General features: G+C 33.3%; 1 protein-coding gene and 1 long non-coding RNA gene across 3 annotated transcripts in view; both read right to left on the bottom strand.

The window, feature by feature from the left end:
- Positions 1–27766: 27766 nt before the first annotated feature.
- On the bottom strand, positions 27767–53842 carry LOC105346274 (uncharacterized). Of its 2 annotated transcripts, XM_034446687.2 has the most exons (27): positions 53689–53842; positions 47446–48884; positions 47237–47303; positions 47060–47125; positions 46099–46973; positions 45605–45652; positions 44339–44470; positions 43959–44102; positions 41731–41939; positions 41479–41603; positions 41140–41206; positions 40972–41051; positions 40774–40880; positions 40558–40680; positions 40236–40337; positions 40010–40114; positions 39712–39827; positions 39449–39487; positions 39037–39100; positions 38840–38946; positions 38497–38641; positions 38106–38183; positions 37806–37921; positions 34630–34716; positions 34107–34185; positions 33541–33716; positions 27767–29174 (listed from the first exon to the last, which is right to left on the bottom strand). In XM_034446687.2, exons 2-27 carry the CDS (start codon positions 48850–48852, stop codon positions 29024–29026), a joined length of 4815 nt encoding a protein of 1604 aa, XP_034302578.2. In that variant the 5' UTR covers positions 48853–48884; positions 53689–53842; the 3' UTR covers positions 27767–29023. The 2 variants fall into 2 exon arrangements, with proteins under 2 accessions (XP_034302578.2, XP_065931416.1); XM_066075344.1 differs by lacking the exon at positions 45605–45652.
- A 17396-nt stretch (positions 53843–71238) lies between these two features.
- LOC105346275 (uncharacterized) overlaps positions 71239–72089 on the bottom strand; it is a 2090-nt gene continuing 1239 nt past the window's right edge. The window contains exon 2 of the long non-coding RNA XR_010710835.1: positions 71239–72064. This is a non-coding gene — a long non-coding RNA (uncharacterized lncRNA). The remainder of the gene's footprint in view (positions 72065–72089) is intronic.

The raw sequence follows: 72089 nt of genomic DNA, 5'->3' as shown, positions 1-72089 counted from the left end.
AGTTTTCAGACCTTGAAATAATCAAAGTACTGAAGTACTGAAAGCCGGGCTCTTTTGGTGTGTCTTTATGCATATTGTATAGTAAAGACTAAAATCTCTCTCTCTCTCTCTCTCTCTCTCTCTCTCTCTCTCTAAATCTCTCTCTCTCTAAATCTCTCTCTCTCTCTCTCTCTCTCTCTCTCTCTCTCTCTCTCTCTCTCTCTCTCTCTCTCTCTCTCTCTCTCTCTCATGCTTTTAATGTCGGCAAAGCGTCAGAGAGCGATCACATTTTGTAAGCGGCTATAAACAAAAATATGTCTGTCTAATAGAAAAAAGTTCAACCTTGAATTTCGAATTTTGAATTTTGAATTTTGAATTTTGAATTTTGCAACAAGCGTTATATATTCGATCCCCATTTCTTAAATGCGCAGCAAAGAAGTACATGGAAATTCATGCGCATTGTATGTGTCCAAAATGCATCGTCTTGTCTTTAAAGCACATTATTAATAAGATTACTAAAAAAGATAGACAATTCTCTCGAAATCAAAAAAAAGAAACAAAATGCGAACACATTTGACAAAACGTGGCTCTTTGTGTAACTATTTGGTATAGCGGAAGCTTGACGCTGTTTGGTTTTATGTTTACTTTTGAAGTTGTTCTATTTATAGTAACATTGGCGATTTGCCTGCCTACAGCCAGGACTCTGCTTTCAGCAGAGCCCGGCTAAAAACCATATGACATAATATGTAAACGGTGTGACCGTTGGACCGAGCGCAGATTTAACACAGTGCAGTTTGATTTTTGCATAATCTAATTAAAACGCATACAGTAGGATCCGCCAGCATGGTTGCCTACTCAAATAATTCGTCCAAGTTAAACTAAATGTCGCGTGCTAAGTGTACATTATGACGTCATATATCAGACGTAAAACGTTCAAGTTTTGTCTTCGGAAATAGCCGAAGAGAGTCACGTGATTCCGATTTATTTTTTATTTATTTTTTCATTGTTCATCAATTTAATTCATATGAATGCTGCTGTAATAAAATTGAATATTTCATTCAGTATCTAAAAGATCAGTTCCTTGACGTTAATGTTTTTATTTTCCATCTGATAATTTGATAAGACATACATAGAACAAGTCGTGTTTCTTGATTGAAGCACTATTGAAACTTATCTGGCTTCCTTTTTAATTTCTTTTAATTCAAATTAACTTCTATTGAAACACTGGAACTTATTTAATCGAGTTTAGGGGCAATAAACATCGATAAGTACCAGTCAATCTATGATCGAACTAACTTTTTGAAAACAAAATGGCTGTCAATATGGCGGCGCCCAGGGCTGGAAGAAATTTTGTTTGGCCTTAGTACCCCTGATTCAACTTTCATTTTTCACTGATTGTCTTATATATACGTGTTACCATTAATCCTCGCTGCGCTCGGTATAAGTCTGCAATCATTGAGGTATCTATTTCATGATGAATAGTTATCCATTGGACACTTGGCATTTATAACTTAAAAGAAAAGTCTGCAAAAGCAAAATAGAAGAAAAATCATTTTTTACTTCATCTTTGTATTATATAATAAATTCACAGAACTGCGGAAACTGTGTTTAGCTGATTTTTTGTACGTTTGTTCCAATTCTCCTACAGGATATTCTTCTATTTTTAGATATAACTAAAGATCATGCAAGTATTTTAAACTTAAAGGACTGTAAGGCCGACAAATGACCGAAGAAACCAGTACACATTTGAAGTCTTCTTCGTTTCAAGTTCATTACGAGGCATAATCAATCATTGACGCCATTGAAGGGTTAATACTGTTTAACCAACGATTCCGTCGACCTTAATGGATTTCATATTTTAAATAGCATTCATAATGCATGTTACAGTTTATCGAAAGACTTTAGGGAGAGAATCGATTTTTTAAAGAAAACATTGCAATGTATGGTACTTTGAATGAAAACTGTGATGATAATCATGTAAAGTATTTAAATTCTATCTGAAGAAATAAGTAATATATCTACGGTGTGACCGTTGGACCGAGCGCAGATTTAACACAGTGCAGTTTGATTTTTGTAGAATAAAATTTATTTGAAACGCACACAGTAGGATCCGCCTGGTTGCCTACTCAAATCATTAGCCAAAGCTTTACTAAACGTCGCGTGCTCAGTCTACATTGTGACGTCATATTTCAGACGTAAAACGTTCAAGTTTTGTCTTCGGAAATAGCCGAAGAGAGTAACGTTATTCCGAACTATTTTTTTTATTTCTTCTTTCATTGTTTATCAATTTAATTCATATGAATACCGCTGTAATAAAATTAAATACTTTATTCGGCATCTAAAAGATCAGTTCCTTGACCTCAATGTTTTTATTTTCCATCTGATAATTTGATAACACATACATAGAACATGTCGTGTTTCTTAATTGAAGCACTATTGAAAATTATCTGGTTTCCTTTTTAATTTCTTTTAATTCGAATTACCTTCTATTGAAACACTGGAACTTATTTAATCGAGTTTAGGGACAACAAACATCGATAAGTACTGATCAATCAATGATCGAACTAACTTTTTAAAAACAAAATGGCTGCCAAGATGGCGGCGCCCAGGGCTGGAAGAAATTTTTTTTGGCCTTAGTACCCCTGATTCAACTTTCATTTTTCACTGATTTTCTTATATATACGTGTTACCATTAATCCTCGCTTCGCGAGGCGGGCTTCGCCCGCCTCTCGCTGCGCTCGGTATTAGACCAAAAAAATTCAGTAAAACAGCGCCTTTTCCTATTACAAGGGGAAATTGAGATCATGGATGCTAGTTTCTTTTTTTTTATCATAGCAGCTTAATTGAACGATGCTAAAATCGCCATAAATTGGCCGAGGAAACCCATAATTCTGAATGTTGGAAACGAGAGCTCAAAAGAAATTATAGCTTGCCATAAAAAAAATAAGAAGAAAAAAAGCCAAACATTCCGTATACTGACAAATCGGAGACGAACCCCAGTGTCTATATCCGTGAAAGATTGAGTGTGTATCATAAACTTCGTTTAATCAGGAGTTGTGACGTCATGCGTTTATAGATTGTATATAAATAACCATAGACAACAAATCAAGGTTTGATACTGGGACTCAATGATTGAGGCTGTTAATATTTCATCACGGAAACCTTTCGATATCGATTACAACTGCAAAGGATGCGCTGACAGGTATCGATTTTAGGTGTATCCAGCCACCTTAAGTGGGACCGCGAGAGAAAGTGGTCGCACTAAATACCAATAATTGCTCCGGTGTGTGCCACTCTTAGGTTCGACGCTCACGGGGTCCGCAATCTTGTGTCGTTCGTCGTTCGACGTATCAAGTTAAGCTTTCTAAATTGACAAGAGCTAAACAAAAAAGCTACTGCCATTATCAGCAAATTGTTTTGCGTGTCAAAAGCAGAATGTTTATCTAATATCTATCTTTGTTCTCTGATTGTAGTTAATGTTTCTCTTTCTTCTCTTTGTGGAGGGTGCTAACACTTTTTTCCGGGATTTAACACTTGCCAACGAATGAAATACAATGTAATCTTATTGTAATCGGCACTAAACATTCTTTTCTGTGAATTTTCGTTTTGCAAAACATCCATTTAGGAGATATATAAGTAAAGGCAAAAAAAAACCATTTTTCCATTTAGCAAAAAAAAAATTATCAACTTCAATATTAAGTCCGCTTAATTTTATTGAATTTTCTTATTTTTGCTATCGTCTTTGCTCGTTCTTTTTGCGATCAATTTATATCACATAAATTGAACACAGAGAAATAATATCGCTTATTGGGTACCTTGAAATTGTTTTAAAATCGCTGAATATGGCTAGCAAAATTGACTTACGAAGATTAAAAATTTAGATTGACTTCATTTTCGCAAAATTTGCAATACACGCACCGGTAACATGGTAATATCATGCGCTTGGCGATTAATATAAAACAGTGTTGTTTCTATACAGATTTTCTCTCGTGCCTTTTCATCAGCCAAAATTCATTGTGATTCTAAAACCTGCGAAAAACTCATAACTAAGACGAATGAAATACAGTAATAGTACAGCAGGTATTATTGTCCATTATGACGTCACACACACAGACTCTTTTTAATTAATTCTGTACTAAATACGCTGCTATCTCATAACAACCATACGGACCGATGTGATTGTTATTATTGGACATGAGTTTCCCGGTAATGACAGTCATAAAGCTAGTGATATTACAAGGCAAAAATTGCTAGTACAAAGCTCTTCCTGTGGCGGCTTATTTTGTTGGCATCATGACGCAGAATTCTGATGCTTTATTAGAAATTTCCTCAGCATGCATTCACAGCAAAATTACACCCATAAATAATGTACCCCGGTCTGTTCAGATTTGTCGAGAAGGTACATGTTCATAACATAACACACTTATCTCTTCCAAAATTAGTATTCGTATAAAAATATATCGCCAAATACTAGAACACGTACATGTTACATAAACGGAACCAGTCGATGGCTAGTATTTGTGCAACTGTTCAATCGTTTATTGTTTGATTATGCACTAACATAAAAAAAGTTAATGCATCATACTGAGGTATGTTTCAATAAACCGAAAGCTTCGTAAAATCTCACGATTCGTCAGAGAAGAGCGAGAGAAATAGGGTTCTAGGCGAACTTGAATACGTGTGCTAGAGTAAAGTGATGATGATAATACAATGTAATGTCTTTTCCTAATTAACAATTCTTAATTGTTAATTAGTCATGAACTCATTGACAATTAAGAATGGTTAATTGGTAAAATACAATAATGTTAAAACCCTTCCCTGATCTAAGTTGGTCTTTCCTAGACACACGACAGGGTTGTGGAATATACTTTGTGGTCCTCCTGTCCATGTGATTCCTCAAACTCTAAAAGATATGTCGTTAGTTAAAGCGAGATAATTCAACATGGCTGGCGCTAGAATATATCGATGCAGTCTGGTTTCTGCTTTTAAAAACACAAATAGAAACTAAATGGGTTTTATGAAGCAAACACAAAGCCAACCAGCCCCCTCCCTTCGGAACACTCCCATGAAATACATCTATGGCAAAAATGATTAAAGAGAAATAGTTAGTAGAAATTTCATTTTATGTTTCCATGGATACATGTACGTGGAACATTGTTTCAAAGTGTCGCCCAGATACCATCGGTATAATGTTCGCGTGTAACATCAGAAAATGTCATGTCATTTTGGATGACAAGTGGAATGGTATCGATAAGGTTTTTCGTGTGTATTTGGAGAGAGAGAGAGAGAGAGAGAGAGAGAGAGAGAGAGAGAGAGAGAGAGAGAGAGAGAGAGAGAGAGAGAGAGAGAGCCCGGGGTTTATTTGCTTTTTTAAATGCAAAATATTTCTTTGCAGTTATGGAATTGTTCAACGGGCAGCATTTTGATATACACGGATTCCAGTGAACACTTAGGAGTTATAAAGAATTGTTTAACTGATAATCAGTTTTACTTACATACTGAATTTCTATGATATAGAAGACAATAAATAAAATCGTATTTTTACTATTACTTTTTAAATATAATGCGCTGCAACTGTTTCAAATTCCTATCCATCGGAGAATCCTGGTCTCTTAATACCATTGATATCTAATTTGACACTAGCTGCGGTGACGGCTATGACGAGTAAGGTCTTGACAGAACGTCATATTCAAATTTTACTTAGAGAATAGTAATTAGGTCAACAAGCACTTTCACACTCACGTAACTTAATCGAATTCTCTTAGACATAAAATAACAAGGATGTTCTGGATAACCGAATTAAATGGAGGCTTGTACAGAACCAGAAACCCAATTATACAGTTCTATGTTCACGTGGTGTTGTACTTTAGAATACTGTCACAGAACCAAGATACCTTCACAGAACGGTCTAAACAGCTTAATATATACATGCAACTAGGGTAAGAAACCTTATCAAGCAAACATTAGAAAGTTTATCTAAGAAAGCCTGACTGCTAACTTATGAAAGTAAGGGCATAAAAATGTATCAAAAATTAGGTTAAAGTACTGGGTTTGTTTATTCCCCCAAAGTTCGATGGATGTTTTTCTCCTTGTTCCTTCTGTCCGTCTGTCTGTTAGCATACAAGTTTTCGTTTATCATAACTATTAAATCGTACTATAGAAAATCATTGACAATTACCTATTCAGGTTCTTTCAAATGAAAAAACATCTATTCGTCTGTTTGTCAATGATTATATATACTATATTTCTGGCTATGGATCGATATTCCATGTTCACATGCCGACTTAGCCACATTTACTGTCTAATTTCCAGCAACCCAACCCCCTTCTCCACCAAAGTTGATACTATACATGTACCTGCTTATGGGCCAGCCTTTGGAATTTGAATGATTTCTTTTGTCTCAGAGAGAGAGAGAGAGAGAGAGAGAGAGAGAGAGAGAGAGAGACTGACTCGACAAGGTCATATCTGTACATAATCCACTCAATATCAGAAACCTTTGTAAAAACAACACTGCTTGCTCGAAAAAAAAATTACTTCACTTCTTTGGGACTAAGAAGTCAAACAAAGCTGGAATCTGGGGGAACTGCTTTAATCATGATAAATCGGCGGAATTGGAAGTAAATGGTAGCGCCAAGCTTCCTTTAGAAGTAAACCTATTAGCAATTCCACAAACAAGTAAATCATCTTCGCTTGCACTTTTTTGTTTGTCTTTTGGAGAGAAGAAATCTTCAATACGGAAGATGTATGGACGCATAAGACGGATTACGAGACCAAATGACTGCTGTGGCATTAAGTCTCGTTCGTCTTTTAGGCGTCTTACAATCTCTTTAAAGAGTATTCATTACAGATGTAACTTGCAGACGACCTACGTAATGGATGTCTTTCTTCCTGGAAACAAACGCAGAAAACGGAAGTTGTAGTTGAATTGGAGGGAAGTGAAACCACGCCTCCACACAACCAATCAAATACGCAAATATACAGAAACGGGTAAGCTTTCCTGTATTCCATCTGTGAAGTTAAGAATTAACTTTTATGCTCTCTCTCTCTCTCTCTCTCTCTCTCTCTCTCTCTCTCTCTCTCTCTCTCTCTCTCCACATTTTCTCCATCATCAATTATTCAATTTCTGTGGCTTAAATTAGCACGAAAAATGCATTCAAATGAAAAGGACAACCAATTTTTTTATGTATAGCCTATTGGTATTATTTATAACAAATAAAAAGGAAAAGTCTTTCTTTCGTATTTCCACAATGCAGACCTTAAATATGGTTAAAACTGTATTTTGTCAATGATTGCCCTAACGAATAATCAATACAAAATAATTTCATTTGTCCTTGCTATTCCTGGGAGCTTTCACTAAGTCGATCTTGACTAACAGCCTTCGGGTGTTTGATATGAAATAACATTAGCCCAGGAATAAAGATCACACTTAAAATTGGGGATTTTGGAACCATGGTATTTACTCAAGGAAGTACTATCTCCAACGGCGATAGAGTTCATATTCATGGGGGGACATACTCGAATTATGTGTGTTGAGCAACCCAACAACACGCTATAGGTTATCAATTTGCAAATACATTAGTTGCAAGGGCTATTTGCGGAAGCGTCTGAAAATTACGAAGTTGCATACTTTACGTTGAAAGAAGTCCCTTTCTCTAAGTTTTCCTCAGACTTATTTATCTCTTCAACCAGACTTGCAATTTAAGTTAAGCCATTATTCTGATCAACAAACTGCATGTATAAAGTTCGTGATGAGGAGTTGGAGTCTCTGTCGGCAAATTAAATCGTACATTACAAGCAGTTTAACAATATGATCAGCGCCACACTTTTATGACCATTAACGTACATAATGGAACATTGACATAAGTCCCTAATCACTTAATAGAACATTATGTATGTCTTTTTGATGCAATCTGAACGATTTCTGAGTTATCGTTAATGTTCAGAGGTTTTCATACATGTCGTTCATTAAGACATAAAATAACATACTCTGTATATATCTTTCCTCTGTTAAAAAAAAGTATCGTAGGTTTTTCAAGTTTCAAGATTAGAACAGTCATTGGTTTTGACTTTTGACTTTTTATCCAAAATTTAAAAATTGAAAAGAATAACATATAAACACTCTGTAAAAAGCATTCAAAGGGTTTGACTTGTTCAATGCCATAAGATATTTAATTTCTTAAATGTCTGCAAATTCTGCAACCAAATCTGAATTTTTAAGTGGGTTGTGTTAAATCATTTGAAAAACTTGTTTTTAAATAATCCTTTTATATTCTTAGATAGAAAAAAAATTTGTTCCAACCACAGCCACAACCTTTTGTATTGGAAACAGTGTACTCTTGCAAAACTCCTGTTAAAAAATTTCCTGGAAAAGGACTACGTAACTTAAATTATGGATGTAAAAAATGAAACTTCTTTGTCCACAGAATTGGTATCCATATTCTGCATACTAGAACACACGGTATATGCGTTACATCCACTACTGAATTGAAAATGTCCATAAATTTACCCTTACTAATGTTTAACTTTCTTAAGTTTTAATTTCAACATAACACGAACTTACGGTTAATTTTAAATCCAAGTATGTTATGTGTTCGTTTTCAATCGTTAGTAAATATAATACTTGTATGTATAATGATTCAGGTTTTTTTTAAATATGCTTCCTTAACCATTATAGGGCTAAATGATCGAAATTTTGAAAAATTTTAAAAATCAACTTCATCCATCTCTATTTTTAACATAAACATTCAATATTATCGAATTAAAAATTCGTAAATCACTGTAAAAAATAAAATTTATGTATTTTTTGTGACAACGATTTATAAAATACTTCAGTTTTTGGTGAAATTCATACAATAAATGTTAATTTTGGTTTTTTTCTGCTGTTCTTTATTATTGTTTATTTTGTAATTTATCAAACCTTCGCATTATGAAACAATGATTTGGTCACATGAAAGGTAAAGAAAAATTTACATACCCTGTTAAATTCATTCCATTGGAATAATTCGAAGGAGAAAATAATCCATACTGACTTTCATTCATAGCACTGATATTCACTAACAGCTTATAGTCCTAACCGAGAGGAAACACAGCCCAGAAGAGTTAGATTGTCTACGGGGATCTTTTTCTTCCCCTCATTATAAAAGCGCCTGTCCTTTCAGGGATACCCAAGACCAGTAACAAGAGATACGAACTTATAAACATCATCAAATAAGTTTGAATCGATCCGAGCGCGTTAATTCCATGGAAGCAGTCATTAAATTAAATTGCTTCAGCAACATCACTGGCCAAGCTTTCCACGTGTTCGTGCATGTCGTACTAAGAAGTTCTCACCTTATCGAAACATTTTAAGGATGATCACTATGCCCTACTCACAATAGATTTCGAGAATGGCGCTTGGAAATACGCATATAAAAATTATTTACAGATGTCATCAGATGGACATCGTGGGCAAAAAAAAAGCTGTCGTTTTATCGATTCACGACACAAATTTGATTAAAATTTGGTGAAGGTCCTTTGTGCAGCTGTTTTAATCAGTTCCTGTCTTTCCACAGACCAAAGAAAAATAATTATGTATCTGTAATTCAATTTTACATCATTTCCTTTTATATATTAATATTATCTAAAGAAGAAGATCGATAGTAAAATAATCCGTGGAAATTTTCATTATCACCTTTTCTTGTTTGGTGAAAAAGAAAATTAACAGAAAATTCCAAATCTTTGAGTTCAGAAGAAGCGGCCATTTATTAGAACCATTCTCTTGTGACAGCTTTGAAAGACATATCAGGTTGAAAGATACTAGCTTCAAACTTTGCTAGTGATAATTTTATAAATCAAAATAAGTTCCAATTGAAATTCCAGCTGTTATACGCAAAATTTAAAGGTAGAAAGCTCTTGGTCTTATGTGTAGATAGTGAAACAAAGTATAATATTGTTAAACCTTCCTCCTTTTCAATGCTCTAGAGATATGTAAAACATAGAAATATCAACCCCTCTCTCTCTTACTTGAAAATAATACCTTAAAGAGGAGTTGGACATGTTTGCAATAACGTTTGGCGTTATGTAACGGGCACGGTTTTTGTCTCATTACATTGCCATCTACGTGATCGATTTCATTGTAAAGAGAGCATCAAACGGCGAAAGAAAATTACCAATAAGAGACCAGAGAAAACCCACGAACACAGTGTCTACCCATGTCTATGTAACGACTTCTCTTTATAAATACATGCACACATATATCAGTAACAGTTGATAGGTAGCCGCTTCTGTGAGTTCTTTCCAAGCTGTCTGACATTTTCGGAGCTACAATTTTCCAAGCAAAGTATATGTACATGTATACAGCTAATCAAGCACTTTTTGCAAGAGTTTATATGATATCAATAGCTACTGGTTTTTTTCGCGGACAGGAAAGTAAAGACAGATCTCAAATTACACATACAAGTACAACAGCTTCAAATATTAAACAAGTGATTGTTGCACACATGATAATTCTTCATACTTTTGACAGAATGATGTCAACTTCATCGGGTTCTTTTTGCTACTTTAGTTTAGAAGACAGCAACAGGGCACACCAATGCTTAAAAATCATGGGTGTTTTGAAATCGCTCAGTTTCTTGTGCTTCACCATTTTTGTGCAAAAGTTCAAGAGGTTTTGCAATCAATCCGGAAAGAGGAAATAAGTATTTCACTGTACTTCACCATACTTTTATTCTTATACATCTACCATTTACGATCAACTCTACATTTAACTAGAACAACAGATCGCCACTGAAGAATCTAATTATGGTGCTGAGTATGTGGTTGTTTTGAGCATCTCGTCCATTGAAAAGCGTCTTTAAGGGAAATAAGGCACGTTGGTCACACTAAAGCTGGTTCCCGTGGAACGTAATGATTGGAGACCTTGTGTGTGGCAGTAAAAGAAATGGCTAGCGCCGAGCAGAACATATAAACACTTCTTTATCCGGAGGACGGCTGGTCGCGGTGGTCACGGTGTTGAGATTTGTTTGTTCAAGACGTCATCAGCATTCTTGAAACTACCTCAATTTGAAATCAACCGCCTTTGCAATCTTTGACAAGTTGTTTAGACTCTGCATGGTATTCGTACAAGTTTTTCCCTCGTCTTCTATGGACTTTATAAACGTGGCAAAATTCTGTATACATAACAAACTTATGAATGGTTTTGTTTTGTCGAGGACCAAAACGTTTTGTGAACAACTACATTTAAGAAGAAATGCAATGAAAGAGACAGTCTGTCCACTATTATGCCGACTTAACTTTGCCACTAGCCGTCTATAGAAAATAAGACGGTAATCACGTGATGTCTTTTATTCAATGAGAGAGCGTCGTAAAAAAAACAAAATAAACAAATCAACCCTCAAAGATTTTTCATGGCAAATAGAATTTTTTATTTAGCTTAAAAAAAACAGCATTTGATATTTTAAAATACGACATGAGACGTATATAATGCTGATGTTTATTTCTTTAAAAATCCGTTTTCTTCATCAACTAATTTTGTTTGTAATTTTATTGAGATGCGCTCTTTTATATGTAGATATCCACTTATAATAATCCAAATAATAATAAGATTCATTTCCTTCCCCTATCTGTAACATTATCATTATCGTTTAAAAAAAACCCTAACAATCTCAACCACGTGACACTAAAACAACCCGAACACGTGCATTTCCGGATGAATATTAACTGCTTGTAGGCTGGTAGGGGATAAACTTGATCATGTGTATTTTTGTACTTGTGTTTAGAATTATTTAGGATAGTTTGTTTGTGGAGGTTCATTGTATAGTCTAAGCGTTATTGTCGTCACATTATTGAGATGTAACTTTTTACAGCACACATTGCAATCATTAGATCATTTATGTAACAAAATCATAAATATCTTTCATCTGAGCAATCAATTGTAACAGAATGGCGACACTTACTATCCTTACTGTATATTCAACACATTATTTATTTATGACCTTGCCTTCGGAATATTCCCGTGGCGCGCCCCATTGAATTACGTTTATTATTACCTTATGCTACTTGTAGTTTTATACTAGTATATAAAAGTTGAATAAAGAGGAGTTATGTTCCCCCGATAAATACTATAGTATACAGTTTACACTTGACATATCAGCTATTTTCAGAAAGGTTCGAATCCCATTGAATACTGAAGTGGTAAGTAGTCGTCGGTTACCACTGTATATCAATGCTTATGTTGCACAGCTAAAGTAAAAGGAAATTCAAAAGAGCTTGAGGGGGATTACTAGATTTTTTATCCTCTTTCACCAAGTTCAGGCAACCTCCCAGAAGATCGATCCCGATTATATTTATAAGAGTGAGCATTACACACATTCTGACCAGCAAGAACAGAAGGACCAATAAGCTGGAACAGAAAAGAGACTTTAATCGATCAAATTTCACGTTGCTCTGCACATAACGATGTGTTAAACCATTCAAAAAAAATTATTGAAATGAAATATACTTCATCATACTCGTCGCTTACTTTTTTCCTTCTCCTCCACCCTGCACTCTCGCCATGAGCTCTTGGGAACAGCGCTACCTTTGTGGAAAAACTGATCATCTCTAATAAACACAGTTATTCATACACATGAGAGCACTAACCTTATGAAATACCATTTACATGTATGTACATGCAGTATGGCGGGGATGGGGGTCTAACATTTCATGTCCTTCTCAAAATAATTTTTTAAAGATTTAAGGATCGTTGTAACGTAACCGACTTGCTTCACATTGAAATTCAAAAGTGTCGTTCAAATTTTTTTTAATTTCTTATCAAGACTTTTTAACTACTTTTCTTCAGGTAATGACTGACGAAGCACTTGACAAGGTATTAAGTTACTCTGTATTTTTTATATTTTCAAAACCAAAGAGGAATATGAACAAAACAGGCTCCTTTCTTTTAACGGTTTGTGATTTGGATAGTATTAGAAATTTTAAGATATAATTGCAATTCACTGGATATGTTCTCAAACTTTATTTCAACCCTCATTAAAAATTAAAGCCTCAATTTTATTTAACTTTCCCACCTGAATGAGCCAGAGATAGAAACTACTTGAACGCTTAAAACTAACAAAGTTCATTTTTACAGAGTTATCTGCATATTACATTACATGTTTAAACTAGCAACAGACCTTTCCGCGACAAAAATCGCTCTTACTTCAGCACAGAGAGTATAGAAGAATCAATTCAACCAATACAGTATCAAAATGATAATTGTAGCAAGTTTATTAAAAATTTAACACTTCTTAGTTCTGCTGAACACGTACATCTGGGGGAAAAAATTATATATCACAACAATCGCATAACAATCAAAGTGAAATTTAACATTTATCGAAAGTGTATGTACATGTTACATCAACTGGGTATTTTGGCCCTTATTTCTTTTTAAATGAATCTGTTCGGGTTCATATATAGTCACTGACAAAGCTGAATCATACTGACCATCAAAGTACGTGTAGCAATCATTGCAGAAAAAAGTTACATAACATTCTAAAACGTGCCACGATTTTCCATCAATGCTCTTCCTTCATACCCTAAACCCCTACCAAAAAGCATTTTGTGTTTGATGAAAAAAAAAATCGAGATTAAATAGGCGTCAAAGGAGGTTGATTTCATAGTTTTACATTATGTCGTAATTAAAACAAAGATTTATTAAAGTAAAAATAAAATACATTCCTAATATATACGGTAGTTATTTTAACTAAGAAACAATTAACATTTTTCATGCATCACAGATACTGTTGCTAAAGCCTTTGAATATTTCCCAGTGACAATTTTTTTCTTTTTCCTACCTTCATACACGACTAGTCTAATAACAACCTCTAATAAATTATACAAAAATATGTCCTGTCTGTGCGTTGCTTTCATTAAAGTTTTGAGTATTATTATACTTTTTTTTTACTGTATGACTTCTTCCAATATAGACCAGAACAAAAACATACTGCTATGGAAACACACATTTTTAACCTTTCGGTAATTTCTACTTTTGTCGCAGACATAATCTGTGACGTTATATTCCATCGAGACTGTCACATATATAGGAAAAATCCATAAGGCTGTAAAATAATGATATTTTCTTTAAAGGCAAGTGTTTTTTTTAAAGTAAACACCTACTTCTTGTAAGAAATATAATATTTAAGGTTTTTCTTGTAAATCAACATTTTTTAACTTAAAGTTTTTTTGCAAGAGAATAACACTGATTGGGTGTAAATGCAGACCTTCAAAAACAGCGATAAGTATGGTATACAAGGTATATATGAGAAACGATTTGTGAAAATTTAATAATTAATTATGAAATGTTTATTATCTGGGAAACTTGATCCGCAAAAAGAGCGAGGTGGTTGAAGAGGCACATGGTATAATTTTCACAGATCGATAAAAAAGTCAGAATAAGCCACGTACAAAGACGAAAACATGACTAACAAGAATAGATATGGGGTACCTTACATCAAAGTTGTTCGACTTTTAAATTACTTGAATTTCACTGTGCTTAGCCGATCTCTCAGTTAAGATTACCGAACTTGCTAAGAAACTGGCATAAACAGTTCTTCATGTCCATGGCAAATCTTACGTCACTAGCAAAATTCTGTCATCCAAAAAAGAAAAGAAAAAGACACACTAATACACAATAAATATTTAAAAGAGATTGTGTGATAACTAACGAACAATAATGATGAAATATTATAATTATTGTAATAATACATGCAATATGAATTCATTATTGAAGAAAATGTTTTCATTTATTTTCTTTTACGTATTACATAATCACCGATATTGTAAACATTTTTTGTAATGTTATGTCTGCTGATCATGAATAAAACTATATTTTTCAGCGCAATGGTGTAAAGAGTACCTGACTATAGTAACATTTTTTTGAATAGATAGTACGCACTTTGAATATATTAAAAATATACTGTTGATATCAGTTTCGCTAACAAACTTTTGTTATATTGAAGGAAAGGAACTCGCAAGATTATAGACTTTGTCTCCAATCCTTTGTTGATAAATTGTATTTAAAAATAGGTTCAAATTCAAATTAGCTTCCGATGTGACCGATTTGGAGTTGATTATCACGTGACTGCGACCAGTTACGTAGTAAGCGAAATCTTTGCTTGCTCTTTAAGTCTTCTGAAGCAATAGTTGTTCTGTTGATTCGAGAAAAATTGTCCAATGAAATACAGAGTTACGAGTCACGTGGTTACGAGTCTCAGAACATCCAAGGCGTTTTTGGGAGTTAATTTTAATCAACTCTCCTATGCAGTTACTCTGGCAAACCGAAAGTGAAACAGTGTTTGGACCTAAGCACAAATCATCACCGCTGACAAGATTTAGTTCTTAAAAATAATCGATAAGTTCGATGTAGTGTATCTTGAAGCATTGGTTTTTAAGAAACTTATTTATGAATACCTTGAAAATAGTCAGAAGTTAAATAGTAGGAACAATTTAGATATTTTTTGCAGTCGTATGTATGCATACGTCAGAGTTCAATAAAGTCTCGTTCAACCATCGGCTCCGACAAGCAGAGAGTCATTCTATATTTAGAGGTCGCGTCATCAAGCTATCACGTGACCTGGTGTGCACATTCTCTTGTTTGTTGGAGATTAACGGAGACAGCCGGGCATCTGGTTGAACGAGACTAGAAATCATTATTGCTTGGATCCATACAATTTTTTTAATATTTCGATTACTTATACATAGGTTGATGGAATCTATAAAATCAACTCCTGTCAGTGCTTCAGTACTTTGATTTTTTAGATAAACATATCAAATTCTTAATTAAAATCATATAATTTCAAAAATGAAATAAAAGGAAACGTTACCATCCAAAATCCTGAAAATCCTAATCCGGGGGGGGGGGGGGGGGGGTATACTTTTAACTTCAATTCAAGTGAATTTTTCATATGGTCTCATAAAAGTGAGGAGCCAACTCAATGTTAATTCAATTTTTTGTCTGTAAATTTAAGAAAAATCTTTGGTGCGCCCCATCCCCCCCCCCCCCGGCTTCCACTGATGCTACGTGCCTGCTGGACAACTTGACAAAAGTTTCTAAAAGATTTTTTTCTTCTTTTTTTCTCTCTCTCTTTCTGGCCGGTCACGTCATAGGTGAAACGAATCTTAAAGAATTAACAAAATAGGTGCAGAAATAAAATTTAATGTACATGTATGTGTATACTGTTTGGTGTAATTTAAAATTATCATTAGCTTTGTGCAATAACACTTTACAACTGACAAACTTTCGGTTTACTGGGTTAGTCAGCAAATTTACTTGCTTGGGTGGGTTTTTTTTTTCTAAGAGTAGATAAGACTACATTGTATTACTCCCTCTACAGCCTTGCGCTTGCAAAGTTAATTATAATTGATGCATTCTAGAATTTAGTAAAAAAAAAAAAATATCACGGATAAATAAAAAAATATAAAATCGTCATCGCTTTCAAAAACACCGTAACAAACTGGTTAAGAAACCCCATTCCAGTAGTGCCTCAATCACAACAGAGCAGTACATAAAATTCACGCTAGCTGTAATGAAGGGCTGTTCCAATGATAGATACAGACAAATCTAGAGTGTAGGAAACAATTATGGACAGGTTTGGAGATGGGAACCAATTTAACTGTAAGTTATCACTCAAATAAAAATTGATTGACAATCCAGAACTCCTGGTCTCGTATCATCACCAAAGAGCCCGTATGACAACACGCTCTTGGACCTTTCCACCAGCACATTAGATAATGAATGAATGTTTTATCTCAAAAACATGGTCTGCCACCTAATCCTTTCGTAACATGAAAGGTACAATAACACGGGGTCCGATAATAATGTTTATTGCAAGTGGTCGTGTCGAAGACAGGCAAAAAATCCAATACTTCTTTCATCAGTTCCAACCAATTCATAAAGGTTGTTTTTGTGAGCCATTCGTTTTCATTAGTTCGTTTATTAAACAAATGCGTGTCTTTATTTTTAAGAGTTTTTCGGAAAAACTTTATATCACTTTATTTTCACCCGCATGGTATAAAGTTATAACGAGACTATTGAAATTTCCCAACAGCCAGCATCCATACCAAGCAAATCATTTTTTTTCCCAAAAGGAAATTCACATAGTTTTGATATTAATACAGTTTGAAAAAAAACTCCGCTGCACAAGTATGAAATAATTGCACATCATTATTTTATAAAGCCAGTCTTTCCATCTTCCTGTTTCATTTTGCGTCAAGAACATCAGTTTAACAAATAAAAACGCATTTCGATAGATGTATTTTATAACCAATATTTTGTTTCATTTATTGAATGTTGTATATAACACAGACTTCATGTTAATTTAATAGTTACTTTTTTTCAATTTATGTCAATTTATGTTAAACTTTAAATTCTAATATGATTTCAATAACTTGCGACTTAAAAGTAAAAAGCTAAAAAAACATTTTGACGTACCTTCTTCTCAAAACTTCGCTACACAACTGCAACAAAAAAGCGGATAAATCCATTCCAAAAAAAGTCACCGAAAGTGTAAAAAAAAATATCCAATTTTCCGAAATTGATGTAAATAAAAATCCTCTTCTGATAAAAAGGAACTAAAAGAAAAGTATCAGGGAGAAAGGCATGTAACAGCTACTACTCGGTGAGCTAAATAAAACATGCGCTGTGCTGGCATCTAGCACTAGCTAGTGTACTGGGCTATTGTCACCAAGTCTTTCTATACCTGGCTAGATCTTCCAGCGCCAGCATCGCAGTGCGACGTCACTCCGATAGCTAGTCATCAAACGGGCATTAATTTGTATCAAGAAAAATTCATACACGGGGAGAAAATATGAACTAGAAATGTTATTGATTTTCTAATATACGCTGTTAACGCCTTTTTTGTCTTTGTATAACATACCAATTATTTTGGACCATGTTTGTTTTAGATATATAATTTGTTTTTCAAGATGGGAGAACCGTTTTATTTCAATTACCTCTTGCATCAGATAGCAGAGCAGGGTGGTTCTTGATAGTGCCGCGAACAGGTTAATTTGCCCGATGACTTTTTTTCTGCGTCGAGGTAGAATAATTATTGAATAATTATGCCAATGATCAAACTCGTAAGAGATATGTGTGATAACTAATGTCTGATGCTGTAGCGAATAAAGATTAATAATAAATCGTTTTGTTGCATTTTAACAATAAACTTGACGTTCGTTTCATTAAGCATTCGCCTCCGTTTCTTATTTTAACGTTGTCATGAACTGATTGTATTCAGTCGAATTTCTCAAAAACAAATTCCAATAGGCCCGTATCTTAATTTGGGCAATCATGCATTCATAATTAAAATGTCATATACATTGTTTGATCAACTATTTCTCTGATAAAAAGCACAAACATGCACCATAATTGAGAGAGAGAGAGAGAGAGAGAGAGAGAGAGAGAGAGAGAGAGAGAGAGAGAGAGAGATGGATGGATGCGTTTGGGGGAATCTAAACTTAATCAGTGAAATTTGAAATTTACACGTACTTTGAGTAAAACAAAACTTCTAAAAAACCCGTTACTCAACATTTACACAAAGGAGAAGAGCGTACGATGCCTGTCGAATTTCCCGCACCTAGGATATTTAAACGACTTATGATACATTCAATCATATAATTGAATCTTAGATTTTAAGGTACCATGCACCAGTTTATGTACAATATAAAACTGTATTACCTGACCATTAACAAATATACATTTATACTTTACACTTTTCTCCATAGTTTCATTTCCGTGTTTTAACATTACAATGTGTTCTCAAACAATTTCTGACTGTACTAGCGTTATTGTTTTTTCACATTTTTTGGACTGAGCAGGAACATGATATATATTTTTATCGCTATCTGAAGGGTTTTAAATATTTTTCAAAGTAATTCTATCACATAAGAATTGGTAAAAAAAAAGTTTTACCTAAAAGGAAGCAAAGCAGAGTAATTAAAAAAAACGCCCTCTACGATTCGAACACCCTCTCAGACAAGAGTTACTGTTTAAAGTCCTCTGCCTATCACACTAAGCTACTTTGACACAATCATAATCACTGTGAATAACTTTTATAGTTTGACAATTATAAATAAAGTTTCCAGCTTTTTTTAAAATCGAATTTTGACCAATAATGGGCCTAGATTCCACTTTGATAAATAAATGATAAAAAAGAATGAAAACTTTTCCTTTTTAAAAAGTATTTTTAGGATGAAGCTTAGACCCATTTATACCCAAAATTTGCAATTTACTAGTATCACTGTAAATGGTCAAGATTTAGGCATAAAGCGTCGCTTGGTTTAAACCTATATTATTGTGATTTCAGATTGAAAGCACGTTATTTACAATCACCTTGAAATCTATAGTGTAAACAATGTATACAGACCAAAAATGAATATTTTAGCAACATTTTATAAAAGTACTTTTTTATTGATCCAAATGGGGGAAATTTAACGCCTTGTACGCCCCTGTTCTTTCCTCAACAGACTTGTGGAAGTGGCATCTGAGAAAGGCATCTGAGATAACTTGCTTATACGATTAAAAAAAGCGATATTAAAGGTGTTGATGGAATACTTGATTGTCATTTCAAAAAACACAAAAGTGTTAGCTAAAACATTTAACCTTACGAGTCTCGCGTTTCGCCTGATATTTCGGTATCGGTTATTTTCTTAACTGTAGATACATGTTCCTTGTTATAACGACTTGGGGTATTTTGTAACAGGTGTTTCAACATAAAATAAAAAAGCAAAACAAAACAAAAAACCACCAAAACAAGGACAAAACAACAATAAAATCAACAAAGACAGCATTTACAAACAATTCGTATAAAACATTGCTTATGACTAAACATTTGCTATAAATAAAGACAACCTACCGTCTAATTGTAATTCTATAATTCTAATACAGCGTAGACTGTAACAAAAGACCAAAACATCAGCCAAGCTGAAATAAAGATGCAATGTCGACAAGAATGCATTAATAATCACATCGAAATTGCGAAAACACCAACACCACATAACTGGGTTCTTCAGTTAAGACATCAGCAAATAAAGAAGACACAGCAACATAACATCAACTTCGCCCCTAATATTTGTCAAAAACAGCAAGAAATATAATTTGTTAGATAATTACATACTTAAATAGACAATTACCTAAGACAAAAGCAAGATGGCATCGCATTGACGGCAATCGAACATTCTAGTAATAGACAACATTACAGGACTAACAAAGCTATCTTTAATAAAAGCTGAGCAATGACAGACATCAAGTCATTTCTCTAAATAATAATGTTGGACATCGTCAAATCAGCTACATAAACGAGTATATTTCAAATTAATTCAAGAATTTGTATGGCAGTGTTGACAGTTTCTTCTCAACCACCGACTAGAACTACAACCTTCGTGGTGACCTTTCCCCCCCCCGGTAAGTTTCCAACAAATGACAAGACCTAAGCCCTCACACAGCCTTTACCGTCATCTAGGAACAGCGTGACGACTGGGCTACCCTGTTAATCAGATTATCATAGATGAAATTGGTGGAAATCTATAGAAACCTTTCATGCATACCGACTAGCCTGTATTTGATGCCATCTTATGTAGACAGGTAATGGCACACGCAGGAGTGTGTGATGAATTAATCATCATAATACTCTAGAATGTTTCATTGGAAAACAAATTAACAATTAGCTTTAAAGTTTTTATCTTGATCGTTGTTTTATTTATAGATTTTTTCCCAATTTAAGAAGGCCCACAAGTTTTCATTGCGCATGTTTTTGCGCATTCTAGTATGATACAGCGGATTTAAACTTCTTATGAATTTTTTTTTCCGATATCATTTATAAAATTGAACACAACAAACAAAATACAGATGAAAATACTTATATTTTTAAAGAATTTTTATTGCTCTTTTATGACGTTATGATAAAATGAAGGAATAACAAAAGAAAAAGTCAAAATTGTACGCCGTTGAAATTTTATTCACAGAATTAGTAGTATGCTATCCTCGAGGACATTTTCCTTATTTCTTAAATGAATCCATTATATCAATCTTCATTCGCAATGCTCCAAATAAATATCAAAATTTGGTGCATTTTAATATTTTGAGATGGCCCCCACTAAAAACCAGACAGTAGAATTTAGTATTTTTCATTTTGTTTTATTTTAGCTGCTTGGTCCGATTTTTTTGTAATTACAGTATCAAAATTGTTTCCATACAAATCATTCATCTTAGAAAGTTATGGACTTTCTCCTATTTACACCAGCAGAATCAGTCTCCTTTCAAAGTTAGAAATATTCAAAGTAAAAAAAATAATTTCTCTTTGGGCAAACGAAAAAACAAACCAAAATGCATCACGGGAATGTTTAGAAAAGGAAACCGCTTGGTTTCGTCCCCCGAATGATTGGGGTTATTCAACCCGCATGCTATGCATCGATTGTAAAGAGAGCAGACTTTGGAAATATTAGCGAACAAAACGTACACATGTTTATTTGTAATTGTCTGATCATTTCGACCTTTATTTAAAGCGATGTCAAAGTCGAAATACAACCATATCCGTCTCGTCGTCAGGGGTGAAATTTAACATGAGGCGAAATAACGCGGTACCTTTTAATGTCGTTTGTTTTGTTAGCAAATTTTGTACGTATTTTTCTTCATTGAAATTTGGCATAATTGACGGGTAAAACTACTGCAATGTCTATTATTATACATATACTAAGCATAGCCATCGTTTAAAAGCGTGCATAAAATTTGATATAAAATCGGACCAAGCAGCTTTAAGGAGGGAAATGATATTACTGATCATATTAAAACAATTTGAGAAAAAAGCTATTGTAGTATTTTTTCCATCTGCTTCGAATTATGGAAAATGACAGTTTCCTATAAATCCCTTCAGTAAATGTACCGCTATTTTGAGATGGTCCCTAAAAAGAGCCAGATTGTCGATTTTTTTAAAACTTCGCAAATATACTACAGTTGGTTTAAATGACATATGGTTAAAAAGAGTTTTGCTATTGTAGTTTTTCAGCAAAAAAAAAAAAAAAAAAAAAAACACCAAAAGAAAGCAAAAACAAATCGGCCTCCTTGAATAAAAAAAACCCAGAACTTAATCTTGCTCTGCATCTTTCTGCATTTTTCTTTTTAAAGTACGACAAAACACTGCGTTTTGGCGGAAAATATTTCAAAACCTTTAAAAACATAACCCACCTTCTCATCCAATCAGTAGTTCTAACAAACATTACAATGTAAGTGATGCTTAAAATCGCTAAATTATATTCGCTGAAATTGTCATCTGAAAATCACACTTTTTTTGGTTTAAAAATTATATATAAGTGGACGGATACTTGTTTGTCTATTTAAATTTTATTGCTTACTATGCCAGAAAACTAAAATTAATTAAAAAAAAAAGAAAAAAAAGGTTTACATTAGAAAAATAATAGCATTTAGATATAACACTTAGAGAAAAGTGGAAAAGAGTTATTTCCCTTTGTCATTATTGAATTATGTCGAATATAAGGATGAAAAACGCTTATTAAATATCTCCCAGTAAACAATGATTTGAGTTTTTGATGTGCGCCTATGATAACATAGAAATTACAAATCTACTTGCAAGAATTTTAATGAATTCATGGTTTATGTAAAATGTATGACGTCACAGGAGGGTGGATTTACTTTAAGGACCTATCTTTTTTCCCCTAATCTCCATAATTTGAAGATTTCTACTAAGTAATTCCATAAATATGTTTTCATTTTATATGATACTTTTTTGATTAAGATATAAAGTGTTCAATTGAAAATATATATTATGATTGAAAATATATATGATGACTTTATTTATAAGCACTAAAATGGATTTTGCATGCTATTTTATGGAAAATTCTAATTATTCTAGATCCGAAAATAGCTTGGTAATGTACCCTGAATTTTTGGGGAGTAACAGGTTTAAATGATAATAAATAAGGAAAATAATATATCAAGGAAAGTTATATAAAATTGAGGAACGTCTCGTGTGTCCTTAAAAGGGACTACTTGACGAGACCATGAGATCATATTAAGTAAAATTTTGGCGGTTTAGAAGGGCGGAGTTAACATTTTACCCAATACGATTTATTACATTAATCGTTTAATCCCTCAAATTATACCATGAATTTACTAGTATTCATTTATATTCATATATGATTATAGACATTTTCTCCACCTTTTATTCATTCATTTCACCTACCAATAAAAAGATTCTAACATCATAATTCACAACTCCCATTTTAATTAGTTCTTCTCTTTTGTTAGCAAATTTAAGGTTTTCTGGTGCAGTTTTGAAAAATTTGGCTCATGCATTTATTTTAATACAGAAATAATTCGAGTCTATAACTAGAGCAACAAATCTGCTTAGGGCACACCAAAACATGCTCTAAATGTAACACTGAGAAGCTTGAAGTAGAGATTTTCCGAAAGAAAATTACACCGTCAATATGCAGGTCGATATAACATTGAAAAGACCCAGACCATAATACTGACAACTCATACAAAGATGAACGAATCCCATAACGCCTATACATAATGCTTACATTTCCAGGTTAATAGAATTAACCGCTCAAGGCTTGAATAAATGTCGGGTGTGACAGGGATTTTTGTGTCTTACTTAATACATCAAAATACATGTCAGGCGGCGTTTGTTGTTGAAGATGCATAGCAACTACACATGTTTTCAGCGCTATAGAACCTAGGACAAATTCAACGAATTCTGAAATATCTTCTGCCCCGTAGCTAGTGGAAAAACCCAAGAAAGTCGAAGAAATCGGGTATTTTAGGCTAGCCAAGAGAACATGGGAAATTTGAATTGTCGACGCAACTTCTAGCTTGATTGTCTGTGCAATCATACACCAAAAACCTAATTCTAGTGCAGTAAATTGAAACAGAACGACGGTATAACCTCTGGGAGAACATGAACTTCCGTCGTATGTCCCCTGTCATGGAAACTGACGACTGAAGACAGGATATGGCTGGCAGAAATATTTAATTTACTTTTGAAGACATGATTTACTTGTCTGATTGTGTCACAGAGGGGAACCCAAAGGCCATACCTCTTACTCGGGTATAGTTTTTATATATTTACAACTTTCTAATAAAAATCCCAAAGGAAAATCAATAGTCTGACGAGTTCAACGCTTTTGCAAACAAGTTTTTTTTGTATAAGTAAGCAATGGTAAGCAATGAAAGTAATTTTACAATTAACATAATCATTTTAAAAATTATGAAGATATATATCACATTCAATAAATAAGCAACAGACATGGGAAACATTTCATTTTGAGCATCGTTTCCTTTCAACAGCAATAACCAAGAATGTTAAAGGGGAAAACATTCCAGATTACAATTACCCACACGTGACATCTAACATGCAAAGACAATCAATTTCATTATGTCACTATTGGGTTTCTGTGTCAACATGCAGTTTAACTGTCTTTTTGTCAACATACAACTTTTTAGTCATCAGTCGGAGATAAATGTGGTAGAGTCTGGTATATGGCATTCCTACTAGCTCTGGCTAGAGGGTTAACCCTTTAGTTCGATCAGTAGAGTGCTGGACTCGCATGTCAGAGAACCTGGGTTCAACCCCTAACAGAGGCCAGAAGTGTCTCTGTAATATAAATATTCATATTGTGTGTAAAAATTATCAAGTGATTATATACGAATACAAAAAAGAAAAAAAATACAGGGAAAAGTTGCAACGGCAAAAGAGAGGAAGATGCGAAAATGTTTGTGCTATATATACATGTATGTATATCAATGTATGTTAAGCAGTGTTTCCGGTTATCCACCGCATCGCCGTCTTATACAGGAAGTGACAAATGGTTGCATCAGACACATGAAATAATTATTTCTTTAAGGTGAAATACAGAAGTAAAGTCACAGACTGCTCAGTATGGAACTCATGCATCACAAAAACAGAATAAGCAACATGTGTTGGCTGTGGACGCCAATAGGTTACAGACAAATCACTAATTGTAGGTCTGGCATGCTCTGCACGAATTTCGATTTGTCATTAACCTAAAACTATATGTTGTGCACTTGTTAACCATCTACATGTAGTTTATACATATCATTGAATTTTTGTGGCTCTAAATTCCGATTTTCGAGAGAGTTTTACACCAGATTCTATCTATATTGCAGTTTACCAACTTCCAAAGAATCATAACATCACTGAGAGAAGAAGTGCATGGCTTAACAATAGATCGAGGGGCAGGTCGCTCAACGGGGCAACAACGGGCAACTTTTTAAACAATTGCCCCAAAAAACCCTCTAAAACACTGGCATTAATATACAAGTATTTTTTCATACATCTTCATATTATTATAAATTTAGGCGATAATATTATGCGGAAACCCGTTTTCTAAAAATGTCAGTAAATTTTTTATCCTATGTGTCTTTTTTCTTGCACCCCTGCTCGGTCAAATTAGAAAAATATATATTCATACCGTAAATTTACGTACGGTTGTCCCGGGGACTTGGGAGTTTTAATTCTTTAAACTTATAATAAATTCTCTACCTTAAAAAATAGTTAATGAATGAGGAAGGACAATATGACTTTCTTATAACCACTTTTTTATACCCCAGTTCCTCTGAGCAACTTTGTCTGCAATACCTTCATTCAATAATGGTTTCAAACATTTTCGTTTTCCCACTTTCCATCGGAAAGTTTTGGTTGAAATATATACAAGTATAATCCTTTTATACCATGTATGGGACACCTCCATATTGTGGCGTACTATTGAGGGAAATAAACAATAAATTCAATAAGTAATTTTATAAATTTTCTCTTTCGCCAAATTGTCACCTATATGTAACAGCGTAGCGCAATGATTTCGGATAGACTTGTCTAACCCATTAGTATATACGTCCTTGATAAGAGTGTTCACTACGTATCCACCCCTGCGAATGTTATTGTCATTTAAATTCTAGAACACGTGGTTTTATTTGACCCTTGCAGTTTCGCAGTAAAAATCGTGCCTCGTATTTATAGTTTATTTCATAGAATCTAGGTACTTGCAATCAAATATAAAAGGTTTATTGACTTTAAACTTTATCTTCATTAATTGGTGGATAAAATGTGTTCTAGAAATAAATGTGACAATACAAAAAATAGTTTTTGTCTGTTGTTGCAACAATTAACATGCTTAGTAGAGATTCCCCCTGAGGATTGATTTTCGATCTGCGCCTGACCTAGTAATAGTATCAATAGTGAAACAGACTATACTATTTTATGCAGAATGTTCCTTGCAAATGGCTCGATATACTAAGTTTTTATGCAAAACAGACACCATTATTTTTTTTAAAACATAGTATTGCACACCACAAAATGGCTATTATTTTATTAAGCAACCCAATGTTTATATTTTCAACCACTCTACACGTGGTTGAACACGAACGATAACTCTGTTCTGAACAGTATCGTTTAATATAAATAACCGCTATATGGTGAAATATGACATACACCTTAAAAGATTGTCATTTTTTAACATAAATCAAAGTAGGATATGATATGAAAAACGACCAATGCATACGTATTTTGAGAATATTATCCGAACACTTATACTTCCGCTCGAAATTTTACAGGAACTGAACAAACCTCGGTGAAGTCTCGTGAACTTTTATTCGAGCACCTCTGGATTTATTACATACTTAGCAACGATAAAGAAAACATTCCGAACACATTCGCAGGAGTGGTATCTGTACGTCGTGAGTTCGTATCCCGTTGGGGATAGTAATTTTTTACCTTTACAAAAATTTTCAAAATGCATTTTTTGGTCAGTTATTGTAGAATTTGAAAATTCTAAACTGGTGAAAGTACTTTGATTATAAAGTACTTTTATCCACATTAATATCGACAGATTTCCCATACCACCTCAATAAATTATTTCTGAAGAAATGCAAAATACATATTTTCATGGTTTATTCTCTTAAACGACAACCTTGAAATCTGCATGTTTTAGGGATGCATTTGAAAATGAATGAGTATGCACTGAAACAAAACCTTAACCACTTTCAACCAAAGAAATCAGGAATCAATTATGTTGTAACGATATTGTAGAATTTTTTTTATATCGAATTAGTTTTACGTGGTCTTCATATTGAAAATGTGAAAAATATATTCGTGTTTTTTCAAAAAAACTCATATATTGAAAAGGTAAGTTGTACGTGAGCCCTAATGGTATCGGATGTTGTTGAATTTTTTGGCAGTTGCTGTTAATACAAAGAAATAGAATTGACAGTTTCTGACTTTGGTGTGCTATTGCTGTGTTAATAGATAATATCGTTGACACGTGCGTACCTTTTTTACTTTTCTGGTTCAACTCTGTTACAACATAGTAGTTCAAAATGTTAGTGACTGAAGATAAGGGCGCTTCAACTGTTTCCTTTTGCTTGAAAATTTCTGTTATAATTAAACTGGTTTCAATTCAAGTTAAGATGCTATGGAACAGTGTCTAAATCGCGTTTTGGACACTTTTTTTTTATATCAACAAGAGTCCAGATTACCTCATTGTTAACATAAGCACGGGAGTGAGAAATCCGAAACAGAACAACAATTGATCACTAGGTAAAAGTAGGCGTTGGGTATCACTGTCCCGAATAAGGGCAGATTGTCTGACAGAATTCTAAACAGTTCACCTTTCAATTTATATGTGAATGTGGGGTCTGGATAGGTGGTATTTCTCCAAGGACATTGGTCAGTGTGTCACGTAATTTAGTCATGACAATCACAAGTATTAATATTACAATTATTTCAATAAAAAATTAACAAAATTCATTATATGAGCATTTAATGAAAAGTAAAGAGTACAGCAAAATTAAAATGAATCCTAATTACATGAATTGTCCCTATACTGCATTCCATTTCATCATAAACAATAGAACACCTCCAATGCTGACCGTGTCATTATATACAATGTCTGTCATGCCTTCCTCAACCCAAAGCCTCTCACTAGTTCTAAATCTATAGTTTAGCACTTCCAATTTTTAGTCACATGGCTTTATTGAGGAATAATCATTGGATGAATTTTTAATCCACTAAGATTGACATGACCATGTAAAAACATATTTTCTTTCCAAAGTATAAAGGTATACATGTAAATTGTTCTCATATATTTTTCACTCATAACTTCATAAGTAAAAGAATAAGTTATATACTCTAAAATTTAAAAATCTGAGCATCCAAAAACAGTTAAGTTTAAGAGTAAAATGAAAAATATTTTCCTACTCAATAAATAAGTCACAAAATACACGTGTCATATGTACACCAAACTCTCAAAATTATCAACATTAATTATATATGTAGTGACATACATTTCCATGATTTTTTGTCAAGTTTTTCAATCAAAATGTGACTTATAAAAACTGTTTCTTTAAGTCAAAACCATGCATTCCAAAATTTTAAAATACGCCCTGTTATACAATAATACATCAGTCTCTCACAATATTTTGTGCATTAAACACATTTATGACCCCAAAATACTCTATTTGTGTCATCACGGCATAGATAAGCCATGTTCGAACCATATAATATACTGTACAGAGACAAGAAGACCAAGTGCTAGCTTCAAATAACATTACCACACTCTGGTATATACATAATAACACCAACACTTCTCATCATAGAAACTGACACCTTTCACATTACACATTGTACTAAGGCCAGAGAAATACAGGTATAAATTGCCACATTCACTTTATATCAAATTCACAATCTGTTCATTAATACTCACTCATATATCACTGATACTTTTTAAGCCTTCCTTTAAATAAGAGCATTTCAAATTCTTGTTATAATCTGCTTTTTATAAAACTACAAACAAACAAATAAAAATAACCCTGCTATAATGTACTCTCAAAAAAGTACACAGTACTTCTATAAAATGGACAAACTTGTATTTTGCAAAATGTACAATTTACTGAATTAATCATCGTCATCATCCACCCTTCAGTCACCATACTAAGGTCCCTCTCTGTTTTAGGTAATTTGGTTTATAATGGTGGGACACCCCAGGGGCTGAGTGGTGGTGTTCAGTCTATTGGTTCATCCTCTTCGTGTCTCTGTCGATACTCTTGTAGCGTCTTTTGGATCGTGTCTTTGGAGTATTTACACTTAGGCGAATTGCAGGCACACGTAAATTGCTTCCACTTAATAATCCAGAACTTTTCTCCGTAATCAAATCTGAAACACAGAAGTGATGTTGTGTCAGTAACCCTGATGTGAAATGTTTAAGTCTGTAAACTCTAGCATGCCCTATAATGCCTTGTCTACTCTCATCTAAGTCAAAACAGACAACAAAGAGAGCGACTGGAGATCTGAGAAAATGCAAGCAAGTCAATACTTTCCATACAGAAAGTTTTTTTCTCTAAATAAAGGAAAAGTCTCTATCATATTATTGTAATGCCTTGTCTGCACAGCTGTATGAAATTTAACGAGGTTCTTCATTCAGACATTGTTTATTGGGTTTTAAATGTGAAGAGACGAAAATTTAAATTTCGTTGTTGTGCAATGTCCTACAAGCTCTTGCAAATCTGTCTCTTGAGACAATCATCCCATTTTCCAAATGTTTAACTGGATTTATTTCCTGGATTCCCAAGCACAGAGGTTTTAAAGCCGCAATTTACAAGTTTTTTTATTAGACTGCTCAACATTAAATAGCAATATAATGGAATAAACTGCAAAAACAGAGAAATTCATGAATCAATTAAACATTAATTACTGCAGCTTATTAGCATGTAAAAAGCAATTACCAAATTAGATAAAATGATTTATTCACAACAATAAAATTACAGCAGCTGTGTAGGGCCTGATTTCCAGCCGCCTCGAGTGGTAGGCGATTACATGGAGACTTTTTGGACTGTTAACTGAGCCAATTACAGCTTAGGAATCAGTCTATAATTATTATGATACCATGCCAATTAGTAATCTACACTTTCAATGACTGCTGTCTGATAGATCCTGAAAAATTGGGAGAGAGAGGGAAAAAAATCAATCTGATCACCCAGCGGTTGACAAGGCAAACCAGATTTCTGTCCTTGGTGTGGATGACAAAATCTATACATCTTGCTCACCAACAAATTAATTATTTATTGACATCCTTCTTTGTGGCGGGTGTACAGGTTGATTCCTCCAGTAGATGCGATTGATTTAATGTTGCTCTTAGAGAACTTAGCAGGTCCTGCTGACTGAGATACAATTTTCAATCAACTTAATGCCCTCTTGCCAGATCAAACAAGATTAGGGTACTTTTACTGACTTATCTTTCTTGGAGATCTCTCTCCTCTCTCTCTCTCTCTCTCCTCTCTCTCTCTCTCTCTCTCTCTCTCTCTCTCTCTCTCTCTCTCTCTCTCTCTCTCTCTCTCTTGCAATGAATTCATTTAAAGTCTGCATCTTTTGTTGGACAAAATAGCCTGACCATTACCCAACGCAATTCACAAATTAATCTTCATGTCAGAAAACATGGGCAAACAGTATATTAAAACACACAGTAGTCTCGTAATAAATAATAAAGTACATGCATCACTTCTTCACAGTATTATTTTTCATTATTCTATCTCTCATGAATATTCAACACATGTAGAGAGGCGTAAAGAGATGTATAGAGCCAACGACCATGTTTCCCTTATCTGTATCAAATGATTGCAAATATGCTGGACAAGAAAAAATATTCTGTCCTCAGAACTACATGATGGCATAAAAGATGGAACATCATTTAAGTATGGCTACATAAAAGGTGTGGGAACAGGCCTGGCTAATTACATAGAAGTGTGAGCATCACTCCCACGCACACAAATAAAGGAAGAACTGTTGATAATAGAAAAGAGAACCCCCAAACAATCTAAATCACAAATACCCAGCCCTATAATTTATAGTCATGTCCCCTTGGATTGGTGTTTCCTACAGACATGTGCCATGTGACTTTCCATCACAGAGGCTCCGACTTTGCATCTCAAGCTTACCTTGAAGCTTACAGTGCCAATCAAGACCCAACACAGGGATGTGGGAGCCTGTTACCATGGAAATATTCTATGCATAATAGACATTAAAATGTCAAACAGGGACCTGGTAAGGGGAAATTGGATCTGACAAGTTTAATAATTTGTAGTTTGTTAGCTACAGATATTGGTTTCTCTCTCACAGCCTTACACTACATAAGGTACAGGTTTATATTCAGCCAGGGTATTAATGAACAAAAATACTTGACAGTTTGTGCTGCCCTCACTAACCCCGGAGACCAAGAATGAGCAAATGAAAAATGAAAACGGCTTCTTGAAAATTGATTTCTTAAATGGCTGTTCTGACATTTGCTCTGGCTAAATCATCTTGGAAGTCAATTAGTAACAACAAACTCTAATCCCACAAACCTTTCCACAACTATGGCAAGCTTTGCTGAGAGTGAAAACATTGCCAACTTGGGAATTGCAGCACTTTTTGTCTCAACAATTAATGTAATTGAACTATTTTTAGCTCAATTAGACTGATCTATCCAGCTTTTATCTATTTTTACTGCGCATTTGAACTGTCAGGTTAGAATTTAAGTTCAGCCTGTTGCCTCAAGGAATTGTTACTTAAATCATTTTAAGGAATGAAATATTGGTACTCAATGAATCCAAAAGTAAAGCTCTGAAATATAAGACATCTTCTAATAAATTGCCTTGGAGATATTTACACAATAACTAATAAAAAACCAGAGGTAAGCTACATGTAATGATCAATACCATTCTTCCTAATGATCAAGTGATGGAATTTTTTTCCATTGTCATCTACACAATGTCAGTTAAATGTTATGGAGAGCAAAGACTGTCCAAATTTAGTTCTATATGTTTTATACCCTTTATAATACAAAATTTAAAAGGGATAGAGGGTGATGAAATTTAAACAACAATATTTGCATATCCATTGTTCTTCCCCTCTGTAAGTCCATACAGAGGAACTGCAATTATTTTTCTATAATCGCAATTGCTCTGTCTGCATACTATGACGTCATAAAGGTGTGACGTCGTATACTTTTCCATGACGTTATAGATTTAAACCACTATACGATACACCATGTGTTTTTCTCCAACTCCATAAAATTGATGTATTTATAATTAAAACATGTCTTATAATAACATTTTAAAGGAATTACTGTTATAAAATATCATTGATTCTGTTAACAAATCTATGTGAATTAAAATGATACATATCAGTCTGAATGTTTATTTTTGATGCAATAGCTAAATGTCAAGGTCTAGGCTAAAACATGGTATTTGCGAGTGGTAAAATGCAAATATAAGTAATAAACAACGATTATTCCGTAAACCTGGCATTATGAATAGCAACTGCTCTGCTGGCATATTTTCCATGATGCGCTAGCGCGCATCATGAAATATTCCAACATAGCAATTGCTAATCATAATGCCATGTTCACTAAATAATGTTGTTTATTTCTTAAATAAATTTTCAATGATTTTCAATCATTTACTTATACAGTAAATATTCAAATTATCTGTAGACCTGCTGTTTATTGATCTGTCTTGTTAGCTATAAAGACAATGCCAGTGAGTATCTCACTTATAATTTATATTTTGTATTTCTACTGGCTGCAACTCTTAATTGCAGAAAGTAAATCCAAACTGGAAATAATAATATTCAAAATACGGATTTCGTTTGTCAATTACTCATTATTAAATATGCAAACCCTGATTGTGCCCAACAATAAGTCATTAGAATTTATTAAACTGTATAGTACAAAATCGGTTTGAAGTGTTATCACAGAAAAAGACACTGGAAAATGTAAATATTGTTAAATAAACATTGTAAAGAAAAGTTTGTATGTTGTATATCTTTTTTTCAGGTCGCACAAATGATTGGTCTATTTTTAATAGGGTCTATGTAAAGCAATAACGTTTTACTGCATTATGGGACAAAGTAACTAAGTTTAATGAAATCATAATTACTGATGATCTTCCTGCACTCGAAAAACCCATGATGTCCGACAAGGAAGACCATGGGACAAGTCAACAGGTGGCTGGTTACGTAATGGCAAATAGCCAAATACACTGGTGAGAACTTGTACTGTTTGATGCAAGGAATGGTGGCTTGGGTGGATAAATAATCTAATGCATGGAAATTAAATTTAAATAAACATATTTCTGACAAATATGGTTTTGTCTACACTCATACAACTTGCATAACACGCCATAACGGCAGTCATACTTCTGCGGTATCCAGAAACACGCTCTGAAAAAATGGGGTAAAATTTTGTTTCTATGTATAATACATACCCCCACCTTTGATAAAATTTTGGAGGGAAAAAAATGTGATTATACACAAGACTTTACAGTAATGGAAATTTTTTGTAATCCATGTTTTAATCACATAAATTTAATCTCCAGGGATTATTAGTCATACACTTCTTTCAATCTGATATATCCTTATACACATTAACAACAAGACTGTATATAAAACCTTAAGGGGAGGCTCAGTAAATAAATTGTCAGACAGTACAAATAGCACCAGTGAACCCGACAACCACTCACTCCCCCCACACACGAACAGAACTTACCCTAATTCTTCGTCGGCTTTGATCTCGCGGGAGGAGAAGAAACAGATGCGGGGGAAGCGGAGATCTTGGTGGTCCACGAACACCTTGACAGGAATGATGTTGGGCTCACAAAGGTGGTTGATAAAACGACTAATGTTTCCATAACGCCTCGCATCGATGCAGTACGTATCACCATCCTACGAAAAAAGGAAAAGCTATTAATGTCATCTTAAATGAGTTTAATGATTAATGTCTCCAATGCAACATGTCTTAAAACATGTAGTTTTCTGAAAAACAATCAATTTTTATGTTCATATTGACTGAATGCAGGAAATATAAAGTCTAAGTATTTCAGTAGGCTTTGAAGATCATACTTGAAATTGTACATATCTCTTAAAATAACTCTTATTAGAATTGGTATGTATTATTCAATATAATATCTGCTTTCATAAGACAAAATGAAACAAGCTGTATTCATTTTTTTTATCATGCAATTGTCAACTGCTCTGGCCATTTCCTCAAGTGTTGTATCAATAATTTAGTTCAGCATGTTTATCTTTTCAAATCAAGTAACAAAGGAGACCTACTCGGTTATCTAGATCAAACAGGTATGAGTCATCTTCTCGTCCATCGGCCTCCGAGTCAGATATAAGCTCACCAATATACCTGCAAACAGACAAATTACTCTCATTCAATATCATTTTTCAATTATTTTTGAGTATTAGTTTTCATTCTTATCCATAAAAAATAATTTCCTTAATAAAAAATCTAGCATTATTATTCCCAGACAAGTACACAATTCCTATGCTACCCAAAAATTTTAAATGAATGACAACCAAAGGAGACTGTAATTTTAGATTGACACTTTTGTCTAACATATGTCAGTGGTCCTATGAGGTCCAATTTACTGTTCACTCAGCCTCAAACAAGAGAGATAACTCTCAATTGTAATAAGGACTCCTAATTTCCTAATTATCTAAAGTTCAAGAGAGAGAGGAGAGAGAGAGAATATAATAAGAAAGAGAGAGCATTTCATAATCACTTCAACTTAACAGCTTTCTTTAGTGAAATAATGTAATATGTTGCCATGCTATGTTTAGGAGAACTTACTCGCAGATGAAGATGCCTTTAGGGATGTCCAGCAGGGTTTTGACCCCCCAGCCTCGCCCTTCTGTTTTCACCAACTGTAGACGACACCTGAAAGTAACAACTCAATCATGATATCAAGTCTACTGGCTGCAATGAAAAAAAAAATTAAAAACCCATTTTCTTTCAATTCTGTTAAGTTGGATTCTTTCAACATTTTATAATGTGGACCAAGTTTCCAGTATTTTGAAATTGGCCTTCTGAACAACTTAAATGTATTCTTTCTTTTAATGTTGATTTATTTTAAATCCAAGATTGACAAAAAATGCAACTAGACAATATTGAGATGGTGACCATCTCAAAGGGCCCTGCTTAAATAGTAGACAATAGGATAAAAGGAATTTCAGAAAATTTTGCTTTGACCTTGACCTATAACATTGAAACTTTCCAGCTGGCATAGAACTTCTAATTCAATCTTATTACCCCTTACATTAAAGCATTCTCGTTCAATCTGAACATATTAATCAAATGGGAAATAATTTATGGTCTATAACTGACTATAAAGAGATGCGCTTTGACCTTCACATTGACTTTGTTCAAGGTCACTGCATTCCATTAACCAAAAAGCTCTGTTTAAGTAAAGTATCAGCCAAAAAGGGCTAAGCGGAGAGTATATATATGCTCTTTAAAACAGGATTTTTCTTTGATCTGATATGACCTTTACACTTGATCTACAAACATCATTCAAAGTCACTGCATACCCTTTGATCAAAGGCATCATGTGGGTGATGTATGAATCAGATTAGAGCAAAGGAAAAGAAGATATGATCTGAACAAGGATTTTTCGAATAGTTCTGCTATGACCTTCACATTTGACCTTAAAAATTGGTTCCAAGTCACTACACACCCATTATTCATAAGCTCTGTTGAATTAAAGTATAAGCCAAATAGGGCCAAGTATAAAGCATATATGCTCTGAAAAATAGATTTTTGCATGGTCAGATATGACCTTGACTTACAAACTTTATTAAAGGTCACTGCACACCCTATGGCCATAGACACTATGTGAATGAAGTATGAGCCAGATTGGACCATGAGGAGAGAAGATATGCAGCGAACAAGGATTTTATTTATAATTCTGCTATGACTTTAACCTTGAACCGGGAAACATTGTTCAAGGTCACTGCACTCCCTTTACCCAAAGGCTCTCTATGGGTGAAGTATGAGCCAGACTGGGCCAAGGGGAGACAAGATATACTCCAGACAAGCATTCCCCAACGGACTGAAAGACAGACGGACAGACTATAGGGTGCCTGCAGAGCAAGGCCCTTAATGTTTTGTATTGGTAATTAAAACTACTTTCATGGTGTAGAGAACTTTTCCATAACTCCGGGCTATCAAGTTTTCCAGAATTTCTACTTAGTTTCTCAAGTCTATTTAGGCAAATTTGATCCCACCCATAGCCGTTTCACTACAGAAGGGGTGGATTTGCCAACACAGTTAAACTGGAATTGGCTATTTGTAAAGGAACCAGTAATCTTAACAGTAAAACCATTGGTCCGGTTGTATGGAACTTTTCCACAACTCAGAGATATCAATTACTCTAGAATTTCTACTTAGTTCCTCATATTTTCTTAGGGCAAATTTGATCCAATCTATGGACAATTCAACACAGAAGGGGTGGATTTGCCAAGGGTTATCTTCAACAACTATACAAAAAAAAATCTGTATCATAAACTAGATTTATGATGTAGAGAACTTTTCCACAACTCTGGATGATTAAAACCTCCAAAATTTCTACTTAATTTCTCGAGTCCATTTGGGCAAATTTGATCCCATCCATAGCGGTTTCACTACAGAAGGGGTGGATTTGCCAACAAAGATTTTATTAATGACAATTCTATTAAATTAAAAAAATTGTTATAAATAAAAAAAATGTAGTATCGTGATGTAGAGAACCCTTCCACAACTCTGGAATATTTATATCCCAGAATTTCTACTTGGTTCCCAATCTTTCATTTTTGCAAATTTGATCCCATCTCTAGCCATATCACTACAGATGGGGTGGATTTGCCAACATATTTGCCATATGATTCAAATTGGGAAAGTGGAGAAAGATACGACCTTGATGTAAACACACAAGACCTTGCCTCTGACACATTACACTAAAGCGAGATTGACTTTTGACCTCATTCAATGGCCCCTTGAATCAATAAACAGCAAAGTTTAAAATGTACCACATATTTAAATCCAGTAAAGAAAATGGATAAAAACACAAAACATGTGTATATTTCTAATCTTACATATCTGAGGAAGAAAAATACCAAGGACACAAATTTTGGCTAGAATTGTTGATGCACATTTGATTTAATAATGACTATTTCTAATGTTCAGTGTTAGGAACAATTCCACAACTCTGGCTTATAGAAACTCCAGAATTTCTACTTAGTTCAATATTTATTGTAGGCAAATGTGATCCCAACTTCAGAAGAAATTCAAAAGTAGGGGTGGATTTGCCTTCTGCAATCAAGAATTTGAAAAGATCAGTATTTTCCCCCTTAAATATGAGGCAATTTTCTAATCTCCCTAGTGATGGAAAAACTGCCAATGTGAGCAGATACTAAAGGAAGATAGAATTTGCACATTAAATTTGTTTGATGGAATTTATTTAACGTCACACATGAGTTTGATTATAAAAGGTAAAACAAGTCCATGTCGGGTAAAGAACAACCATTTATAGTAGAGGGGCCATTTATACTTTCTTTTTAGAAAATACCAATACATGTACCATGTGAGAAAACTAGAGTAAATTTTTCTCCTTCATTATCCAAGTAGAATCGGATAAATTACAGTAACCTGCTGAAGGAGAAAATTGTTCTGTACATAAATATGCCCCTGTATTTAAAACACTTAAAATGTGAGGCATTTTAAAAAAAGATCATTCATAAGCAAGATATCAAAGAAAACCTATATCTAATAAACTAATATTCTAAACATATCCTAGGTGTCAGGAACAATTCCACAACTCTGATCCACAGAGAAAATCAGAATTTCTACTAAATTCCTGCATTCCTTTTGGCAAATTTGATCCCTTTTAGAATAATAAAAATTCAAAAGGGGTGGATTTGCCTATTACTTTAACAAAAACGAGAAGGAATACCTGAAACTTTGAGATCTTACAACAAGAGGGAGGATCTTACGTGATTCCATTCTGTACCACTCTGTTGTTACAGGTGCTCCAGCAGCGACAGCCTTTATTACACTCAAAGATCAATGGCGGCTCCGTCATATTGAAATCAGGCAGCAGGTGGTAATTCTGTACAAATATGAATTTTCTAAAAAATTATCTTAATATCATTGATCACATCAAATAAAAAAATCCACAGGAAAATGGAATATGTCTGAAGCAAGCATCCCTCTCTTTGGTACAGAAAGAGGATTATAGAGGCTCGGTTTGCACCAGATTTTTCTTGTTCTGTTTCATAACAATTATTGCGTACCTTGTCATACCAGCATTTAACACTGTTTCTGCCACACACACAATACATAGAGGAACAGTCATCACTGCACCTACAGCTCTGCACAAAAGGAAAAGAGAAACAAATCAGACAGCAGGAGTCCATTTTAGAATTACAAACCTATTAAGTCAATATGGCTTAAAGATGAAAAAATGGACAAAACACTTGCACAACTCTGGTTCATAAAGAAATCAGAATTTCGACTCGGTTTCATCATTTCTCTAAGCAAATTTGCTCCCAGCATACAATATAAAGTATTGTATAATAGGTGGATTTGCTATGTCAGATGTTTGGCCAGATTCTAGCATAACTGCTGGAGAACATTTGACAAAATTAGAAGCATAATCATAAAGGCTTTAGACAGAAGCTGTACCTGTAGACTGCTGATGGTTTGGTTTATGTTAAGGTTGGTGGTCTCAACATTCTCTGTTATATATTGAAAGTCAGTGGGCACTGGATCATCATCCACACCATTTATAACCGCCATAGGAATGTTCTCACGGCCTCTAGACACATCTCTGTTAAACCAAAACGTACACAACTCAACAAAAGCGGAACTTCTTCGCATCATACCAACAAAGAAAGATATTGCACATCTCTGTTATATCAAAACAAACATAACCAATCGCTAGCTGAACTTTTTCACACCACACCAACGAACAAAAATATTACAAAACTGTCCCATTGCATTGATCTAGGAATGAATAACAACTCGCCTGTCTATAAGCCTCTCTGTGCGACCTAGTCGTGCGGCTGCAAACCCCTTCAGCTGTTTGTTGACCTTCAGAGCCAGAGCAGACTGACTGTTTTCATCAATGCAACACTATAATATCAAAGTTGCAGGAAATCATACAGAAAAAATTAAGCATTTATATAAATCCTTTCAGTATGTACATGATACAACTCTCAGTACCTCTATCGGAGTGTCATTTTCTTTATTTTTGGCATCCACATCAGCTCCACGAGCTAAGAACAGCCTAAAAATTGACAACATTTTTTGTGAGGAAACTATTGAAATTGATAAAAGAGATGCAACACAAACATTAAAACTGTTTAATGAAAGAAAAAGTGAGCAAGCTCACATACCCCATGCTCTACCATTACTCGACAATGCTACACATAATGAATGGCAGGGTATGCATTTAATACACAAAATAATTTGATAAAAAGCACATATCACAAATATTCATCAGATAAAAAGTAGTTTAAGAGAAGTTGCACTTATAAACTGTAAATTACTATATTCAATAAAAGGACCTAATTTTAAGTTCAAAAGGGCCGTAATTGCCAGAAAAATAATGGTATGATAATATCATGGCACTTACACCACACATTCATAATGATCCTGTCTAGCTGCAATATGCCTGCAAAATAAAAGCAAACATAAGTATCAGTACCAATATATTACTAGTGTGAGTGAGAAATTTTCTTGTTTTAGATTGTTCACGAAATTCTTAATTTTTTCAATTGTTTGAGAAATATTCAGGTGTTGGATTCTATAGGAAATATCCACACTTTGGACTGTGTAGGTTTTGTTAAGGTATTGGATTGTGTGGGAAATGTTTGGAATTTTGGATTGTTTACTTACAGAGGTCGGTCTCCGTGTTCATTGGGAGTTTCCAAATCACAGCCAGCGTTCAGGAACATCTCCGCAATGTCCACACTTCCAGAGTAGGCCGCCCAGTGAAGACTGGTGTTCTCCTCCTAATACAGAGAAAACATTCTTGTTTTAACTTAATCAATTTGATATCTGATATTAAACATGCAGTGTCTCACAACTTCCAATTTTAACTTTGAAAATGTATCTGTTCAAAGATCAAGAGTGTTTCCTTTCATTTTTTTTTGACAGAATTGATAACATTTAATATTAACAACTAATATACTACCTTATCTTTCATGTTGGGATCAGCGCCGTGTTTGATCAAGAACTTGACAGCTGGAACAATTCTGTGTTCTGATGCCCAGATAATGGGGGTCCATCCACCATCATCCTATAGAATCATCAAACAAAACCTCAACACTATACCATATCTCAATATCTGATATAAAGCTTTGTTTTATACTTGTCCTCTATGTCTTTTCAATGCTCTTGTTACCAATTATAGCACTGACCTGCATATTAACATCAGCGTCATCCGATTCTAGCAAGGTCATCAGAACATCCACATAACCTGCTTTAGCTGCATAGTGTAACACTGTCATACCATCTTCAGCCTGAGAAAAAAACAATCAAAAACTGGCGCTTAATATATTGCCATTGTTGATAATGCAATCATTCCATTTCTTACTAAATAAACATTTTTCAATGACATACTGCGTCTATTACAGACATTCAAAACTGTAAGCATGAGTAATTTGTTGAATATCAATTTTAAGATTTGCATGTTTGATTTTCATCTATATTGCATGCAATTAGAAGGTTCAATTTCCTTACCCTTTGCTTGATATTGGCTTTACATTTCATCAGATATTTAACAATGGATAAGTGATTATTTTCTGCAGCATACATCAATGGAGTTTTCAATTCTTTGTCTATTGCATGAATGTATGATCCCATCTACAAAATGGTTCAAAGACAATATTAAGTTCACATCATATTTCTATCGATGATGAGAAAGAAAGAAAGAGTAATTAAGGGAGACAACTGCACCTGAACTAGGACATGGACAATAGGTAGACTTCCTGATATACAGGCCGCATGTAGTGGTGTTTGGTTGTCAAAGTCCTCAATTTTCTCATTGATGTCAAATCCTTCAGCTACATCGACAATAAAAATTATATTTCTTTAAACCAAAGCCTTGTAATTGTTTGGTTCTTAAGACACATTGTAAAGCCGAGAGGGACTTACCTATCATAGCCATAAATTTGTCTAGGTCCCCTTCATAAGCAGGATGATAGAGAAATTTGGGAAGCTTTTTTAGCCTTGGTCTGGAAGAGTAAACACATGTAAAAAACAGAATTGCATCAAATTAAAATTTAAAAATCTATTTAACATTTTTGAACAACCATTAGGTACCTTTCTTCAGAGAATGACAAGAGGACGTTCTCTAGAGCTGTCTTGTCAGGACCCATAGGGAGACCGCCTGAAACATATTACAACTGTTTATCAATATCTCCATATTTATTGACAGAATATTGAATATACAAGGTTTAATACATTATATGCTTTAACGCATAGTCCTCAGTTCTACCATTTGTACATGAAAATGCTAGCCAGTTCTCCAAACTACATTGAGATTTGAGAAAAAAAGAAGATGGCCAGAATTGAAAGATAACCCTACTAAACACATGAAAATAAATATGGAACAAGACACTAAAGATACTGGTACAGTGACTTTATGCTGGTCTCCATTACCAGTAGATATGGTCTTGTCCTGTGCCTTGTGTGTGGCAGTAACTTCTTCCTCTGAAGGGTCTTTGTCCCCTTTCGTAAAGTTTTTATAAGTATTGGAATGAAATCCCATCTTGGCTCGGGAGACTCTGAAAAAGTTCACGATTCAAAACATCTTAACAAACTATCTGTTTTCAAAGCTCATTTAAATATACATATAACACACTATCTTGCTTTCAGATACTAAGGCTAAGATACATTCTAGCGGTCACTTACTGAGGCTTATTGTACTTGTCCTCAAAGTTGGTCATATTACGAGGTTCGTCCAGCTGCAGTGTGACCTCAAACTGCTCTGACTCCTCACCACAGTGAGGACAGAAGTAGCGGCCATTTCTCAGGACCTGGCACTGCTTGTGGAAGTGATGGACCGGACATTTGACCCCACTGCTGCCCTCAGGGACCTTCCTACACTGAGCAAATGCACCCTGCAATAACAAGATTTTAATGAACTCTCAATAAAAATCACTACCTCAACTAATCAAAGGCCGAAATGGTCACAAAGGCGTTGAGCTGACCTTTGCTGGAATAGACACTATATGAATTTCTTAACAAATTGTTGTATATCATATAATATCAGAATAAACAAGAGGCCCATGGGCCACGTTGCTCACACGAGCAAGGACAGCCATGATAAAACCAGTTTTATGGAGTCATATTCAAAATATCTGAACTATGTAGTAAAACAGATCCTGCATAAAAAGATTTTCAAAATTTTCTTCAGATTGTCTTATGCTAAACATTGAGCCCCTTTTGTAACTGGATGATTTCAGTCATAACACATACTGAGCATTGCAGTTCTCAAGAAGAACAACTATTAATATAAATATAAACCTACATCAACCTTTGAACCTCTTGTGCTACCCCAAATTTTTTTTTGTTGGAAAATTTGATATGAAATTTTGCAAAAAATTTATGAAACCCTCCAATAAAATCATGAATGTTTACTATAATACTGTTTGAATTTCTGTGTAAAAATCGTATGGATTTTAATCAATATACTGTAGTAATTTATCATTTAAACAAATTAAATGTGAATAAATTTATTTCTTCTTAAATTTCTTACTTAGATCGCTGACTGAATCATCTTTCGATCATTATTACATGCTGTCATGCATTTTGATCGTGTGCTTACGATAAACAAGAAATCTATTTCGCATGGTAAAGGTAAAATGAGAACCGTATAAAGGGTAATTACAGGGGAAAAATATCGTTGGGTAGAAATAAAAACAAAACAATTTGTTTTTATAATAGAATACAAGTACAAGTTTTTTTCTGTATATTCAAAATAAAACTCTTGATGAAATCTTAGCCAGGTGTCTCTGAAATCAGTCTGGGTAGCGCCTACTTTGTTTATACACAGTTGAACTCTCAGCACGTGCTACTCATGCCCGCAGGCTTTGATAAGGTCAGAGGTTGACTCGTGTGTATATACACAGTAAAAAGTCACACAAAGACACAGGGTGGCATGTGCTACCGTAGTCATGACTCCAGGCTAGGTTACTATCCCCTGGTTAACACCAGTTTGTACACATGGCAGGGAAGTAATAAAAAACGATCTTAAATTAACCAGGCCGTACTGAATTATTTGGTTTGAAAATTTTGATGCAATTTCAGACATTTTCTTACGATGTTTTTAAGAAATGTGTTTTATTTCCCTTTTGTTTAAATCTGTGAAACAAGATTAAAGGCTACTATATGATAACATTATTGGTTTAAACCATTTATTCATTAAAACTAGCGGTAATTTTTTGACCAATTCTTCGAAGTCGACCTATTTATACTTTTTTTTATTTTTTGCTTAAAAACGGCCTCTATATATCTATCATCTATGTAAGAATTCAACCTTCCCTAATTGTTGCTCCACCTTACCCATGAGGATCATAATTTAAACAAATTTGAATCCACACTACCTAAGGATGCTTCAACAGAAGCAACAGCTTGTCTGGCTATATGGTTTTTGACAAGAAGATATTCAAAGACTTTTGTCAATATATTCATATGTACAAATTTGCCCCCCCCCCCTTGTGACCCCACTTCTGGGTGATTTCAACATATCATTGATTAAGCAAACTTATGCTTTTGCAATGTGTTGTCATCAATAACCAGGGAGATACAGTTGTTTTTTGTGCACAATTCAATTTAATGGATAAAAAAAATAAAAACATTTTGATATTTTTAAGACTTTTAAGGAACTTTTTTAAGCGAATTTAGATTGCGGTCCAGAAGAACAATCTGGACTTTTGCCAGACTGGATGATCGCTAGAAGACTGTCCAGCATAGCTCGACATCTTAAAAATTAGTACTGTGGTACTATGCAAACTTGATTCCCATATTCTGAAATACCTAGAGACCAGTTAGACAAAGATAAGTGTCAACAATCTTAACTTCAGGAATGCTTTCTGGTAAGTCCAAAAGAGACAGGCATAGAAAAACCCAACACTTACCTGTGTACAGAAATGTCCACATCCTGGACAACACTGATGAAGCTTTAGTCTCTTCCTGTGCGCCTCACAAATGGCCATAAATGGAATTTTAACACCTGGTCGAACCAACTGAGAGTTGGTTACCTTATTGCAACAGCCCATGACCTATGGCAAAATAAACACAAACTTCCTAGACTTTCAGAATTATACTTTTGAATAATCTTGGATACCAACGAGATTTTTTACAGGTGTTCTTGTATTAAAGAGAACTTTTCTTTTAATTCAACAAATGTACTAAGTTGTAAGACAAAATGTTCTGAAATTTAATTTTCAAGTTGCACTTTAATTGTCATACAGAGGAAAAGTTTTCAAAATGTTATCAGAATACAATCGGTTCTAACCTTGCCATCCACAGAATCCAGTGCCTGACAATATGTAACACTAGATCCCAACTTCTTGAAACAAGCACCATTAATTTTACAACAACACAAGGGAATCACATCTTTGTCTGGAGGAATAGGACCTGGAGGAGCCTGCAAAGACAAAACATAATTTTAGATGAACGCCAAATTCTTGTAACAATAACATATAACTGTCATACAAGACTGATGTATACAAAATGCAAGACTTTATATCCCATTTGCTTAAGTTTAACAGTCAGAAAGTATATGTCATGTACTTCAAGCTGTAATTTAACCATTATGAGATTCCAGATAAGAAGATGATTTCCCCCCTTAAAATGCCATACAAAATTTGAAGAGCCAAATACAAAAGTACTGTACAATGACATGCCAACACACAACATCAATTTCTAACATGTATTATTTTATGCTACAAATGTATTTCATAATTCTACAACAAATTGGTTTAAAGAAAAAAGATTTTATCCATGTCTGTTGATCCATATGTTAAATAGAATTCTATAAGAATAACAACATTTATATAAGATTGAGTGGAATATATCAAACTTGAAAAGATAACATGAGGTCTAAAAAATCAGCAGTTTGACCTTTCAACCTTAATCATCAACTCCCAATGTCATGACCAATCTGATTGTATGTTTGAGAATTAAGCAGGTTCAAATGATCAAACAAAATTCAGAACATGAAATTTTTGAACAGATGATCAAACTTTATCTATGAGAAGGGATGTATTAATATATCCATAAACAATTCAGAAGTTATTCTTTAAACAAATATCCACTTGTTATCAGTGTGTCAGACTGATATCTCTACAGTCTACATGTACCTGTATTTATGAAAGGTCAGCATTATTTAACATAATGTCTTATATAGATCACTTCTGGCATCAACTTTTGATACATACTGTATTCATTCATGCATACATGTGTCTAAATCACAGCCATGCTATACAAGATTATAAAGAAAAGAAATAAATCAGTGGACTCCGAATGAAAATAAAAGAAGAAAAAAAAATTATATTGCAGAGCATCATAAACAAAAGTGTAAATAAGAAGGAAGCATCAATAATTCTAATCATCATATATAATGGGTCTACTGGAACAGCAACAAAAAGAAGCATGTGATGTAAATAAACTAAAATGGGAAAAAGGCAGCCATTGGATGAACCAAAGAGAACCACTACACTCTAGTCACAATACTGAGAGAAAGACTGGCTACAGCTGTCTCTGCAGCTCTGTCACTTACATGGACATATCTAATCCCAATAAATGTTGCACTACCATGATTACGTGGCTATAGGAAAATAAATCTTAAAACTTCAGTCATGAACAAGGAACAACTTGTGCAATGCCAAAAATAGATTTCTAAATCATAAAACAGAATCGATTTAATCATGTTAATAGAAAGTGGTTTCATAATTTGGTTATTTTTGGCAAACTTTTCATACTTTGTTCACTTAATTCTTATATTTCAAAAGATCAAAATGCATTTGATAAATGGAAATATTAGTCAGAATATTCATTATATTGCAAGATTTGCTGTTCTACAAGCATATTTTGTAAAAGCACACATTGGATATTGATATCCTTAATCATATAACTGGAATTTGACTTCAATAAATCTAAGCCCTTCAAAATCATTCAAACATTCAGATAACCTAACTCTTTCACAACCCCTAAAAGAATTTTATGCTATATTCTTAAAAAAAAAAAAATCTGAAAAACAAATGGGCTACATACCGAGGAGACAGACATGGAATCTTCGCTCCCATCCTCCGGAGTTTTGGGGGGTGTAACTGGGTAACTCAGACTACTGGGCGAGGGAGAGACAGACCGGTCATCATCCATGGACTCCAAGTCTTTTTTGTTCACCGCATCAAGTTTGTTAGAAAGATTGTTTATCACAGACGGTTTTTCACCAAACGACTGATTACTATACATAAAGTTAGGCCTAGCTGCTGATGAAGAATAGGTGGCAGACTTGTTAAGTGGAACGACCGAGGGGGAACTCAGAAGTTGAGGCCGCACAGGCGTTCCTAATGCCAGGGTGGAGCGGGGTACAAAACTACTGGCGACATTTTGCATTAAGATATACCTTGGAGGGGAACCTCCTAGCTTATTTGGTGGATTTGACTTTGGATCAGGTACAGACAGAATGATCTTCTGTCCAGGTGACCCCTGGCCTGGAATGGTTGAGGTCATTACCCCGAGTGAGGTAGATATGGGAACCGCATTCACCACCTGGCCGCTGGTGTTAACTGGCACCAGCAGCAATGGAGCGTGACCGGTGGTCACAAAGTTGGCCTTGGTGAAGGGCAGTCTCATGCTGGTGGAGCCAGGAGACACTGAGGTTGGAGCATTGATATTTGGAACGATGTTGGTGAAGTTTTGTGGTAGTAAGGTGGAGGATACGACCGTGGTAGCTGCTTTGGGGGACGACGAAGTGATGGCGTTGGATGTGGCGATAAAATGTAATGCGGATGTATTAAAAACAGGGGCAATGAGGCTTCCTGCTTTTTGGGGGGTTAGTAAGGACTGGTAACCTACAGGGGCTGCCATGGATGGACTGGCTGTTACTATGGTAATAGTCTCCTCTTTCCTTTTCTTTCGATTACCTGAAATTAAACTTAATTTGTTGACTTGTTTTCTTTCAATATCTGGGTTTTTTTTTAAATAAGATATTGCATCAGATATATCCTACCTGCATAAGTGTCTGATTCTTTTTTGTCTTTAACTCCTTCATCGTCATCCTCATTATTCAAGTCATCTGTAATATAAAATTATCCTCATCTTTATAAAATATTGCATCATACATAGGCAAGCATGCTTAATGGTGACAAAAGACAATGAATGGGCCTATTTCAAAGCCAAACTTTACCTTCCTTCTTCCTCTTCCTTAAACCTAATCTTCTATCTTTAGACCCACCAAGAGAAATGTCTTTATTCTGGTAACCATAAATAACAATGAATGAGCATTTAAAAAATGAACAAGTCATGACAACTATAAATACCAATTTGTAAACTAAAATTGATCAAAGAACTTCTGTTACTGATATTTTCTTTCAGGTGTAAAGAGTTAAAATTTACCTGAGTTTCAATCTGACTAGATTTTTGATCACATCGATTCAGAAAAGAATCTAATGAAGTCTGAGCCTTTGACTTGTCTGAATTTGGTGTCAATTTTTGCCTCGTACTACCAAGAGTATTTTTGCCCTTTGGGGTCACCCTGGGGGATTTCATCATGTCCCATGCTGATCTTCGTGGACCATTTTCAGGACTGGACACTTGTCTACTTGACATCTTCTTGGACATTTGAACATGGCTGGTCTTTTCTTCACTTTTCACATGTACCTTTGAATCATCTTCTTCTTTTTCATCTTTTAAACTGTTGGTGTCTCCATCCTTCTTTTTAGGACCAAATTTCTTTTTAATTTCACTTGGAAGTTTATAAGCACCCATTTTTCTTCGTTTCTTTGATCGTTTCTTAACTTTCCCAAAGGCATCTTTTTCAAGTAATGATGAGTCCGAGAGAGTGTCATCAGTTTTCTCAGAAACTTCACCTTTTACCTTTGGTTGAGAATTAATAGGTAATGATGCTCGTGATTTTTTCATTTTCTGCTCAACTCCTCCATTTTCCACATTGTCCTTGGCAATTGGTAATACAGTATGGGTTTTCTCATGTTTAATGTCATGCTTTACAGAGGAAATTTTACTAATTTTCTCCAAAAACTTACTATCTACAGTAATAGCATTATTGAATTGGGGTAAATTTAATTTAACATTTTCTCCAGAAGAACTAGACGATTTTATCGCCAGGGCTGATGGGAGAATATTTTTGGCAGGTGGGCCTGATTTTCTAGCTTTAGGAGTTGTTTTATTTTTGAATACAGAGGAAGAACTCTTGTTACTAGTCCCACTGTCAGTAGAATCCATAGACCTTTCTTCTGAGCTGCGCATGACTTTCTCTTGTGCCAAAACAGGCAGAGATTGCTCTGTTTTGACATCCTCTGTTTTGACATCCTCTGTTTTGACATCCACTATTTTGATATCCTCTGTCTTGTCTTGGGAGGATATGGGGGTACCACTTCTCGATACTCCAGGGGTCAGGGAACTAACATCACTTAATGGCGTACTGTCTCTTGAAGGATTTTCTTCTTTTGCATCTTTATTGTCTTTCCCATCCTTTTCATCTTTTGACTCTACATTGCCTGTGTCAACACCGGAATCTGGAGTGACCTCAGCTATGGGACTATTGAGTTCCATTTTATCATCACTGTTTACATTAGCTTCACTGTCATTTTTCACTTCTGGAGTGTCAGTGTGAAAACCATTTGAAACAGGATTTTCTGAAAGCCCATTCACCAGACTTTCCGTTTTGGATTTTAAATCATCAATGTCTGTTTTGCAGCCACCTATTCCATTTGAACAAGGCGGTTCAGGGTCTTCTGCAGAGATGCCATTTGCTACAACCCCTTCAGGAACAGTGGCGGCCATTTTGATTCACACTCCACTCACCATCACCACTTCTGAAAAACAAGTTACTCAATCAATCAATATTCTTTCCCTACTATGTATCCATGTCAATTAGATAAACTGAAAACATTATGACTGTCTCTGAATTATCCTTTAATATTGAACAGCAACTTGGTAGTCAATGTAATAAGATACAGGTGCTTGGTTACTGAAATAAACCAAATGGAATGCTTGCAAGACTACATAAAGGATTCACTTAAGTAATCCATAAAATATTTAACAAATCTCTCAACAAAACTTAAGAGCTAAAACAAAAAGAAATTTATACTATTTTCTCTTTGCTACAACAGCTTTTGCTACATCCTGTATCTGTATCCTTATCTGAGTGCCTATACAAATACTAGACCTACTCTGAGGTGAGACACATAAAAAAGAACACCCTTCATACAATGTAATGACACAAGTGAGCAAGGTATTTGCAGTCACTATCATCCTTCTCCACTTACATTTAAAACTCACAGACCAATAACTTTAAACTGGGGGTTAAAAAACTGGATAAAATTGCTGCCCAAGTACCCTATCTCAACTTTCTATTTTAGTACTGACTGTGAAGTTGGTATACACAGAATCACACTCATGACCTACATTTACATAAGGCATATAAACAAGTAACCATGCTCCACTGATTGCAAGGGGCCTAAGAATTCCATAATGAACCTTATCCTCTAATAATGTCTATCCAAATTATAATGCACACTCCGGGCTATGCATGTATGTATTTAAAGTAATGAATATTAACACTAGCTGATAAGCTCATTTCAATAGTGAAAGAATGATGTAAAACCTACCAAAGCAAATCATGGAGATCATTAGCAATTGTCAATATAATTAAATAGGTCAATTAAGAACTTTTTTAGTAGTCTCAATGGAGAAGAGATTAATTCTACTTAACAAAACTTTGCTTTATAAGATGCAGTGATGAATGAAAACAAGCTAACATTTCTTTGAGTACATTGTGTATACATGTATTACAAAAGTCAACTGTCTTTAGGCATCAAATTGCTTCAGGAACTTCAATGTGATCACCAAACTGTGACATGTAAAATTATATCATGCCAATATATCTCCAAACACTTCACCATTTGCAAAGCGTTCATCGCAACATACACATTAAATTAATTAACATCAATGTGTTACAATTTTTACATTCATAAATATGTAGCTATATTCTACAGACGTACACCCCAATCCCCCCCCCCCCCCCAAAATCACTCTACATTCCAACTCATGATGACATCATATTTTGCTTTTTTTCATCCAGTGATTGTATTACATCTAACAAAGAACATAAAATTTTGGAAGAAAACAAACTTAAAATTACATAATCTTGAGAGGTAAAAACATAAACCTGGTAAATGTGAAAGCCAATGATATGTATCTGAATGAGTCTTGTGGACCAGTGAAATTATCATGTGTTAAATTTTCATACCAATAAACTTTGTAACAAAGGTCATGACTACAAAATTGTTCTATACAAACTGAAAATTTGTAAACACTATGGCATTGTGTTGACTTTATAGGGTGCAATTATTGTGGATACTATAGTGATAAAAAAATAATACCATACAGGTTGTTGTTTGACACTAGTTCCAGTAAGAAAACAAAACATTTATACAAGTCCCTATTCTTTTCAACATTCCATACATTTATAACCAATAACAAATGAATGCAAAATATCTAAAAATTGAATTCAAATTTTTGCTTTGGATCAACAACATAACAAATGTTCATTTTACTACTTGCATCTGCATTGCCCACTTCACTTGCACAATAACTGTCACATACAGTTTTTAGAAGGTTTGCACACACCCTTTCTTTTCCCCAAAATCTTATTAATTATGGAGTTTTTTTTTCAGGACTGGGTAAATCAACATCAGCAAATCAATAAGAAATTTTTCTTCAACACACAAGTATGACCACTGAAAAAGTCAAATTACTCATAAACACAAGATTTTCAAATAACGTATTTATTTACTATGTGTGGTGGTTTCATTTCTGAAAAAAAAAAGACAAATAATGGGGAAGAATTGTTGCGAGCTGGTGATTGGGACACAGTGTGGATAGCAAACAGCTAGAAATTAAGGAGAGCTGGGTTAGATTCTCTTCTGGTCAGTCAAAGGCAATCAACAGAAAAATAGAGCATCTGACTCCATATTCATGAAAACCATATTCAAATCCCAGCCTTCTCCATTGTATTTTCTTCTATCTATTAACATTACAACAAACTAATTGTAAATTTTCTTTGCCTTATAAATATTGTTGCAAGTAATAATTATTCTATTTTCAAATTTAATAAACCAAAACACTATAAAACGTTTTCCCCATTTTAAAAAATATTTCATTATAAAGGTTTGATGGCGGCGGGGTGCGAGAGATTCTACACTTACAGATAACATCTCTGACATTCAATTCCAGTTCTGTAGCAAATAGTTTATGTATATAAATACCAATACTAAGCTTCATCCTAAATCTGTAGTGTGTAACTGTGAAGGAATTGCATATATTCATTAAACTAAAGCAAAATAGACAATATAGGAATGATAACCATATACATGCAGTCAGATAATATATCATAGGTTGAATTCCATTGAATTCTCTCTATGTATAATTTTTTTGGTTCCTCACCATCTCCCTTTCTTTACTTTGAGACACTTTAATTTTGTTCTTCTAGATATGATAATGAAAAAATCCAAAGCTTTTAAAGAAATATATTAATTAAATATTAAATATTTTGGACACAATTTTTGTTTTCATGATACCATAAATCTGACCTTTTATTAAACATGAATTTCACTTTGCCCATTCTGTATGAACTGACCTTTGGGATAGTCGACTATAGTCTCCTACCATTTAATATTTAAAAATTCTTGCTTATCCCTACAATAGATCAAGTATACATGTACTTTTAATTCATGACTAGCAAGGATTAATAAGACTTTTTGAGCAAGATTACTCAAATATCATTACAAATATACTTATTTGAATTTTTAATACCAATCAGTAGTTCACTGCTTTTGGTTGAATTGGTCCATCACAATTATCTAATGATTTAGATAATGTTAAAATTTTAGGAGTGTATTCAATAGTATGATCATATATTCATGTTCAAAACTTTGAAAATACTTTACATTATTTCAATATATATGTAAAGATATAACTATCCTGAAAATAAGATAAACTTAATTGCTTAACCAACTTATCCTGTCACCAAACTATTTTTTTTTTTTTTTTTTTTTTACACATAAATCCACATACACACATATTTCATACATTTCAAGATTCTACAAATTGTAATATCTTATTAATGTAAAGGAAATAGATTATCCGTGTAGTGTGAAAGCATGTGTTTTAAAAACACAAACTATTATATTTACTTCTGTCTCAGACAATTGCTTTTAATTAATAACTCCGCCTAAATTTTGTCACATTGCATCTTTTTTTGGATTACCAGCAACAATGAAGACAAAAGATGAAGACAATTGAAAAGGAAGTCTATTAAATCACAAAAAATACCAAAGAGCATGAAAGAAAACCAATGAGTCAATAACCAGATTTGGAAATGTAAAGAAATATGTATGTTTGCTGTTCATTTTTGCCCTAATGTGCAGTAGTGTCAAATATTATATTGCATTCGATAAATCAAGATGTAGATAAATTACTGAGGCAGCTATAGTATGGGAAGCCTTTATTTTAGACAATTACACTCAGTTTCACTTACGTAACACTCAACTTTACCTTAAATTATCTAACTTTTAACCATTACAACATAGACATACACACACCTGGAATATGCTGATATCAAATTTTCGTTTTAACATTGAAATACTTTTTATAATCTGTTGGTGTGGTATTAAGAATTTCTTGTGACAATGTCCTCTTCCCTCAGAGTTAATGCTTAGACAATGAAATAATCAAAAGATCAATTTACAAGTAAACTGCCGAAAGCCTAAACAACAACTATAAAGCTTTTGAAGAGAGCACTTAGAAAATATGCATTTGTTCCATATAATTTTTTTTTAATCAGACCAGCATAACTTTTCCTTCGGTTCATGAGAATTTGGGTCATCTCAATTAAAAAATGATTTTATAAATATATTCATATGTATGGCAGTTATCCGTTCTTTCAAAATGTATAAAACTAAAAAATTATTAAGTCAAATTTTCTTATCCATCAATATATAATTAGTTTTAATCATTACAATCTTGTTACTTTTCTTTCTTTCCTGTAACAAAAAACACTGATCCATATCAAAATAAAAAGATATACAAATACAAACAAAACAAAGAAATCTCTGGTCAAATAAGTTTTCATATGACGTGTGTATTGAGTGCAATGTTCGATGTGCTAAGGGCTTCGTCTACAAACAATTCCGTGGTGTGACAATCAATACTGAAAACGTGCGATAATTTTCGAACAACACTGTACCAATTGTTAGAAGCATGAATTCTGCAACAACGTGCAAGAAAAAACAAAAACAAATTAGTAAATTATAGATGAAATTACTTCTAAATAGCCGATATACATGCTCGTTGTTTGTTAAATTTGCTAACTGTCTACACGTGCATATTTCTTCGACAAAACGTGTTCAGCCATCGAAGTTTCACTTCCTTTGCGGACAAAACAACGATGAAAACCTTCGATAAAACTCAAGCATACAGCTTAAAAATCCACCTGAGACAAAAAATAGACATTGTATCATCCTTATTAAATATCAGAGATCAACACTGTTTGTTGATATTTCTACTGCAATCGCTATGATAAACAAAAACAATGAAAAGCCCATTGCTATGTCCTACCCTCTAGTCTTTTCTTGACGCCGCCATGAAGTTGTGGTATTGTCTACGCATGCGTCATTCCCCTAATCTTTAGGACACCGATTTCCCGCGTTTTATTACCAAATGGTCCATAGTGGCAAAGCAAAACCGACTGTGGTGAACATGAAGTATGAATGGTGAACTCTCCAGCCGACAACAGAACACTATTTCGTAACAGTCGTTACTTGTTTATACATTTAGCTATTAAATTCTAACATGAAACTATTCTTTCATTTTCTTAGACCATTAAATTGTTTTTCTCAAATTGTTCATGACTTTAATGATAAAACAAATATTATATACATAACAATGAAGTTAACAGTGATTAATAATTATACATCATGTATGTGCATTTATTTAATAATTATTTGCTTCTTTGTCATAGTATCCGATATTTGGGTAGAATATTGTAACCGATCAGGACCGAGATAATTATGATCGGGCTGTTTCCATCTAAAATATGACTATATTAGTTATTCCAAAAATAAACTACTGCATGCATGTATTTTTTTTTTTTATCAAATTGGCTTAACAAAATGAATATTGATCTATAATTGTTTAGAAATTTTTCATAAAAACGTAGAATAGAAGTAAGCATTGAATCTATTTTCAAATCTAAGCGACCTGAATTTGGAAGGTACATTGTACATACATGTATGTTCCTCTTTTTGACATATATACGTAGCTTATTTTCCAGGTAATATAATTATGTAGTTGTAATAATGTTGCAAAAATTATTTATGGCAAAAATGTAGGAGAGTTATCTTGATTACATTTACTCTTTATTTATCCTTTTGAACTCTTTGTCATTATATACAAGTTACTCCAGATACATACACATAACATGTTATTTATGTCTCAGCATGTTAACTAAGACAATGCTTATTACTGAAATGCAAAATTATATTACATGAAGAAAGTTATCAGGAAGGGTGCTACACGATTATTATGATTTTTAACGATAACTTTAAACAAATGATGGTGCTTATCGTTCATAAACAAGATGAACTGTTATAATAATTGAATTCTGTACAAGACTGAAACCAATCGGAAAAATTTTAACCATTTGCACGCGAGCAAGTTCCGACATCTGTTGTGAAAAAAGAGATATTTTAAATAAGGTTGTACTTTAAAAGTTAATAAATCGTAGATAATGTGCAAAAATTTCTTAATGCACGTCTGTGTAAAAATAAGTTACATGTATATACATCGTATATATATATACAGAGCAGCATTAAATAGCTGTGATTAGGTCAGTTAAAATATCCCTTTTGTAATACTCTCAGTATCGTGCATTTGTATCTTTTCATCATACATATGAAAAATCTAGGTTGATATTTCAATGTGTTTTCACATCTGAAGTCATAATATGTTAAATTCTTTAAATTACCCGTGCGTTTTCTAAAATTTTGGCAGGAATCCAACCAAGATACACGACAGACGATTTATAGTAACGAGTTCCAGAGGGCAAATAGACATGTTTTTGCTTTGTCTTACATGTATTTTTACATGTTTATAATTATGTGCATTCAATACTGTTATACTATAGTCATAAAGGTTTAAATTTCATTGTTTCTATGCTAAAGAGTACTAAAAAGGTCCGGTGCGTTCAGCACGGAATATCAAAGATCAATATGTATGTTCTATCTATTGCTCCGGTGTTATTTGGGTATGGTCTTGTCTGTAGAGATCTGGACGGGAAGCTACAGAGAGCATTGTAGGGACCTCGGTCTGTGTCGAGTGCGTTTCTGTGTTTCTACATGTACAGGCGCACCGCTTCCTGCTCCAACACTTAATCAACGCCAGTGTGCTCAAGATCCGTGTTTATCTTTTTTGTGTGTAGTCACGTGGTACAGTCACCTGAAGTACAGTACTACCGCCGCATATGGCTCTGATTTTCCTGTCCATATTGTGAATTGTCGACGTTTGTCAGCCATGTTGTTTTAGACTGATCATGTACATGCGCACAATCAATAGAGATGTTCACACGTACACTTGATTCACAGACTTTAAAAGTCTTTATGCTAATCGCCTGATGGTAATTTTCCGACTCATCTGTTTATCATAATTCATACAAATTTTCGGGTTTTTTTTTATTTGAGTGTGAAATATTCAATATTATATCATCTAAAGTCAATTTTCATAATATTTACTGAAGTAAACATTAGTTTTCAACGACCGCATGTCTTTATTCTAAGAAGTTCAACACACACAAAACATCGCACACGTATACATGTATCTGACTCGAGCTAGGAAATATATTTCACCGACAACCAGAGCATATCGTGTCGTGTGTTAAATGCCAATCCACTTACTGTCGTATGCTTTTTCCTGCTTGATCTAATTCATGGATGTATGTACTGATACTCGTGTACTATTGAGTAATGGACCATGATAGTACTTGGCCAGATAAGAACATACGCTCGACGTGCACTTTGGACCATGGATTGTTTCCGATTATTGTAATCAAGCCACCAAAACGTACAGGCATCAACTAGTGTATCAATCGCCATGGCCAAAATGTCAATTAAAAGACATGTACATAAAAATGATGAAAAAAACCGTGAAATCTTTAAATACTATAGATAGTAAATCATTTGAATTACATGACATAATTTCATTCAATAAGCCTACCACACTTGAATACCCTATTCGTATTACTCGTATTACCTATAGATTATAAGGGTAAGCTTGTCCCACCCTTTCCTGAATCTAACTGTGTCTTTTTAGAACTATGGATTGCATTGAGAAGATATCCTGTCTTTGGTGATGTACATTGTAAGTCATGCACGGTTATTGAGACAGCAAAGATATTCGATATCTTTCGAGAGGAAATCGATTTTGGTCACCGTGATTTATTCTGTATAAATGTACCGTATCGTGTAACATTCAAACCATTGTTTAAACAAATGTCTTTCACCTATGTTCTTCGAATCACTTATCTTTAATAAACGTGGAAAAGCCAAACTACCAAGACCTCCTTTGTTGGGATTTGAAAGCAGGAAATGAATGGTCGGCATGCGTGTAGTAAAAATGTCAAAAAACCGATACAGTTCACATTTGTTATTAGTTCACGTTTGTTATTATTTCCACCAAGTATCAGCCGTATGGCCTGTGAAGGTAACATCTTCTAATGACTGGTTGTCAATAAGCACAACACAACAATAAAACAAATATTTTCATGAATTACAAAGTTGACAGTACAGTACAAAGCACCCTGTTTGTTTTCTTTAAACACTTAGTCCAGTGGCGTAGCTACCATGTATGCTTATATGCCTGAGCATGCACATCATTTGGGGAACAAAGGAAGAAACTCAGTAAAAAATAAAGAAAGAAAAACAATTTAGAAAAGAATTCAAGTATTAAGGTCCATACTTAGTTATTCCATCAACCCGTTTCCGTCACTCGGTCCTACTTTATCCGGAATCTTTGTGCATACACTTATTTCTCATATTACAACGCAATGTGGTCTTACAGTACCATATTAAAGAAACAGTACACAATGCATGTACCTAAAAAAGCAAAGATTTATTTTGCATTTGAACTTAGTTTTACACATCATTTTAAAATTTCCCCCAAAGAATATTGCAGCTTTATTGAGATTTTCATTGCCATAAACTAGGTGAAAATGAATTCAGTTAAGAATAAAAGCTTTAAGTGGGTCAAAACAAACGTCAAAAGTTTTTTCTTCTTTTAGCTCTTAATAAGTTTTGTGATTTTATTTTATGCCTAAACCATAACCAAAACAATTTTAACTGCCTAATAATATGCTTAAATAATGAGCATTCCTGTCAATTTCTGCGACGATTTAAGTGTTAAAACTCGTCAGAATCCATGAGCTTCCGGGGCCTTCGCCCCCTTGGCCCCCACCAGGCTTCGTCCTGGACCCATTGGGGGCCTCATGGCTGCCCCAGACCCCCTGCCATTTTAAGCATGCACTTTGTTTCTGGTCTAGCTACGCCACTGTTTACTGTACAAATATTCACTCGTATATTAAATAAACAAATATAGAAAATCTTAAGGCATCAGGGTGATTTATAACTGATGTCAAACATACATATATATTATATATGGTTTTAGCTACAACATCGGGATATGTTTTCTTTCCCTGTCCAAGGTGTTTTATATTCGGATAAGAACCACTTGTTACAAACTTACTATACACATGTATATATATGTTCAAAAGTCACCAATAGTCAATTTTCTTGTAAATATATATATCGCAAAACTTCAAATTACAGTTTACATCTAATTAAAGTAGGGGGAAAGGAACGAATAAAAAACTACCGTCTACAAAAATGATGAAACAAACACACATGGCATAAATCAAACACATGCGAGACTTGTCTGTTTTATTACAATATCATGCTCAACAAAAATGATACAGTATGATTATATATTTACATTCTACTGTGTTTTTCCATTAAATTCTGTGATCTTCAAATGCCTCTAAATGCAACAAGTAGTCAAAGGTCAAATTGACGAATTTTATTATGACGTCACAAACGTTGACCGCTGTAAACTGCAACGTCACAAGCGAAAATCAAAGTTCACGCTGGTGGCTGTTACTGTGGCTCTTCCATTAATATTAACTTACCCTTAGGATAAGATAGGAATTTTAAGGTATGAATCACATTTGCAGACGAGGCAAGAAGTTAAAAAATGTAAATATAAGCATTAAATCATGATTTTTTGAATTATACACTCTCATAACTGCAGCGGTGTGTGCATACAAATTTTCATAACGCGCTAACGCGCGTTACTCAATTTGTATGCACACACCGCTGCAGTTATGAGAGTGTATACTTCAAAAAATCATGATTCAATGCTATAGTATTTGTTGAATTGATATTGAGTAAGTTTGAGATTAGGGGAATTCGAAGAAATGTTCTGGAATGACCTATCCTTATGGAACGCCATGGTACAGAATTATTTTCCTTTATTGGGAGATTAATTTGATTTCCAATTTTCATTGATTTTTTTGTTTGGGAAGTAAGTTTTTTTTATCGTTATATCAAGTAAAGGCATTTGGATTGAATGGATGCAATATGATTCATTCAAAAGATTTTTCAATAATATGTAAGTTTGAAAATGATGGAAATCATTTCTTTAATTTTTTTTTTATATTTCTCAATTTTAAACATGCTCCTTGTTTTAAAATCTTTTAAAACTATGCATCAGTTGGTTTATGGCATGCGTCAGATTCTGCAATATGTTGCTCTGCGAGTGTAGTATAATAATATCGCCTCAATACAAACTTTTACAAGAATTCCTGACAAATGTTTGGTTTTCCTTTTTGAAATAAAATAGATTTGGGCTTCCAATAATATTTTTTTCAATACATGTAGTATTAAATTAAACCGTTATATTTTCTTTCTTTTAATTGTCATCAAAGTATTAAATTATCCACGTTTAAAAATAAAAAATTAATGTAGATGTAACAATGAACAAAATATATTTCAATGCTCGTGTAAATATTATTTGAAAAAAAAAAAAATTTAGCTTCTCATAACATTTTTGAAAATGTTTAAAATTAACTGGGATGGATCTTGTCTTTTTTGCTCCTAATCGCCCACTCAGTATGAAAACTTACTATGACGAAAATTTAATTATATTGAAAAAATAAAAAACAAACATATATCAGTGCTTTTAGGGGATAAAAATCCCTAAGTCATAACAGTCTCTGTTCTTATTTTTGTTCGGAAAAAAATTGAGCTACCCAATAGATCTTAGAAGGTGGAAAAACTGAGGAGGCATTTTTTATTTTAATCGTATTTTCTGAAAAGGACAAAAAAATACACGTTTAAATGTGAATTCCGGGTTTTTACGATAATAAAACATATTAAAAATGACATTATTTGCTTACTTTGAAGGAACACAATGTCTTTTTATACTTTTATAAATTCTTATACCCTAATTAATTACTGTTTTAAATTATTGCATAATTTATTTACCTTGGGCCCAGCTCTCTTGCTCACTTAGTTTATGTTGGAAAAAATACACCGTATGCCTCGTAATTTTACCCAAAACTTAGTCTAGGAGAACTTTTACTTTATATTTTAATTGTTTTCACGCAAGAATCAATTATTGAAAATTTGTCATACAATTATTTTAGGATTACTATGATTTCGGATATATTCTTATTTTCTATTTCAAATGTAATATGTCAATAGAATACTAGTAATTCAAATTTTCAATTGAAAAATAATTATGAATACTTGCTTGATTAAGATCAAATTTAACTATGATCATTGATGGTGGCAAGTAAAAGTATCCTCACTTCAAGAAAGTTTCCCTTTATGATTTGCAGAGACATTACCTAGAGACATCAAACTACCTATAAAACAAAAACGAGCAGAAAAACTAATTTGCTTTTAACATTTGTACCTCTATTTTATTGAGTTTTCAGCAAATCAAAAATACATTATCAGGTATTCTTTGCTATATTTTGTTAATAGAATATACTAGGTCATCTAAAGGAATTTTTACTTTCTTGTGCAATCGGATTTCTGCTGAATGCGCAGAAGTCTTTGTTTACTAATGCCAAATTTCAAAATTGATCAATCCACTTTTTTTTTAAAGAAATACAGATGTTACTCGAAGCCTAGTTATTCATAAATGTATGTTTATTAGTTTTACATGAGATTTTAATAACACAGGGGAAAATACACCAATATAAAACTCATTTGTTATTGGTTTGTGAACCATTCATTCACATTTTGTTTCATGTATTATGAGTTATGTATTATGAGTTGAATAATTAATTAACTTACTATAGTACCCCAAAACAAATGACACATTTTGTAAATAAAGATGAAAAGGTATTGCAATCGATGTAACGCACCTTGAAAAAAAAATTAGACACACTGAAAGAAAAGTTTAAATAGCATTATGTCAATGCACTTTGATATGTCTTCAAAGTGCGTTATGAGTGTACATGAACATTTTTTTTTATGATGGACCAAATTTAATGCATTTTATAACAAAGATATTAAACTGAGTAATTATTCAGAATGAATTGCAACAAACGTCCCAGCGGTATGTTTTACTCTCCACGACATAGAACATTGAATATTTATTGATTCTTAATTACTACAAAAATGCATTGGCAACAAAATAACTCTATATTTATCGTTAATGTGGTGTGTTAAAAAATGTACAGTCATAGATAACGGTACTTGACATTAAAATATTTCTTTTTATGCAGGTTACCTTCTGTTCATGCAGGTAGATAATTTCATATTCTATAGTAATAACCCATCCTTATCATAGTACGTAAAATCATCTACATATAAAATGTTCCAAGGTCATGTACCTTTGTTCTTAGACGATGCATTGGGTTTTTTGATACGTGTATTATCAACTTAACACTTTTTGGTTCTTGCTATTATACAAATTAGCTATTAAATTACAGAGGAAGTTACATATGTTCAGAACTTCTTTCTTTCTGTTAACTTTACCCGCCCATGTGGAAAATTGAAACATGGACAGTTCTTCAGTCTCCATTTTCCTTCTGACCAAGCTGTTGCTCCCTTGGTCTTAATCCAATTTTCATCACTTCTAACTTTTCTGTTCTGGAATGTTTTCTTTGGATATTCTTTCTGGTTACCATGCTATGGTATTCTGTCATAAGAGAACATTTAGAAAGCAAAATGCATTTAAGCTCCAAATAAAGAGGTCTTTCCAATATTTTTTATTTTTCTAAGATAAGGACTGCTGCACCCCTCGTCGTGGTGCATTTTTTTTTTATTGATTTTAGTTTCATCAGCGAGATAGCATTACCATAAAATAGAAAAAAATCTGTGCCTCAAAACACAACACATTCACTAAACAATATGAAAATAAGATTAGATAATTTGACAGCTTTGTAAATTCTTTCAATGACTCTTTACAGATTAATACTTTGTATACCATATCACAATTTACAAATCCAACGGCCCAGAAATTGTTGATAGTAAAGAAGTGTAGCAATACTAGTAATGTTTTCAAATTCTTCTTCAAACATTGTAGAATATAACAAAAAATAGTTCTAAAAAGAAGCATAAAAAGTAAAAAGCCAGGCCATAAATGTAATAAAGAAATAATTAAGAAATCTATTAAAAGAATTTTCTACAATGTTTGTTGGATTATTTCTTGAATATTTAAGACATTCGACCAGATGCACATCTGGATTGAAATAACGTGTTTCAGTACTTTCACATCAATATAACACACTTTTTCTTTTTGGGTCCCTAAATTTAGTTTCTTGGCGATGTTTAAGGTTTGGTTATTTATCTTTTCGAAAGGTGAAACTTTGTTTTGAATATGTTTGAATTTGCATGCATGGAATCGATAATATAGGTTTTTAAAATTCAGTATGAACTCTCGGGTAATATTGCAAAAAGTTTGACAATTCGTCACCACCGGATGACGATGGGGAAAGGACGTCTTTACAACATGATAAAACTTTAATTGTAAAATGGTTTTTAAGAGATTACAATCCTTGATTTAAGCTTATAATTTTTCTATATTGTTTGGACATGTAAAGAATTTTTGAAAAAAAATCGAATTTAAATTGATCTTGATCTACAAGAAAATGCAGTAGCTATAGGATAGTTAGAGTTGGTTCTCTCAGTAAATCGCTTCTTTTATTTGCAAGAAAACATTATGTGATTGCAACAAATAGGCAATACTCTGATTTGTATCGGGAAAACACGTTGATAATGTACTTATACAAAAAACTGTCAACAAAAAAATGTACTTGTAATTTTTTATGGCACTTTAGTAATTCTTTGTTGATAAATAAGTAAACTATAAAAACATAACGACTTTTGAATCATGCATCGTATTTTCCACCAACTGCAGCGATTTTGATTTGTTCTTAAAACAAAGGTAATCCATTTTAAGTAAATATACTTAATAACCTAAATCAAACATACTAATATGTTCTCTTGCTAAAAGATGTACTCATTAGATGAAATAATTTGGTTTGATTTTACCACAAAACATAAATTGACATGTGAATAGAACAGAACTTCAATTTCTTTGATCATTTTTTCTCTTTCTCTTATTTTACATAATAGGATAGGAGTCCTCTTTAGTAAAAATCCTTGCTTTTTCTATTCTCGGGATTTACAAATAAGACACAGATGACAGTTCCGGTTCGTGGCTTTGTCCTGGCTTTCTCTGCGTGCGATCAGAGGAGGCAGTGTTTCCGCATTAACTTTCCTTTGTTCTTTAAGGAAGTTTAGAGATTCATGACAAAAAAACCCTCTCGGTAGATTTTCATTTTTATCAGCAATATGGCTTACATTGTAGGGAAAGAAACAACTGTTTTATTCCATTCTATTTTTTAAGGTTTAGATTTGAAAGAACATTCGGGAAAAGAATGTTTGTGTAAGAAAATGCTTTTTAAATAACCAACTACAAACTGTATTTATTCATGCCATTTAAAATATAATAATAATATTTAAATGTTTTGAATTTTTATACCATATACATGTCATATTTTTGGAACATGGCAAGAGTTGTCTTTCTTTGAATATTATTATTGTGAGAATCTAGATCCTTAACAGTTTGAACGGAATTTTTATCAGAAATTTATCACTAATGATTTTTTCTTTAAATGAACTTGTGCATTGCAAACTATGTTAAAATGCAAAACTCTTACAAGAAAGAAAACCGGAAGCGGGGAACGACTGATTTAACTTAGACTGGTTACAGAGGACAGTCTTATTGGTGCAAAACATTTTGAATAGAGTTTATAGCTGAGTCAGATATGCCTAGAGCTATACACGAAATAAAAACCTAAACAGGATATTGTAATTATTGGGCATCATACTCCTATTCGCAGATAGAGGTTGATTTTGGGGAATGTTGCAATGTATAATTCTAAAGATAGTAATTTTTTAGTAAAAAAAATGATCTTAACTCCATACATAAGGAGATCCTCGTGGCTCAAGTTATATTAGATAATTTTACAAAAAAATTATCCTGCAATGCCGGCATGTTCACGAAACTTTGCTAATATATAACCTTATTGTGTTCCTAGGATATGACATAGGGAAAAGTTAGAAACATCCTAAGATCAACTTCTTAAGACGGTAAAATTAGAACATCTAAGTTAGGATATCCTAATCTAATAAAAATCAGTCTTATTTTTCACATCAATTCAGATAGAATCTGAGAGACTTGTGAAGGAAAAAAATCATTTAACATCTTGTCAGAGAAAAAAATACGTGTCGGTAACATGATATGCCTAAAGCCAGTAATTTTGATTTGCATACATTTTCTAAAACATTCATTTACTTACTAGATATATTTCAGTGACCAATAACAATTTAGTTCAAACAAAACGAAAACCAGAAATCCAAATAACCGCTTTTTTGTTTAGAGAAAGCATGTATCAGGACAACTTTGGTTTACAAGCAAATATTTTTTAAACAACACATGTGCATTCTTTGTGTGTAAATTAACATTTGATACTCTTGTCATTCAAGTAATGCGCTTTTTATAGAATTTAATTTCACGATTTACATTCACACACGACCAATTTCCCTTTATCAGCAATATATAGAATACAGCTTAAGGTGGTATGGGACATCTGTTGATATATTTTTTTTTTATTCAAACTTGCATGTTCGAATTATTCACATCTTCTCATATACTTAGTTTACAGTGCATACACATTACATATTCACTTCATTTAAGATACAAGTATAAACAGTCACATACTGAAGATAAACATGCACATGTACAGACAAGTGTAAATACCGACAAACAGACATAAATATGCACAAACAATCTCGAATACTTTCTTTTATCAACCATGGAAGTTTGAGTATTTTTAGTAAAGAGGTGGGGGGGGGGGGGGTGAACGAGGGTGGAGAAAGAGAGGGGAACACTATATATCAAAAAGTCATACATATGCAAGAGGATACATAATAGTAGACATATTTTCTTTTGCCATAATATGCTTACAAATTCCTTGCAGCTATTATACAAATCACAAATAGTTTGCCAATACTTTTCATACTCAGCAAATTTACAATTCTTAAGCAACAATAGTTTCTCAATATGTATTCTATCAGTGACAGTTCGTTTTAACATGAGCGTCGAGAGGTTTGGGACATTCTTATATTTACTGTCAAAAATTGTTTTACTGTAAGAATCAATAAGTTTTGAAGTCTATACATATACACATATGTTGATATTAATTCGGATTACAGTTCATTATAATTACAATACTTCACCGGTTTAGAATTTTCAAATTTTACAATATTTAACCAAAAGATAGCTTTTGAAATATTTGGAGAGGCCAAGAATGAAAAATCCACGGTGGGATTCGAACTCATGATTTACAGATTTAAAGAAAACACTTTAACCCACTGCGCTATGTGACAATACTGGGAAAGAAACTACGTATATAATTACACTTCATTTCATTGTTTATTTCAATAAACAATACGTCACAAAATAAATGTGTCTTTAGGAGAGCTCGAGAAACAGACTTAAGATTAAGGCGTATCCTAAGACGTACTTAGGACGCACCATAGTCCTAATATAGCTTCGTGAACATGACTCTGCTCGGTGTAATTTGCAGATGTTATTCAATTTACATTTTACGACACTTAAGCCATAAAGAAAATCAGTACTGATCATCAACTTTTATTTGGATTTATGTTATAAGGAAGTCGCAATCATGGACTTAATATCAATGTTCAAATATTTAAAGCAGGACATATTTTATTGCAGCAACAAAACGTTTTGTCTAAATATTTATGAAAACAAATTATGTGGCCTTTCTCCTTCTTTCCAAACCAGTGTCAGAATATTTTTCCTTGCGTTTTTCATTGTCATTGTATTCCTTCTATACTCTGAGTTGTATGCATATTCAATATGATTGTTCAATTTGCTCTTGTTATAGAGAGAAGGCTAAAATTAGGCTGTGCCTACTACCTAATCCCATTCAATATAAATTGAATGAAATATTATTTAAATAAAAACACGAATTGTTTCGTTGTTAAATAAATTGATAAATTTAGAAAAGTGTTGAGTTGTTTGAAATAACACTTTTCACAAAGTATTGCAGAACAAACTATTCTAATAACACAAAAATTAGTATATTTTGTAAATAGAAATTCGATGTCTTTTCATGCGCATTGATAAAGGAATAGCCAATTCAACCTCACTGCATGAAATCAGGCAGTTGTTGTTTGCTAAATTACGCATCCGTAAAGAATTCGTTTGTAATTGGTCTACGAACCATTCACCCCTCTCTTCTTTTTATTAGTTTATAATCATATTACTATACAACCCAACAGATGCACTGATACAAATGATTTTTTATATATTTTTATATATGGTTTGACAAAACGTGGATATTCATTCTTAGACACAGACACTTTACCTTAAAAATACACTCAGGTGTCAAAAGTATGCCAATTTGTTTTTTTCTTTTTCACTATATATTTCATTGAAAACCAACATTTTCCAAACAATCGTTAAAAAATAAGTTTTTGGTTATTAATACACATTATTAATATATATCATGCAATATGTTCTGCTTATTCTATTTAATTTACCAACTCATGTTGATTTCTCGACACCTTCGTTCTGCCTCCAGCTCCAATGATAATCCCATGACCTAACTTAGATGTGTATCATTTCTCTGTACTTCCCTTTTATGTTTTCTTTGGACACTTTTGGTTCGGTTTTTTTTTTCACTTTTCTGGTTTCCATGTTTTGGTCTTTTTAGATTTTTTTTTTCAAAGAAAAAAAAATGCGGTACGCCTCGTTTTGGTGTATTTTTTTAATTGATCTAAATTTCGTCAGAGAGAGTATTGTTATAGAAATATTTACCACAAAACACAACACATTCACTAAATTATCTGAGAATATAATTACAGCAAGTAGAAAGGTTTGTATATTTTACTACTGACTCTTTGTAAAATTAATACACTGCATACTATATCAAGAATAACTTACCCAATAACTCAGAAAACGTTCAAAGTAAAGTGATTTGAAGATTCGTGATTACCATGTTTTTAAATTCTTCTTAAAACCATGTAGAATATGACATAAATAATTCTAAACAGAAGCACAAAAAAGTAAAAAAAAAAAAAAAAAAAAAGGAAAAAAAACTTGCCATAAATGTAGAAATGAATGTAACAATATTAAAACCCCCTTTTCTTCGTTGCAGGATATGTTATAAAGTTTTGTTGGAATATTTTGTAGAGGTTATTGCTTGAATATTCAAGACATCCGACCGTATGCATAGTTGGATTGAAATAATGTTCTACAGTACACATTTACTTTACAAACATCTTTTTGGGATCCAATGAATATTCAAGACATCCGACCGTATGCATAGTTGGATTGAAATAATGTTCTACAGTACACATTTACTTTACAAACATCTTTTTGGGATCCAAAAATTTTGTTTCTGAGGAATGTGTAAGGTTTGATTACTTATCGTTTTGAAAAGCGAAACTTTGTATGAATATGTTTCTATTTGCATTTAGCTTACGATTTTTCAAATTCATATTGAACTCTCGGGTAATACTGCAATAAGGATGACATTTAATCATCCGATTACAATGGGAAAAGACCGTCTCTACAACTTGATAAAACTGTCTTTAACATTTATTTGTTGTAAAGCGGTTTTCCAAACAAATAAAAAAATCACAACAAATTTACCTTTAAAATGAAGTTGATCCACAGGATAATTAGAAATCGTACTCTCAGTAGAACGCTTCTTCTATTTGCAAGAAAACATTATTTGATTGCAACATGGTGGCATAATCTGATTTGGATCGGAGAAACGATGATGAACTTTAGTTGACACATAACAGACAACATCTGAATCATACGATTAAGGCTTTTACAAAAAAGGGTTATTTTTGTTAAAAAAAACACTGTCAAAAAATGTAAATATAATTTTTTTGCGGTACTATAGTATTTCTTAGTTCATAAAAAATTAACTGTCAACACACAACGACTTTGTATGAATCATGCAACGTATTTTCCAGCAATTGCAGCGTTCCTTATTTGTTCTTAAAACAAAAGTTAGGTATGTTCAGTGAATATACTTAGTAACTTATTGAAAACACATTAGCATGTTCTCTCGTTAAAAGATGTGGTCTTAATTGAATTTGATTTACCATAAAACATAAATTGACATGTAAACCGAATTTTATCTTTCTCTTAATTTTCATAATCCGATGGGAATTATGAAAATTAGTAAAATACCTTGGTTACTTATCGTCGGGATTAACAAACTACCCTCGAATGACATATCCGGTTAGTGGCTTTGTCCTGGCGATCAGAGATGTTTCCGCATTAGCTTTTCTTTGTTCTCTAAGGAAGTTTAGAGATTTGTAACCCTTAATAAAACAAAGGAAAGACGTCCGACAATTCTCAGGACATATGTTCATCTCTATCTAAAATATGGCTTTACCTTGTCAGTAAATAACGGTTTTATTTCTTTTAACTTTTAATCTTTTGATTTAAAGGAACATTTTAAAAAAAGATAATGATTATGTAAAATAGAATGCTATGTTTTAAATAATTTAATTGTACGCTAAAGTATCAGTTCTTGCCATTTAAAAATATTAATATTTGATTTTTTTATGTTTTATATACAATTGTATGTACACATTTTGTTCATGGTACACGACAAGAGTTATCTTTCTTTCAATGTTTATTATAAGATGAATTCGAAGAAATTTTCACTGCTAAAATAAAGCCTTATCACATAAATACCTTTCCTATTTATAACAGTCACTGTTATTACTTATGATTAAAGTGTTTAGCTGTTTTCAGACATAATTAAGAATCAGAAGCTAAAGGTAGCTCTGATTACAACGACTTACTTTAAAAGTGTCTGTTCAGTCGTAAATATTCTGCAATGTTTTCTGATGGTATGAAATCTCATTTTCTCTTTAGCCCTGGTTGTTCTTTGCCATCACAACTTAAAGTATTTTACATTCACAATGCAAAATTATATGATAAAACGCCGTTCGACGCCATCTTTACGTACCGGTGTTATATAGTGCCTTTTCCCCCTAGCCATCTCCCCCCCCCCCCCCCCCCCCCCAGAAAAATGGCTATATAGCAGTTCTTCCCCCCGGAAAAATGGCTACTATATAGTAGGTTTTCCGGGGGGAAAAGCTACTATGGGGGAAAAACTGCTATACAACACCGGTATACAAAATCATAAAACTATAGCATTAAAGAACAACTGTTGTCAACATTTTTATTCGGTACGTGGAAATTAGTGTGTTCTAATGTATTATTTGTGTTTTAATTTAAATGAACATTGACATTAACGTTGCTTATTTTATCTTGTAACCAAATTCAATTGAGATGAGTCGGAGACACCTACATGTACAAATGTAACTACATGTATAAAGCAAAGAAACCAACAATACACTACCGCAAAAAGATGAAATTGCATCTAGATACGAGAGAACCCTTCAATAAGAAAAGGGTGTTGCGGATTTACTGTCAAGGGAAACATGTTTATTTCAATAAAACATAAAACCTTCATAAATTATATTCTATACATAAGCATACACATTTTATAAATACATGAACAACATTTTCAATTTGCAACTTTTAGCAAAAATATACGTAATCCTCGGCATATTCTCGAGAAAGAACATAATGAGCTGTATGAATTCTTAATATAAGTACACATTTCAGTCTGATAATATCTTGTTATTTGTACAATTTGTGTCTCATTTCTTTGTGAATGTGTTTCACCAAAAAACAATGAAAGATTTTGTTCTGTGAATTATGAGCAAATATACTGAAGTAGTTGTAAAACATTTCCAAGAATTAGTCTGCTTAAAGACAAATTGCAGTGAAAAATTAATTTATAAAAAAAAATATGTTTTGTTTATTCCAGTCATATTTAATCGTCATGTGAATTTGCCAAAGCGTAACGAACACATTAAAACAAGGAAAACACCCATTCCGAACATAAAGATAAATCTGTTTAATTTCAATTTTTCAACAGAAATACTTGATGAAGACTTCATTCAAGCAAAACTACTCAAGATATGAAAAATAATCAATATTATATTATATGCATATTACTTTTATAAGATAGATGTCCAGAAATGGACAAAAATTTAGGTGCTTTTCGAATTCGTTGATGGATTATTCATTTAATTATTAATAAGAGTTATGTACTTGTCACTTTTATTACTCGGTAGCCGAGCATAATAAGGAAATCAAATCTGACATCTATCGTATATATTATGTTCATTTAGTATGTTTATCATCTTTTTAATTAAATGGATCTACGAGACAGAAGATTTGGAAGTAAACATTGAATTATCATTACATAGATATTTACCGTATAGTTTGTTTTGTTTTAAATGTTTGTTTGTCATTGGTTAATGGGGGGGGGGGTAACATTATACATTTCAGATAATGTGACATATTAATTAAGGCTTTTTCAATCAAACTTAGTCTACAACTAAATTCAGCTATCAGCTATCAAAATCTATATATTTACAAAGATTTATATTTATATCTTCCAGCCAATCCATGCCACGACAGTTACATTTATACCAGAACTCTCATAGAGTACAAATATATTTGGATAACTAACCATTTTGTACACAGCTCATTTTGTCCAGATGTAGTAAATACACATTGGTAGAAAAGTAATATGTGATCCAGACTTTAGAGAAGCTCCATATTGTCAAATGAACAATGTATTCTCTAGACCCACTACCCATATATAAGTTTGCCGTGTAGGTATAACGTATTTCCAAGCACAAACAATAGTTGATCTTTGTCACTGAATGGGTGATTATGTTGTCCCATGACCTTTATTCGATCCATCAGCGAACTGTGTAGCCCAAGTTATTGTTGTGAAATCTTTGGAAATCAAACTTATATTCCTTTGTACCCCGCCCCAATAAACTAAATTTTTATTAGAATTATATCTTTGCAATCAGACTTAAAATTTGTGTTAAACGCCTGGAAAATATTGAAAATGTGTAAACAAAACTTTTGTAACAATACGAGAGTAAAATTTGTTGGAAGTTCTGACATCTAAATCGATTATAAATCATAAATTTTATTGAAAAGATAGATGTAGTAAATAATTAAACTGACATTTGTTGTAAATCGAATGTTGTTTTTCGCATATAATTTAATACTAACTGTCAAATTCAATGTCGAGAATTATTAATTTAGTTGTTTTACAATTCGTCTTTTTGTCTGATTGATATCGACACATCGAGTAAGGAATTAAAATGTCAACAAATTATCGAGAAAGTAGTGACCTACTTCTTTTCATCAGAATAAAATATTTTATAAAAATCGAACTTAACATGTTTAAAGAAATAATTCTATTAGTATATACGAGGATTTGTTTTATAATTGTTAACGTGTATTTTTTAATATTAAACGTGGATTTTCAAAATATATTGATTCTTCGTTTGATTTTATTCATATTCTTTATTATTTAATCCCATGCTGGGTAAAACGGTCTTTTTAAAAACCTGTTTCATAAATAAATTATACAAATACAAATGACATGTTACATTTTTTAATTACCAACATACATCTTGTATAAAACAACAAAAATACCAGATGCACGTACATATTTCACTCCTCTCAGTTGTAATGAAGACAATACACTGTCATTTGATATACATCATCCTCTCTTGGGCACTTGACATTAATTTAAACAAAATTGCAAATTACACAAGTGGCTGCATTTATCATCTGGATCCAGTTCTGGTTTGCATACAGATATGGGTTGGCCAACATGCTCAGACCATCGGTCTCTTTCCTCTGCTTGCTCATTTCCTCCAAAAAACTCTGCCAAAAACTTTTCATTCTCCATATCAAGACAAGCTCAAAATAGATATGGAATCTCCTCTCCATACATTTTATGTAACTTGCAAACAGACATACCCGTACAATGCTTAATACAACGCAGTTCTTTCACCCAAAGGAATATCTGCTTTAAGAGGTAGCGTGCGATATTTAGATAATATCAATTTTCTCATGATTTGCTTTCATGCGTGGATAGTTCAATTTTTTCATGACTTGCTTTTATGAGTTGCCTTCTCAAGAATTGGAATAGGAATAGGGGAGGGCTGTGGCAAATGAAAAACGTGGCCTTTGTCTTTATGGTGCATTTTCTGCCCGCTACTAAGGGACTGATGGGATTTCTCTTTCGGAAGCACGTGGTCTTTGTGAGGAACACAGACCGAGTAGTCTGCCCCTGAGTTCTGGCAGCATGACATGTAAGTATCACATTCACTGTCGCTGATGCATTCATGGTGTGTCGTGGATATTACATAAGTCGTATAACAGCTAGCTGTTTCTATCGTCTCTGTGATGCTTCTTCCTGCAAGCAAATGGAAATAAAAGTT

This window comes from Magallana gigas, chromosome 2 (assembly GCF_963853765.1).
Source record: "Magallana gigas chromosome 2, xbMagGiga1.1, whole genome shotgun sequence".
NCBI lineage: Eukaryota > Metazoa > Mollusca > Bivalvia > Ostreida > Ostreidae > Magallana > Magallana gigas.
Note: the sequence above shows the minus strand (reverse complement) of the source record. Positions and strands in the feature narration are given on the sequence as shown.

Excerpts from the sequence above, each read along its gene's own strand:
- LOC105346274 (XM_034446687.2), bottom strand. The coding sequence starts at position 48,852 with ATGGCCGCCACTGTTCCTGAAGGGGTTGTAGCAAATGGCATCTCTGCA. Across the intron at positions 37,922-38,105 it reads TTAAATGCTGGTATGACAAG|AATTACCACCTGCTGCCTGA; the intron begins GTACGCAATAAT and ends ATATTTGTACAG. Across the intron at positions 29,175-33,540 it reads AAAGCCGACGAAGAATTAGG|ATTTGATTACGGAGAAAAGT; the intron begins GTAAGTTCTGTT and ends TCTGTGTTTCAG.